Here is a 72,089-nt window from a genome sequence, read left to right on the forward strand (position 1 = left end):
GGAGGGAAAAGATGAACAAGGAAGTCTGGACCACGAGGGGTTGGTCCACCCACTGAGACAGTGTGCCTGTTCTAATGGGAACTCACCAAATCCAGCTGGACAGGGACTGAATGAGCATGCGACCAAACCGGACTCTCTGAATTTGGCTGAAATGGGGGACTGATTGAGAAGCCATTGATAAAGAACCTTCATCTGACGATGGATGGAGATAGAGACAGAGACCCACACTGGAGCACTGAGAGCACACTGGAGCTCCCGAGGCCCAGATGAAGAGCAGAAGAAGGGAGAAGATGAACAAGGAAGTCAGGACCTCAAGGGGTGCGCCCACCCACGGAGACAGTGAGATTGATCTAATGGGAGCTCACCAAGGCCAACTGGAATGGGACTGAACGAGTATGTGATCAAATCAAACTCTCTGAATGTGGCTGACAATGAGGGCGGACTGAGAAGCCAGTGATAATGACACCGGATTTGGATTCTACTGCATGTACTGGCTTTTTGGGAGCCTAGTCTGTTTGGATGCACACCTTTCTAGACCTGGATGGAGGGAGAGTCTTGGACTTTTCACGGGGCAGAGCACCCTGACTTCTCTTAGGACTGGAGAGCGAGGGGGAGGAGGAATGGGAGGGGAAGGGGAGGATGGGAGGAGGTGGAAATTTTTAATAAATAAATAAATAAAAATTTTAAAAAAAGAAAAGATGAAAGAACCTAAACAGGTGTAGGTTTTCTAGTAGCTTAGAATGGGTAAGAATTATTGCAAATTCTAAGAAAGAGAAGGAATTAAAGAGGACTAGATGAACTAACAAGGATGAATTATGTGTTTCCTTCTGTGGGTTGTACGTGGTTGTTGCTTGCTATTTTTGTGCTCTGACTCACAGCCAGGCCTTTGTTTATGATTGGTGAACGTTCTACTCCTGAAGGAAATCCCTAGGCCCTTCACAGATTTCCTTTATGTGAAATGTTGCTAACTGTTATAAAGTTTTCTAGATTTTCAGAAATATTCTTAAAAAGCTGAGCTATCTGTAGTTTATGAGATCACAGTTTTCCTGAGTGTTTTTAGTTTTATGGCGCACCCACACACTGAACAGGATCTACACTCCTCTGGTTCCCTCTAATCCATTCTTTTCATCTCTCCATGTATGAGTGACAACGAATGGCACTATTTCTGGAGCCATTCAGACCGAAGCTGGGCGACTTCATATACATTTCAAGGATAAATCTCAAGGCAGGTACACAGGCTCCACAGAGTCCAAGAAAATGGCCGAGTCACTAAACAATGCAAAGGTTGTTGGCATAGGCATATGAAAATGAAGCAACTTGTGTCAACCATGGCAAAGGGATATACAAGCTGCCAGGTTATTAAGGAAGGGCTTACAAAAGACTATTCTAGAGTCACAACCTGGTCCAAATGCCAAAGTAACCATAAATAATACTTACGCGAGGATGTCTGCCCAACAACTGTCGGTTTACCTTGAGACTGGTGCCACTTTTGCCAGAGAGCTCGTGGGGTCCTCTCCGTTTCTGCGGTTAATATCTCCACATCTCTGGAAATATTCCTTATTTTCTGTGAAATGGATATTCTCATTTTAATTGTATTCTATATACAAATATATTTACTTCAAGAAAAATCTCTATTGTCTTTTACGTCGACACCAAAGGCGTCCATTCTATGACTTGGAATGTGAAGTTCCCCAGTTCCTGGTGTCAGCAGCTTGTCCTAAAGCCACACAGCGGGAGACTCCCTATCTAGTGAGACCTTCCGCTTGCTCACTTCGCTCTGCCGATGCCTTGCTCTTCCTTTGGGCGGGAGCTGCCTTCGCTATAGAATTTCACAACCAGTAACTTCAGCAGACAATGAGCCAGCTATCACTCCCTGTATCGGATCAAACTCATACATGGTGGACCATGACCCATCTAGGGCGACCTAACTGCATGAGGGTAGGGCACAAAATGGTACAGTTTTCTGAAACATGTCACAGGCAAAAATACGTTCAAACTCAGAGGTGAAATCAATCCAGGCTATTTCTGGTCATGCTTTCCCATGTCATTTCACACAGCATCTCTACAGCCTTTGTTCTAGACACATGACATGCACTTGGCACTACACGTGCCCTCACGTCACACAACATCAGCAAACGCTACCTGAAATGCCTTGACATCCTGGAGCTTTGTACATTACTATATCATACAAAGTTATAGTAACAGTGTGCTTTTTGGCAATGCAGGGTGGCTCTTGTGCTTAGTTATGGGGAAAAAAAAGGCTTTTAATGTTTTTCTTCCTTCATTATTTAGCATGTGATTAGTTTATCTTTGGACTGTGATGTGTTAGAATGTTTGATTTTAAAAGTTGGTATTTGAACTGTTGTATGTGAGTTCCATTAATAAAATGAAAAAAGAATCATTAAATTAATTTGGGCTTGAGATTAGGATAGAATTTGTAAAAACTTCTGGGATATCTACAAACATACTTCCACCTTTTGTACTATGTATTTATGGGTCCCAGGACTGAGGACTATAAAATCAAAATATTAATCAGTGATGGAAAACTTGAAGATACTCTATGTCTTGCAATATCAAGAATTCATCCAAGATTTAAGTTTTTATATAAAAATAAATGAAGGTATTCTTATTAGTATTTTATCTTTAATATTTATATGTATGCCAAAATTAGTTTTAAATATTTTTTCATATGATTCACTGTCACTAAATATCTGATTTATATATGTACTTTATATATCTGTATACCCTGGTTCACAGAAGAGTTTCTCAGGTGAAAAGGGATTAAGAGTCTCTGCTTTCGATAGCCTGCACTTTGTCTGAACAAAAAGCATCTGAACAGTGACTGCTGCCCCTTACTTTACAGCGATAAATATATTAGGCATTTATAATAGGGTCTCAGTTGCAAAATAGTGTGCAATGTATTTAGTTGAATGAATGGAGAGATCATTTGGCCCATTCTTCGATGTATTCAGTTTTAGTTCATTTGGGGACCATTGCTAAGGAGCGTAGTACAAACTCTCAGTATTAGATTTAATAACCAGTATAACAGTGTTTCTCTTATTTACCATAGGCTGAAAATCAGTGTTAAGTGTTTGCATGTAATCCTCTGTTGAACATCAAGTGATCTCTCTGATTGTAAGAAAAAAACTCAAAGATAGAGATGGAATGACTTTTTCTTTCTGTTTTGCCTTTAACTTCTTGTTTACCTAAAGTAAGCAATTGAATATTTATTTTCAAAAAGCTGACTTCAAAGACATACATTATTGTGAAAAAAAAAAAAACTATAGACCCACGAGTAACATGTTAGATTGAAACTCAAAATGAGAGGAACTGAGAGAAGTGACAAGATTTAATCCTGGGTCATACTTTCATCCAGTTAATAATGTATCCACAAGGGAAGGCAATGTCCAGCAAATTATGGGAGATCATGTTTTAGACTGTGTTTCTGTGCTAGGCTCCAGCAGATCAAAAGTAAAATAGAGTCACTCATGCTAAGTAGTATGTAATCAAAACTGAAAGTTTTTCAAAGCAAGCAGAGTCTCAAAAGAAAATTCTCCTTGCTTTAAGCCTTACTGCTACTGCTACCAACAACAAGAACCTGGGAAAACCTGGTGTCCAGCAGGGGCTTGAGTTGTTGTTTCTACCTCTGCCTTGTTCCCTTAGTGCTGTCTTGCACAGCCTTCTGTTAAATGAGGGCTGCTTAGAGCTGAGACCAAGTAAGTACATTAATGATGTATGATGCCAGTTTTGATCAGTGACTCAAAATGGAAAGAAAGCCCGAGAAAGCGTAAAGCTGACCAAAAGGTGATGTTGGTGATACAAAGGCTGGTTGGGTTGCTCTAAAGCAGTCTTTGAACATATTTTAAGTTTGGTCTAAAGGAGTATGTGATGAACTGTAACCCACTTTTGTAACAAGTAGAGAGGTCTTAGCTAATCCCAAGTGGCCATTCATTCAAACCATGTCCAAATAGAACAGATCCAAGCTAGAACTTTCCTCCCTGTCCCTGTAGTCCATTTCCATTTTCTGTTTGTCACTTCCCTTTTCTCTGGTTATAAATATAACATGGCCATGTGGTGGGACAGGATTCTATACCATTTTTGGTCTGGACGGTTTCCAAATCTCAAATTGCTAAAAAGCCCAATTAAGATCTGTAGAAGTTAAACTTGATAGAAATTTGTTTTTAAACAATTCCGGCAACCTTAAAAAGACACTGAGTCAGTAGTGACTCTTTAGGTCCCTTCAAGGACGAAGAGGTGTCTTCTTAGCCCTTAAGGTTTGTGAGTTCCTTTGGTGCTACACTGAATTCATTTTGCTTTGAGTTTACCAATGATCGGTTTTCTACTTTTAAAATTTTACTTATTTATGTACTTAATTTTTGCATGTATATGGTGTGTGTGAGCACAAAGGTTGATGCCAGGAGTCTCTCACTGACTCTATTTATTGAGACATGTCCTCTAACTTGAATACAGGGTTAAGTGATTCAGTCAGTCTTGCTATCCAGCATTGCCTGTTAATCCTCTCTGTCACTGTATCCCGAGCTCTGGAGTTGCAGGAGGGTTGAAATTCCTACAGGCATGTAATATGGGTTTGGGGGATCAGAAATTTGGTTCTCAATCTTAGGATGCCTGTGTTTTACCTACTGAACAATCTCCTCAGCCCATGTTACTGGTTTTCTATTTAGTTTGTGTTGGATTAGAACAGCTGACTTGCGGCTGATCTGGTAGTTTATGTTGTAAGAGGGTGTTAATCCACTGGTTTTGTACTGACGGACGATTTATTGACAAAACTTTAGTTTAAAGGGACATAGCAAGGAATTGCAACTGAGGTTGTGACAGGACATTAGGCCACAGAGGTAAACCCCAGAGTTTTCAAGTGCCAGGTATATTGCTCCTTTCCTTTATTGCGCCGTCAGAGATGGATGGCCTCAAGTGACTGGGTCAAAGTCCAGCAGTAAATGGTGATACACTGCGTGAAAAAACATTGGCTCTGCTGTTCAAGAGGACCTCAGAGCTAAAGCCACCGCTTGTGGGCAGAGGACAACTTGAGGGAGCTGTTGTCTCTTTCCCTGGGTATATTCTGGAGACTGGACCCAGGTCCTCAGAAACTGTGGCAAGTGCTTTCCCCGCACTGAACCATCTCACTGGCTGCTATACCTCCTGATAGCCTATGTAATGCACAACCACACTGATGTGCCTATTTCCTCACTTTTTCCGGTTTCATGCTCCATCTTTGAGCTTCTCACGTCTTTCAATTGTCAATGTCTTTTCTTCTGCCTTGAGACGTTCTTGGAGCTCCCTTTCCCTTCTAAGAGGCACTTTCTCATCTGAAGTTATTTCTCAGCTCTCACTGTAGGTTTCTGCTAATTCAGAAAACGTTTTTGGTTTTGTTGTTAAAGGTAGCAAAGTGCTCTGCGAGAAGTTTCTCATTAAGTTTCTTTTTGAGTGCTGTGTTATCCAGGTTAGCAACTTTCTGCTTGCAAACCTATGTCAGTCCCTCGCCTTGAGCTGCTAGGGCCACTTTTCCCTCCAAGTTTATCCATTATAAGTTTCAAGGGAAGCATAGAATTTTGAGTAATGCTTCTTTTCCTATGTCAATAAAAGATTTGTCCGTTAACAGAAATTTATCAAAGACAAACCACACCATGCATTACATGACACAACTTATTGAATATTATCATTTATATATTTCACCCGCCTTTTCTCTAGAATCCAACGTCAAAAAAAGTCATTTCATCAACACTTTATAGCTAAGAACATAAATAAAGTTGCAAAGCCACTTCCAAGCAGACATCAAAGCTCATTTGTGTCACTCCGCACCTTAAACTCAGGTCACCCTGGATGAACTGCGGTTTGCAGATTCAGTGGTAAAGGGTATCAGCTCTGTTTCTTGCTCCTCCAAGGAGTAATAATTTGACAACTTGTCACCACTCCCAAATCATTTCCCTTGATAATCATGTATTTTATTTTAATCAACCGTCACCATAGGCATTTCGAGTATTTTCCCTACACGTCAACTTAATTAATTAACTAATCCTTTTTCCTGAAGGATTTTCTTACAACTTTGTAAGTGATTACATAGTGTCCTATATATTTCTGCTGCTGTGACTAAACAAACACCTGAGCTAGTACTTGAAAAGAGGTTTGATTGGATTCATGACTCCAAGCGTTTTAGCCCACACTCATTTGTCGACTTGTGGCAAGGGGAAAACCTTACAGCCGGGGGAAATTTCCCTCTGCCCTTTGAACATTCACTGGACTAAGTGATCAAAGAAAGATATAGGAAATGTCATGAAAATATATGACGTGCAGGAGAACAGTCAGAGAGTCTAACCATTGTAACAGCAATTCAAAAGCTCACAGTCATCTTTTGGTAGGAATAGTGGAGATTGGGGAATATAGAAGTTTTGAGGGGTTACATATGAAAAAGAAGTTGGGGTGAACACTCCTAGAGACTGAAAACAGCTTGTAAACGCATTCTCTTTGGAATCTGAGTCCAAGAATCAGACATTATCTTGCAACAGAGTCCACCCAAATCTGGGAACATACCTCATCCTTCCTTTCTGAAACAGATGATGATATTTCACGGTGAGGATGGAAGACACATGTGCTGCCTGCTGCATTCTGCCCAGAATGTGAATAAAGGAAATCTGGAAAGAACCTATGTCTGCACTGGGATGGGCAAAAGCAATGCATACTTTCTGGGACCTTAGATCTGGAGTTGCTTTTAAAACCATTTAGCTTCCTTTAAATAAAATGCCCGCTTGCCTAAACCATGATATATTTGTTGTTTTCTATGTGTGAGACCCGTGGTTGTATTTCACACAGTTGTAGTGCAGAATGCTAGTGTTGTGCCATGAGCTGAGGGTGAAGCAGAGCCCAGTGCTGAGCTCTTTCTCACTAGGATTGTAGTTTAAGCTGAAGTGTTAGTTTTTTATCACGGCAAACAAGATGGTACGTTTTGGCTGGTGATATGTATAGCGCTGTAGGCGTGGTGAACTGGAAAGAGCTGATTTCATGCCAACCCATGAGGTTTGCCAGGTCTTTTCCACATAAATAAGAACTCAACAGACAGCTTCCCTGATATGCACAGCAAGCTAGAATCTGAGCTGACTGAAGTTCATCTTTATTTGGTCCCTTGTCTGTTGTCATGTCTACTGTGGAGGTACGTAGGGGCCCTGTCGGGATGAGTAGGATTTACTTCTTCCTTCGGATGAAGCTGAACTAACAAACTGAACATCTGCTCCCCTGCAGTACTGTGTCTAGTCACTCTGGAGGTTGACTTTATGGTAAAGCTGCCTTCCATTAGTCACCAGGAATAAAGTCAAGATACTTCATATTCTAACACGTACTTAGAGCACTTATTGTTTTTTTCAATTCTCTCATTTGATCCTTTATCTTGATGACATTGTTTTTGTTTCAAAATAAAGCCACGATTTGCTGAAATTCACATACAATGTTAGTGATAGAGTTCTTGCTCAGGATCCAGAGGCAACTCACTTTAGACCACATTGTCACTCTTTAGAAATCTTCCATTAAGCTTAAGGTGCCACATGCCCACTTTGGCTGTTTGCAACAACCTGGTTGATGATTGAGACTATCTTGACCTATTCAAGTATAACAAAATACTATAAATTGAATGACCTATAAGTAATTGATGAGTTATAGACATTTATTATTTTTTCTCATAGTTTGGAAGGCTTAAAGGTTTGCATCAAGATACTAGACATTTTCTTATCCATTGAGGATCTATTTTAGGTTCAGGAACCTTATGTCTTTGTTGTCCCTCCCTGGTGTGTGTGTGTGTGTGTGTGTGTGTGTGTGTGTGTGTTGCAGAGATTAGAGATTAATCTAGGTCTCATTTGTAAAGTACAAATCCTAATATAATAACTCCACCCTATGAACTAATCCCCTCCCAATGGTCCCACCATTAGCACTATCACCTTGGAGATTAGGATTTCAATGTATGAGGTTTTCAGGGACAGGCATTCAGCCTACACAGCAGGTACTCACAGGTGAGAGGTGGGTTTTTGTTTTGTTTTGTTTTGCTTGCTTGTTCTGTTTCTTGTTTTGTTTTGCTTTCCCTGAAATTCCTGAAGGCAGGTTAAGGAAGCTGAGTCAGTCTTGTTGGCCTCTATTCTAGATATCTTAGATTCTCAGATAAGGGTGAAGCTGTTGAGACAGTATACTGCCTACTTCCCTTGGCTGAGCTCCTGGCTTTTTCTGGCTACCTGGTGACAAGCTGCCTTTCTTTCTCTGGCTGTAATGAGGTCTGACTATGGGATCCTGCTTCTTCAGAGGCAGGCCATGTTAGTGACACATCACTCTCTTCTGTGGTCATGACTACTATAACTCCTGCTTTCAATAATATATATTTATTATTATATAACATATATGTATACCACGAATTCTATTGAATTTATTATAGTTAAATGTGGATGTATAGTTAATATATGTTTACTTATTCAATAACTATTGAACATTTTCATGTAAGGTTGTGTGTTAACATAACAAACAAAATACAATTAAATCTATTTCCTCCTCTTTTGAAAATAAAGATGTTGCAAATGATATAGTTGTCTACTGAAGAACACATAAATAAATAAAAGTGGAAAGTAAAATAAGCAAGTATTACTCACAATAACACAACTTAAGATGACTGTTAATATTTTCATATAAAATTTTAGGTCATGCTATGGCATTAACAAAAGGAAGGCATGGTGCACATCACTGCGAAATTTGTAATTGACTCTTGTTACATATTTATAGCTTAGCAGCATCTTTTCATTTGATAGCACCATTGGTAGTGACTGCGTAACATTCCTTTGTTCAGATAGATAGTCTAGAATCTGTTCAGCTAATCCCTAGAAGGCTTCGGTGTTGTGAACTTTGAAGGGGCAAGCACTCCACTGTTTGTCTTTCCACAGGCATGGTTTGTCACCCAGAAATCATTCTTTAAAGTTTCACTGAAAGATCAAAGTTACACCTCTTAAAACTCTGTTTGCTGTTATTAGATAGCACTCCAAAACTCTTACTGGAAACAGTAATTTTAGAGAAGTAACATGTGTATCTGATGGGATCAGGGAGTCGTAGTTGAGAGGTAATTTTTCAGTTGAGTGTTGAGAATGTATACATGGTAGTGTGCATTTCTATGGGTTGTACTGTGTCAACTGAGTAAAGGTAATCTTAGAAAAGGTGACTCTGAAGGTAGAAATAGAAACCTTCCATTTAAATCATAAACTGTAGCTTCTAATATGTATAAAATCCCCTACTTACTTTAAAACAGATACACCCTTATCTGTTTAAAATCCCCTACTTACTTTAAAACAGATACACCCTTCTCTCATTTTCCTTTAATTTTTGCATACATGTAAAGATTTTTGTACTGGATATGCCACAAGCAAAGCATGCTATTTACTTTCAGCAGCTCAGTGTAGGAGGGGAAGTGTATGAGTGAATAGCAACCATGAGCTACTGGATACCACGGACTGAGACAGAAAGAAAGCACCCTCAGGAAGAACAAGGGAGATGTTTCCCAGACTCTACTTCTTCTCTCAACCTTGACTTCTTAATGTTTCTTTAATATTCAGAGGTTATTACGCCTTGTCTATTTTTATTGTTCAAGGTCTCTTTAAATATATTTTACATTTTCATGCTATTGCCTTCATCTAAGTCTTCATCACTCCCACAAAAGACAATCCCAATAACAAATAATTTAAATTGTGTTCCTAGGACTGACTTCTAGACTTTGCATCTGGCATGGTCCATGCTATCAGTGCAACGTCCCTAAATAACTGCTTTCAAGATTTCATTACTGTGGTCAAAAAAGTCTCCTAATGATTTTTTTTAATCACCTGTATAAGCAGAAATGCAAGGGCTTTAGCTTGACAGTGACATTCAGAAGATCACCATTTTTTCATGTTCATGTCTTCTACCTTCAAAACTTATTTTGCATTTTTCCTGCTTGGGAAATGCTTCTCTATCCACTACAACCTATTCCCGTTGACATGTCCTTCATGACTTGCTCCGTTTGCCCAAAGGTGCTGATGTGGCACTGAGTTCCTCACTTGTTTGTTTTATTACCATTTTGTATTTTTAAAAATGTGTCATGTTCAGTAGAGCCATATCAGTCACTCATCTGAATCACATGTACATAGGACATCATTCATCTTTGGAAACTTATATTAATTTAAATGAGCTGCTGATAAGACAGTTATAAGCTTTCATTAATATATAAATGCAGTCTAATAATATGGGCATAAACATATTACATGTATTTTTCCTATCCCCCACATTTTATCTTAATAACCAGTGATGCAGATAAACTTCCATTTCTTCACCCTCTCCTCTTGTTGGAGAAATCTAGGGAAGAAAGTACGTTTTCTTCTTAGACAAGGCATCCACCCCTCACATACAGTCCTCACTCCTATGCATGATTTTGTAGGTGAAAACTGTGAGGGCCACAGAAAGGAAGAAGGAAAAGGAAACATATGTAGAAAGGAAATGTGTGTGTTTATATAATACATATATAAGCCGACCTAGTTGCTTGCCCTTTTCTTCCTGGTCACATTTGTGGCAAACATAGTTGTGAAAGCCTTTCTTATTAAGTCTAGACTTCATTACAGAATTCCATTCAGCAAAGTGATCCAGACACTGGTGATCAAAATGAGTTATCAAAATGAATGAATCCTACTTAGCGCCCTTATTTGAGTATGTATTTGGGGCAGGAATTTATCTCTGTTTGGGTAGATGTAAAACATGCAAATTTGCATATAAATATTTTCTTATGATTGGGATAAATGTTTAAGAAGTTCTTTCATTTTTCAAGGGACCCACACAGTCGAATTCTCTCAGATCACAAGTCTGTTACGAAATTAAATGTACACTTTGAGTTACAGAAAGGTATCATTGAAGGTGTGGTAGCTAATTTGATTGACCTTGTTGGATGAAGAAATACCAGGAGATTAATGAGACACACCTTTGGGTGTGTCTGTGAAGTCGTTTTCAGACAGGTTTGCATGAAGAAAGAAGAGAAGATCCACCCTGAATACAAGAGGCTGCATCCAATGGGCTGTGGTCCAGGACATAATAAAAATAGGAAGCCAATGAAGTGCCAGTATTTTGTTTCTCTACATCCTGATCCACTCATGTGTGAAGAAGCCCTTTGGCCTAATCCCAACCCTACCATGGTGGACACCTTCCATATGATAGTGAGCGGTATCACTTTAAACTATGAAACAAAATAAATCCTACTTCACGTTACTTTCTCTCAATAGTCATGGGACTAAGACAGTTAATTAATTCATTATGTGACACGAATTTGGTTCTTTTTCATGTTTATGGTTAAACATTACAGAATCCAGAATAAATGACAAATGAATAAGTTTGAATTTATGCGGTGTTCTTAAGTTTCTGGATTTCATCCTTGAATTTCAATAAAAATATCAGCATAAAAACCATATGCTTCGTGTCAAGGATTCAGGACCACCAATCAAAACTGCTATGTGCATCCAACTAATTTTTTTTGCATTTTATATTACTTTATAGTTGAAAAAGTGCTTTCATGTTCATTGATGTCATTGGTTCCAAATATGCCTTTGATAGGTCTCTCATCTTCCCCCTTTCCTTTCTGACAATATTATTTGTGTAGTATTAGCATTGTTATTCCAAGCATTATTGTCTCCAATTTAGTCTCATATAGCATCTCACTTCTACCAATTTCATACACAAGTTTCTTTGTACCTTGTTCCACTTAATTTGTATGGAAGTCATTCCAGATATGAACATAAAGATCTCATCTTCATTTAAAAATGTATTGCGCCATTTGTATGATTATTATTTATCCAAATAAGCTTCTACTAATGAAGACTTTCATAGCTTTGAAACTTTTGGCACGGTAAAAATGTTACAATTAAAAGGCCTAGAACATAAATCATTCACCTACGTGGAAATCTATCTTCAGGGTAAGATAGTGTTGGTGAAAGGGTGTATAGACTTGAACGTTGTCATCATAACACATTGCTTGTGCCTACTTGTACTCACACCAGCAATTCTGAATTGGCCTATTTCAGTACACATTTCCAATGGTAGCTCCTTAGACTTTCATATTTCTGACTATGATGCCACGACACACCATCTTTCACTGTATATTTTATCTCCAATTATCGTATTAGGAATGAGGTGGAACATTGTATCTCACAGAGACTTATTTCCTTTTCTTCTTTTTGGAAGTATTTGCATCTGTTTCTTTCCAAAGGGCCAATAATCTTCTATAATATAGTGGGAGCAGTTCTTATTTGCTATAGAAAATTGCTTTGTGTGTGAGGCACAAATTGCTTTGGAGTCTAGATTTCTAGATTTCATGCCTCTGACACTCTACCAAATAAACAAAACATCATTTTCAAATAGAGTGTCTCAAAGACTTGTGAAATATTTTCATTATTTATTAGCATGTAATGATATTTCTTTTTGTTTTTTTCCCCCTGCAATTAGTTTATAATACTGATGAACTCCAATTTCCCATTATTTTTTCTTTGTTTCTTAGAACCACAAAATGTTCACCAAGAATAACCAAGTCTCTCAGAGTGCTCTGCCTGCTGAAAGGCATCTTCTTTCCTTGGAACATATTTTTCCAGAACGTCTGGGAAAAAATGAACATCTGACACACCTTTGTGATTTGCAGTGGTGAAAATCTCTTGAATCTAAGCACTTTGGACCCCCGTTTTTTGTTTTGTTTTGTTTTGTTTTTTGAGAGTTTGTGATGGTCAGTTTTGTCCTTGAGTTTGTTTCTCTTCAAACCTAACCCAAAACAATTTCTTGCTCTGAACTCATTTTTTGGGATGGTGTGCCCATCCCCATTTGCTAAATTTCTGGGATTGACCTTTTAAAAGCAAAAAGCGAAAATCACCACTCTTTTGCCTCTTTCTCATGCCCTCTTTTCCACAGATGAATTTTGGTAGATTATGGCAAACCAAACACAAATTCCCGAGCCATAAAGGACAGATTGTAATGGAGGAGCTCTTTGTTTTCATCTTATTCATGTGGCTTTTGAGCAATAGCACAAAACTCTCTTTGTCTTTTGAAAACAGAAAGAACCTCTTAACTCACCGAGTATTTAAATCTGCTGAAATACAGTGTGTGGGTTAAAGCGTGAGTCCTTGCTTGAGACAAAGGTGGTCCTGTGAGCCATTATTTCTCAAGCCAGATACACTGTTAAATCTGCAACTATGAATAGAACTTGGCTTAAAGTTTGAGAGGAATTTTTACAGGTTCAAAGATTTACAGCGGGAATAATAATAATTTAAGGAGTTGGGAAATTAACATAATATTAAAAAGGCTATAGACCTGAGATTATAATTAGCTTGGAAAAGAGAAATTGTTAGAGTAAATCTCAGAGTAGCAAAATAAGTATGACGGAGATGGTGCCTGAGTAGTCTTTTATTATCTGAGGTATAGTGTAAAAGAAGCCTGTGCATTAAGAGGCAGAATTTAGGTTAGAAAGAAGAGGGCATTTCCCTTGAATGTGTACTCATTCAAAAGTAAAACTGTAAAGCCTTTTTACATTTAGTAATCCATTAGAAAAACACAGACTGCTGCTTTATATGTGTGGGATTGCTAGGCTAGCTGAGGGTTAGAGAGTGTGGTGGTTTGAAAAAAAAAATGGCCCCCAAAGGGAGTGGCAATCTTAGGACCTGTGGCCTTGTTGGCGGAAGTGTGTCACTGTGAGGGTGGGCTTTGAGGTCTCTTTTCTCAGGTTTCACTCAGTGACAATCAGTTGACTTCCTGCTGCCTCTGAGTCAACATGGAAGGACTGTCAGCACTAGTGGTCCATCTGCCTGCACACTGCCATGTTCCCTGTTGTGAAGATAATGGACTGAACCTCTGAAACTGAAAGCAAGTCCCCTCAATCAAATTAAATGTTTTCTTTATAGAGTTCTGTGGTTGTGGTGTCTTTTCACAACAATAAAAAACCCCAAGTAAGGCAGATGATTTCCTAGAAACTAACCATCCTGAGAGTAGGTGCATCTGACTGCATTGGGGTGCCATTGTTTTGTTTTGTTTTTTTTTTTCTGTTTGTTTGTTTGGTTGGTTTGGCTTGGTTTTTTTTTTCGAGACAGGGTTTCTCTGTAGTTTTAAAGCCTGTCCTAGAACTAGCTCTTGTAAAACAGGCTGGCCTCGAACTCACAGAGATCTGCCTGCCTCTGCTTCCCGAGTGCTAGGATTAAAGGTGTGCGCCACCACCACCCGGCTATATCATTGCTTTTTGCTTGGATCATTGTGAACAGTCTAGCAGAGGTAGACAGATGGCTGTGGACAGTCTTTGCTCCTGGTTGACAAACTCTTATCTCCTCAAACCAGATACTGAGAGTGAGGCTGGCAAAATCTTGGGGGGCATGACAATGGAGAGAAAAGTAGCTCACCATGAAAGTTAGCTGAGGCTTCTGAGCAATCCAGAATCCAGAACTCTAGCTCGAAAATTCCTGCACAGTTAATGACTATCTAGGTAGGGCCTTTCTTCCTTAGGAGCTGCAAACCTGAAATTTCCTAGGAATCTTAATAGAAATCTCGTTTACTTGGAAGGGAAATGTACTAAATCAGCTGTGCAACCGCATTGGTTTTGGATTTTACCTTATTTTATTATATCTTATTCCAGGTATCTTTGGAGTCACTTTGTATATTTTTTAAAATCAAGTGTATGTGTATATGTTTGAGAGAGAGAGGAAGTGGGGAGAGGAAAGGAGACCACAGCCACCTCTTCTGAGGGGATACAGGGGCAGAGAAAGTGCAGGCTGGAAGCAGAATGAAGACCTACACATCTCAACAGAAGGAAGGGGAGTGGGCGGGGCTTGTCTCTTAAGAGACAGAACAGACCATTACATTCCCATCTCTTATAATAAAAAGATGGGAGGTTAGGCAAACATGTTAAAGGAATTGGGACTGTGGATTCTCAAGACTGCTTTCTGCTTATTTATGGGCATTGTCTTGAGTGTGTGAGAACCTGAGAAATCTGGGTGCTGGACACATCCTGGGACACATTTTTGCATAATGAAAAGTGTCCTTAAGACTATGAAAGGTGGCTTGAGAGAGAATTTTGTTAACTTGTTTATCTTATTAAAATTTGTTTGGTGAGGCTGTCTTTTTATAGGACAAAACTCTTCAGCTATCAAAGTGCATTAGAGGTCTTTGAGAAGGATAAAATTTTAGTTGAGTTATTGATTAAGAAAAGACAGAAAACTTACTTGCTTGTCACCTAGAGCTACTCCTCAGGGTCCTCCATGGTCGCTGAGGGTCATATTTGTATTTTGCTGTTCAGTGCAGGGCCTGCCAGGCTCCAGAAGATCCTGTGGGCTAAGAAATCTGTAGGAAGACAAGCCTACATAGACCTGAGCAGCTAGGCTGTCGATTCCAGTGATTCTGCCCACTATTTGGAGATCTTCAGTTTAGATGAAAGCCAGTTTTACCCAGTGGTCAGCACTTGGCAGTTGAAGCAAATTGTGGATAGACATTGTTTTGTGCCCATTTGTCTTTTGTCTTCTTTGGAGGAAGTAGAGAGCTGTTGCTAGAAGCCTGGTATCTCTTTTTGTTGTGAACAGTCTTTTAATAATTAAATATTTAAATGTCATATTTCCAGATTTCTGAACAGTTGAGGGCTGTTTAACAGATACAGTATAGAATCTGCCTGGAGAGCTGGTTCCAAGCTTGACTGTACTGGCTCTCAACAGATAAGATTTATACTTGTAAAAGACAGAAAGAAGAAAAAAAAACTGCTTCCAATAAAAGGATAATGGTAGAACTGACAATAGTAGAGAAAAGCTTAATATATTTTAAAGCAGGGTTGGATTACATATACAGTATTTTTTTTATAAGAGTCTTAAAAGTACATGCTGGTTTAAAACATGAGACTTATTGTTTTTGCAGTCTGGAATGAGATACAACGAACAAACAATTATAGCATTTAACAGTAAATATACGTGCATTTAAGTTACATGTATGCACACACACATGCAGTGAACAGAAATTGGGTGAAGTAGATGCTTTTGGTGGGCCCTACCAAAGGCATGCCACTGAACAAAATACACAAGTAACAGAGTCAGCACCCGGGGACCAGGCAGGGAATACCTCAGTAAAGGTGGCGGGTCTTGGTCACCTGATCTGGCCTCAGTTAAGATGGCGGTAAGTGCTCCTTACCTCAGTCAAAATGGCAGCAGTCATGCTTTGTATGGAGAAGTCACATTTTTTTTTGAGCCATGAGAGTTTTAACTATAATAACAAGAGAGATATAGAGGCTGTGTAGAACAGACATTTAAAACAGAATTATTGTGATCACACCTTCACACATTTTCATACATGAATTAGAGAGAAAAATTACTCAGCACCGTGACCCGTCCTGTTGCAGAGCTGCTATGCCACAAGGTGCTGTGGGGAGCAAAGTTTGGAACTGAAAACAACTGTTTTGTGAATCTGACTAATCTTGTTTTCCATGGGACCAGCGATAGTGGTGGCAGAGATAGAATAGAAGGAATGGGATTGAGAGGAAAAGAACATGTTTAGATGGGTGGGGAAGGGGCTGCCCAGCAAAAGGAAATGCAGAGCCAGTGGGACACCAGCAGATCATTCACATTGGGGTGGCTGATAGTTTGATGGTTTATATTCATAGCTGAAAACGAGAAAACCCGCAAAAACAGCAAACGGACACTGCAAGGCCTGTAGAAGAACATCTTCTCTCTAGATGCAGGGTGTTAATGAAGCCGACTGGCTCATTCCAGGAGATTCAACAACCAGAGGCCATCCTGGATGGTCTCTCACAGTGGGGACAACTTACCAGGGGTCCAAAAGAAAAGAAAAGGAAAATGGGGGAAAAAAACAACTGAGGGACCAAGGACTAAGGTCACTTTTTTTTCTTTTTCTTGAGACCACATTTTGGAAATTGCACTTCCATTCCTAGCCTAGTGGAGCCAGCGCCTTCTGCTGCTTCATGGAAAATGTTTAACATAGAATCTGTCATTAAGTGGCAACTCTCAAGACTGTTAACAATGCAAACTTAACTTTATACACTTAGTGTCACAGCAGCTTGGTCTGTCACAGACACTGCCAACACAACGGTTTTAACACATGAAATCACAAAATTGCTTCTTGTTTAATGTCTTTCATTTACCTGCTCAGGGAGCATAGGTATGGTCTCTGCATCCTCAGGCTTCAGTGGGCAACAGCTTCCCTAGAGTTTTTCTTTTCTCATATAGCACTTTGTTTTGATTTCCAAATTTATTTTAATTTAGTTTTTGAATATTTTGATAATTTCATGAATAAATATTGCATTTACATAATCCTTACTCTGCCAGAACATGGTCTAAGCATGGAGTTGTGTGAGGAGATTTCTGAGTGCCTAGAAGAAAACACCAAGAAACCAGAACAAGTCTTGGGACCTTAGTTTCTTCAAAACTTTGGAATTGTTTGTGGATTATGCTTTCATACTCCTCTCAAGTATAGCAGGTAGGAACAAATTTACTCCAGACTATTCAGGTTATTACTACTTGCTTACCTGCCTCAATGGAAAAATGTGGCTGCCACATGTGACTTGCCCTTGTGATTGTATTCTTACTCAGGTGACCTTCTTAAACCTCAGAGTATAAGTTGTCTGATGCTCTGAATAAAGTTGGCTGTCACATGAGAATTTATTCCTCTTCATTTATGGGCTCCTTTCTGCCAGGTTCCACTGCCTCTACAGCAGGAAACACAACTTCTCTCTCTCTTTACCCTGCAGCTCCTCCCATGTCTAGTCAGTCCCAACTTTCTCTCAAATGTATGACTTTTTTTTTATTGTTGTTACTGGTTTGTGAACACACACACACACACACACACACACACCCTTAAATGCACACACACAGAGACTTTGTTAAATTTCCTCTTTCTACTCTTTTCTGTCAACTGGTTGTGTCGCTAGGAAGGTCTTGTTTAGGCAACTACAATTGCTAAGAAATCATGGGCGAAACTACCCTGTTGTATATAGGCAACTCTGTCTCCTACCAGGCATTCTGGTTCTCTACCTCTTATAACTTTTCCATTCTCCATTTCATTGCTTTCCTTGAGCATTAATACGCCTTAGGTGAGGGCTTGTATTAGAGATATATCATATGGGGTTGGACACCCATGATCAGTTTGCATTTTTGAATAGGGGTGAAAGCTACCCTTATCCGTGGGTATAAGGGTGAATACTTATAATAAAGTTTGGAATTATATTGGTTGAGGAAAATGGCTTTAGTAGGCTTTCTTCTAGGGTCTATGACTTTTCCAGCCACATGGACTTGGCTTGGCTTTTAGTATTACTCATCAATTCTCATTTATTGAGCAAGTCTTCAGTCTAGTTAGACAGCTGTTGGTAATTCCCCACTGTAAAAGTCTTATTATTGCACCATTGGGAATTTCTTGCCAGGCTGGTGTTGGTATTTCATAGGTTTTACAACTGGGTGGGACATTTTATTGCTTTTCTCCCATGGCAGTTGCTCAGAAATGTTGGATGAGGGCTAGTCCTCAGGGAGGAGGCTCTTTGTTAGATTCAGCTAGATTCCTTCAAGTCCTGTGTCTAAAATGTGTAGTGTCTTCAACAAAAGAGTCTTGCCCTCAAGTTCTTGGAGACAATGAAGAGAAAGTCTATATTGTTTGGGGAATACTTTAAAGGGGGGTTTTCTGTGTGTGACCCTAGAGTGTTAGAGGCTATGGCTCTTGGGGTGGGGCTGTTGTTATCATCCCATATGATATAACTCCACTGTGTGTTAAAGAGGCTGATAGGAAGGGAGAGAAAGGAATAAATAGGAGAAGTGAAGAGAAGGTTTTATAATATTAATAGTAATCATTAATTCTTATATGGCAGTATTTACCACATGACAAGACATGTCAAACCAACTTACATATGATAGGTAACTCATACAATATCAGCTCAGTTGTTTATTGCTCTCATTGACAGTGTGAGCCTGGGAGAGCAGAGCCTAAAACTGAGGCAGACTAAAGTCTGAGCCACTAGCCAACTTTATTCAGAGCATCAGACAATTTATACCCCAAGGATTATGAAAGGCCACCTGAATAAAGTTCTCGTGTGTTCAAGCTGTATATAATCACCAAGGTGGGTGCATGGGGCAAACACATGATTTTCCTTAGGGGCACATAAACAAGTAACAATAGCCAGTTGTAACGAATAGCCCAAAATAAACTCACTCCTATCAGCTACACTTGGGGGGAGCATGAAAACACATTCCAAGAATAATTTTTGATTTGACGAAACTGAGGGCACAAGACTCGTCTTTTTTTTCTGGAGTTTCCTCACAAGCACTCTGAACTTCCCTCACAGGAATCCATTCCTAGACTGTGTTTCGACAGATGCTCAATGATGAAGGAAGTCTGTCATTAGTTGCTGGAACAATTCTGTGGTGGAATATTTTAATTGTACTCTGACACTCTTGAGACCGACAAAACAGTTTACTTTGAATTAGCTAGCTACTAGCTGACCAAAAAGTAGCCGTAGAGGGTTTGGAGGACTGAGGACATATAGAGAGACCCAGGAAGTAGTAGGGAGGGGATTAGAAAGATTCTTGACCCTTTTCGATCAAGGAAGTAGAGAAAGAGAGAGAGAACGTTACTGCTTGCTTCTTTGCCACTTCTCTAATCATTCAGGTTCTTACCCCGATAGCTATCTCCTAAAGTTTTATTGAAAAAGAATAACTGGGCATGTGGGAAGGAGAGGGAAGGGTGAAGGGGATGGTGAGGAGAACACGAGGGAACAGGATGGTTGAGTTGGGGCAGGGACATATAGGGAGAGCAAGGAAAGAGATATCTTTATAGAGGAGCCATTATGAGGTTAATGAAAAACCTGCGCTATAGATATTACCAGGAGTTCACAAGAATGAGCCCAGCTAAAACTCATAGCAGTGGTGAAGAGGGTGCTCGAACTGGCCTTGCCATGCATTCAGATTGATGACCACCCTAATTGTCATCATGGAAACTTCATCCAGTAACTGATGGAAGCAGACGCAGAGATCCACGGTTGAGCACTGAGTCGGACTCCCAGAGTCTAGTTGAAGAGACGGAGGAGGAATAATATAAGCAAAGAGGTAAAGATCATGATGGGGAAACCCACAGAAACAGCCTACCTGAGCTAGTGGGGCATCACTGAATCTGGACTGACACTGGGGAACCTAAAAGAACTGAACTAGGCTCTCTGAATGTGGATAACAGTTGTATGGCTGGAACAGACTGTGGGGCCACCGACAGTGGGGCCAGGATTTATCCCTAGTGCTTGAAGTGTCCTTTTGAAAGTCATTCCCTATGGAGGGATACCTTACTCAGCCTTGATACAGGGAGAGGGAGTTGATCTTACCTCCAATTGATCTGCCAGACTTTGTTGACTCCCCATGGGAAATCTTATTCTTTCTGAGGAATAAATGGGCGCCAGGGTGGGGGGAAGGTGGAAGAAAGGTGAGGAGAAATCGGGAGGAGGGGCGAGAGGGGGAACTGTGGTTGGTATGTAAAATGAAAAGAGAAATTTCAAATAAAAAAGAGTAATTGCATAAATGTTTCAAAATTTTACTTTAACTCTTCATCACTGAAAATAAGATAGAATAGAGAATGGTGACCGCATTGACCTTTGATCATGTGAAGTGTGCTGGTGATTGTTTAAAGTGCAAATACGATTAGTTGTGCACCATTTTCTGTTTACTTCTGTCTGTCATAGCTTTGCTGTTGTTTGTTTTTCAACATTAAGGGAGTCGTACTTTTAGACGGATGAGTGGCTCACAGCAGGTAGATAGTACATAGTAACTCTCATTAATGCCACGGGTCAAAGATTGCATTCTACATCTCTGGTTATATCTCCATTCTTGGAGAGAAATTAGACCCTCATAAACTACCACCGACTGGCATTTGTATTGTTCTTTCTTAATATGCAGGTGAGTAAACAGAATCATAGTGGTTGTGAACTTGCCTAAGTTCCTAGATCAACCAATGCCAGAACTATGATTTTAACTCAGATCTAGCTGTGTTGAACTTTTTCTACATTATTAGCTGTTGGAAGCATAGCATAAAGGTCCTTGAGCCCACAGATCCTCAGAGAATTCAGAAGCACACTCATCTCCAGAGAATTCAGAAGCACACGGAAGGAAAAATGAAAAACCTGCTCTTCCATCCAGAAAGCTGAGAATTGGGAGTGATAAATAGGACAATGATCTGCATTATCTGTTGGACCAGGTCATATTGAGCTCTTTTTTTGGGGGGGGTTATTTATTTATTTATTTATTTATTAAAAATTTCCACCTCCTCCCCACCTCCCAATTCCCTCCCCTCCATCCACTTCCCTTCTCCCCTTCATCCCTTCCTCCATCTCCAATCCTAAGAGCAGTCATGGTTCCCTGCCCCATGGGAAGTCCAAGGCCCTCCCCCCTCTATCCAGGTCTAGGAAGGTGAGCATCCAAACAAACCAGGCTCCCACAAAGTCAGTCCATGAAGTAGAATCAAAACCCATTGCCATTGTCCTTGGCTTCTCAGTCCGCCCTCATTGACAGCCACATTCAGAGAGTCCGGTTTGATCACATGCTCCATCAGTCCCAGTCCAGCTGGCCTTGGTGAGCTCCCATTAGATCAGTCCCACCATTTCAGTGAGTGGATGCACCTCTTGCGGTCCTGACTTTTTTGCTCATGTTCCCCTTCTTCTGCTCCTCATTTGGACCTTGGGAGCTCAGGCCAGTGATCCAATGTGGGTCTTTGTTTCTATCTCCATCCATCTCCAGATGAAGGTTCTATGGTGATATGCAAGATATTCATCAGTGTGGCTATGGGACAAGGTCAGTTCAGGCACATTCTCCTCTGCTGCCCAAGGAAAAAGCTAGGGACATCTCCTTGGACCTTGGAACCCCTCTAGAGTCAAGACTCTTGCCAACCCTAAAATGGCTCCTTAATCAAGATATCTACTTCCCTGCTCCCATATCCACTCCTTTTCCATCCTAACCATTCCATTCCCCCAAGCTCTCCCCAATCCTCCCTTTCTCCCTACCAGTCTCTCCTTACACCCACCGCACTCCCACTTGCCTGCACCCAACTTTTGCCTGGCAATCATGTCTACTTCCAATATCCATGAGGATAACTATATGATTTTTGTTGAGTTTACCTTCTTATTTAGCTTCTCCAGAATCACGAATTATAGGCTCAGTGTCCTTTATTTATGGCTAGAATCCACTAATGAGTGAGTACATACCATATTCATCTTTTGGGATCTGGGTTATCTCACTCAGGATAGTGTTTTCTATTTCCTTCCATTTGCATGCAAAATTCAAGATTTCATCGAGCTCTTACAACCAAGACCAGAGGTAGTTTAGTAATCTAAATGACCCTAATAGCCAGAGGCTTTGTGAAGTTCCCACAGCCAGGACCAGAGGTGAATAATAGCCCAAATCACCCTTAGGCCTGTAAGATAGCAACATAGTATTTTTCTAGAACCTGTTTTCGTGGAAGACATGATACGAACCCTAAGTTAAGTTTCAATGTAATTATGCTTCCTTGTGCGATGGGGTCTATATTATACCAGAAAGCTTTCTTTCCATATTGTACTGGACTTAAATACATTGGGAATGACTTACTAGACGCTGGGAAAGCTGATCCAGGTTGATGAAGTCAACTGGTACTGGCTTTGCATTCTTATATCTTTGCGTGGTTTGTTTCCCTGCCTGGACATCTGCAGGGATCCCTTTAATCACCCACTATAAACCAGTCTTGCATTTAGTTTGCATTTAGTGTATATGACTGCCTTTTCACAAAACTAAAAGTTAAAATGCCAACCAGTGTTGAAACTAATATTTGCTGAAAAATACATGCTTTGAGTTATTCTGGTTCTACCTGTCCCAAAATAAACATAATTACATGCTTATAATTGCAGTCACCTTAACACTAAATTATTTCCCCCTTACGCGATGACCAAAGCTGTTTTATAATTAGTCTGTTTTTTGATTCTCAGTGATTTCTCATTCTTTGTTTCTGTACCATATGGTGGTGTTTTATTCTTGTGAATCCAGATCCATTAATAAGATGATTAAGTTTGTTATATGTTTTATGTATATATTATGGTTGCATGTAAAATGTCTCCCACAGACTTATGTATGTAAACACTTGATTTCCAGCAGGGGAAGGAGCAGTGCCATTTCTTGAGGGTTATGGTCTTTCTTGCTTCCTGCTTTGACTCTCTGCTTCTTCATTACCATCATGATATGAAACTCTTCAGTCTCCATCACCACAGGCTAAGCTGCTTTAGTTGCTATGCTGTCTCTGCCTTCCTGGACTGGCATCTTCAGAAACCCTGCAGAGTGAAGCCTTTCTCCTTTTTCCCTGTCAGGTACTTGATTACAGAGGCTAGGAAGGTAATACAGTGTGGAAAAGTACTAGATAAAGGATGTGAATATGGCTTGGTGTTTAGACTTATTTCATGTGTATGACGAGTGTATTGCCTGCATGTATGTTTGTACACCATGGGAAACCTGGTGCCCAGGGAGGTTAGAAGTAGACATCAGATCTACTGGAATTAGAATTATGGATGATCGTGAGCTACCATATGTAGGTGGGGGAAATCAAGATTGAGTCCTCTGCAAGAGCAATGAGTGTTCTTAACTGCTGAACCTTCTGTCCAATCCACAGTGTTTAAAGCTCTTGTTATACATTGTGAGACGAAGACCAAGGATCCCTGGAGCTTTCTGGACAACGAGCCTAGCAGAATCTGAGAGCACTGGGTTCAGTGATATACCTTGATATGAGATGGAAAGTCAATGCGAAAGACACCTGAGATCAATGTCTGACGAATACATACATATACATACATATTCAAAAATACATATACGTTTACATATATCCATACAGCCATACAGCATTCTAGAAAATGCCTTATATTTTAATGCATATTAATGATTAACTGTTTATTAAGCAATGTTTGGCAGAATCAACAAAGAATTTTATGAAGCAGCAGTTCTCCATGATCTTTTATTAACATTTGGAGAAATTTGGTTCATGGTCAGAAGATGCAGAACTATTAAGTAAGTATATGCCATCTACTAATGCTATCTTCACAATAAGGAATTATGTGGTATAGGACTGATGATGTGTCTTATTTGGTAGAGTACTTCCTTAGCATGCACAGTACCATAGGTTTTACTTAAGACACACGTTCAAGAAATAGGTATGGTAATCCCAGAACAGTGGAGGGTAGAAGCATGGGAATTAGAATTTCAAAGTCACTCTCAGTACTACACAGAGTTTAAGGCTAGTTTGAAACCCTGATATTAAAAAATATATATGTAGTAAAAATATTAATAGTGCCAAAGTAAGGCGCCTGCTAATTTTTACAGTGTTATTGCCTCTTTCGAGATCTCAGAGACCTGAAGCAGCTTGCCCAACTTTGCATAGCTTGCCACTGAAGACCATGGCCAGAAATAGAAGTACATCTAACTCAAAGTCCATACTTTCCATGAAGAGGAGGGAAGCAATTTTAATAAGGAATGTGAAGATTAATACATGTATAACCTAACTTTTTAAAGGCTCATCACCTGAAAACAAATTATTTTCAAATGGAATATTTAACATAAGCTTCTGGCAGTGGTGAGATACTAAAAGTTACTGCCTAATATATCAAGTGTTTACAGAAGTTTCTGTCTTGCCCAGTCTCCCAGTCATTAAGTCCGAACAAAACACACAAAGGCTTATATTAATTATAAACTGACTGACCTACTAGCTCAGGCTTATTATTAACTCCCTCTTGCAATATAATTTAACCCATAATTATTATCTACATTTAGCCACGTGGCTGGGTACCTTACTCAGTGAGGCATTCTCATCTTGCGTTCTCTGTGCCTTGGTTGCAACTACAGACTGAGCCTTTCCTCTTCCCAGAATTCTCCTAGTCTGGTCACCTCACCTATACTTACTGCCTGGCTATTGGTTCATCAGTGTTTTATTAAACTAATACAGGTGACAAATCTTTACAGGGTACAAGAGCATTATCCCACAACAATCACGTGAAAAATAAAACTGTAAACATGATAGAAAAATTGAAATAATTTTCTTTCATTTAATTTTGTATATCTAAATCTATATGCATCCGCAAAAGTGTTGCGACTGGATGTTGGAGCGTTAAACAACACAGTCAGCCAGATGAAATTATTCATGTTTCTAGGAAAGAGGATCATCGAAAAGAATCCATCAAGACTTCATTAAAAATAGGGACATAATGGAACAAAATTGATACCAAGAAAAGACTTGATGTATCGGTAAACTGCCTGCATGCTAAACAATCTTTTAAATGATTTAATTGCTGCTTAGGAATATAAATAGATAATTTGGCTCACTAAAAACAAGACTGCCTGCTTACTAAGCTTATTTTGCAGAAACTTCTTTGCATTTTATTCCCTATTCAGTTAAATATAATGCACTGGGATTTATATTTGTAAATACACACACACACACACACACACACACACACACACACACACATTCTCCTGTAAGCAATTTACAGAGACTGAGCCTAGATATCTTAGACTTTTATTTGTGAGAAGGAGATATTTTCATAGTATTTTTACTTTGGGTTTCCATAGGGGAAGGGGACAGATGATGGAGGCAAATATTTGAGAAATGAAGGACAATTACTGTTGTCTATAGAATGGGATGCTACTTTGAAGAGGGTGTGTTTGGTTGAAGACGACACCCTCCAGTTTTTTTTTACTCTGGTCTGCTGATGATATTTTAAACCTACTGAAGTCTATTGAGTAAGAGATGAAAAGCTAGCTCAGAGCATTACTTTCCCTCTGTCGTGGTTATATTGTGTTTGCCAGTTTAGTTGTTTTGCAGACAGGTGATGTTTCTCTGCTGATTTGATTTTCATTTTTGTTAGGAATATTCCTAAAAAAAATGAGCCTCTCTGTCGATATAAATAATTCCAATCAGACCAAATCAAACCAAATTAAAAGATATCCAGGTTTAATTGAACGTCTGCACCCTTGGGTGGCCCGAGGAGGAAATGAAAAGCCAACACTGAAGAGGAAGAGAGAAGACCACGTGTTTATTTTCTGGGGGGCAGTTTAAATACCCCCTGGAAGTAGTCTTGACCTTTCCTAGGTTTGCGGGGCTCAGGGGAAAGGGACTTCAAAGATGGAGGCCAGGAGCTGGGATTACATTCCAGACTCTTTGTGTGGATAAAGGCGCATCAGCTCAAGTCTGGCTACTTCCTGCAGGCATGGGGCGACGTGGGGGAGGGGATAGCTGGGTGTTGGTGGGTTCATGCTCAAAAGAGGTGTGGCTGGAGAGGCATCCTGTTTACTGTCATTTGAGCCACCCAAGAACATAGACATCCAGTTAAACCTGGATATCTTTTAATTTGGTTTGATTTTGTCTGATTGAAATTATTTGTGTCAACAGAGAGGCTTGTTTTTAGGAATATTCCTAGTAATTTTGATTCTGTCTTCCCTTTTAGAAAGGGATATATTCAAGTTTGAGAGGGTTTGTTGGGGGTAGACTTTGATAACTTTTCATCTTTAGTTTTCAAAGTTTTCTTCCTCAAGAAAATTTTTGCTTAAATACGTGTTGGATACTTTTCTGCTTATTGAAAAACACATTTACCTCATTTCATGAGAACTTGATAATACATTTGTAGGTTTGTTAATAAGCTAGTACTTCAAAAATGCCTATGGAACACAAGTTAAACAATATGACATCCTGCATTATAATTCACTGGCAAAATAAAGTCAGTGGGGTGATATGTTCTTGGGACTTCCAAAAATGTGAGCCAGGAGAAATGAATGGATAAATGAACTATAATGGATCAGCAACTGGGATGTATTCCTCTTTGACTCCTGTCCATATTAGAGATGCTTACTGACTTTGTCTGGTTTTAGAGAGAATTATAGATGTCTGAGTCAAACAACAGAAGCAAGATCTTCCTGAAAAAAAAAAGTGAGGGCTTGAACACATTGTTGCTGAGTCATGGGTGATTCCAGGATCTGGTGATGGGTTAGCTGTCTTGGTTTAACTTTGGTGTGACTGAGAGTTTTCTCCTCCATGAGTATAGACCTGCCTCAGTGGCCATCATAGACCTTGGAATCTGGAGAGCACTGATCTTGCTAATCCTCTTATTACATAATGTTTATGCATGCTCTAGCCTCATGCTGTGACTTTCTTAAAGAAACACAAGCAGAAGTTGGTTACTCAGGTGGGCCTTAGACTCAGTGTGTTTTCTTCCTTATACTCTGTGTGACTTCTGTCTGGCAATAAATAATGGGCAGAAAGAGAGATGTGATAGGTGTACCAGGTCATTGAGACTAAGGGGATTGAATATAGACCATCCTATTAAGATTTAAAATTCAAAGAATCTTGTTGATAACAACATAGAAATATCCTAAAGTAACAGAGCAAGCATGGTTTTATAGCATAGTAAAGCAGAGGCGATGTAAATTAAAAGATAAAAAAATGTTTAAGTTACTGGCACAGCTGAGAATCTTTTGGCATGTGCGTGTTTGGCAAATCTAAACAACAGCAAAATAACCACAACTCAGTGTAAAAAATAGTACCTAGAAGTATTTTAAGGTATTAAATCATGACACCTTCTGCTATTGAGAGCAGGTCACTATTAGTCCAGGGGTGAGACTTCAAAAGAAACTCTATGAATTAGAAAGGAAATTAGGAAGGAAAAGCCCATGTACCCACCATTCTTCACCCTTCAAAATAGAAGGAACAAAGATTTCAAAACGTGCTTTTGCTAATCTTTAAATTTTTCTTTATAAGAACTGCTATGAAAAAACTGCACATTGATATAATAGAATATCACGAGTTCCTTCTTGCTTAAGTGTGTGTTTTGTTTCTATGCTGTCATAAATGACCATAAACTTGTGACTTTCATCTTTTTATCATATCATTCTAGATGACAGAATTTTCACAGAGGACAAAGTCGGTGTCAATGCAATGCAATTTCTGCTTGGAGTCTCCTGGAAGAGTCCACTTTCCTGTATTTCTCCATTTCTAAAGCTGCTGCATTTGGTGAGTATCCTCCATCCTCAGACCCATCCGTGTTCCATCACGTTAGCCATTCTTCCTGTGACGTGTCCCTCTGACCCTCTGCCTTCAGACCCTCTTTGTCTTTTAGAGACATTGTGATTATATGTGGTCCATCTGGATTAACCAGAATAAACATGTCTTAGTATTAACTGCATACACAAAGTCTAGCTTTCTATTTGAGAAAGTATTCACTATATGTGGGATTCATTAGAGGGGTAATTCTTCTGCCCTACCACAGACTGTAATTTTTGGATAAAATAAATGTATGAAAAAGTCTACTGTTTCAGGTAGTTAAAAGAACTACCTGCTGTTTGTGTGTACACATGGCTAGAAAAATTAAAAAGTATTGAAGAGTTTGTCTTTTATCCAATACCACTCTCTAGTCTTTACAAGTTGCCAGTTTTATAACTTCAGCTTCTATTTATTAGGGCGGTTAGCTCCCATCTCCAAAGAAATCACCTGTGGTGTGCTCTTACAAGTCATTTACCCCAGACTCTTTTTAGTGGTACCTGACTAGGAGCTCACACTACTTTGGGAGGTCAGTTTGTCAGTGCCATAGCCCAGAAAGTTCATTGTCATAATCTCTGAGGTATTGAAAGATCTGAGTGAGTATAGTTTTCTTGGACAGCAGAATTTCTCAGGCAGTCTTCAGGCACAGCTGTGCCCTTTGGTTTCGCTGACACAATAGGAAGCCATTGCATCCTTCTCCACTCTAAGATTTAATCATCTTTTTAGCCATCTCTGGAACATTTGAAGTTTAGTTCTTGTTTAAACAGTGCTAGGATGGAATCATGGGCTTTTTGTCTACGAGGCCAATGCTTTTGTACCGACTTAACACCCTACTCCTTCCTTGCAGTTCAGAGGTACCAAAATAAAATGCCCAGGATGGGTTCCTTTATATTAAAAGCAATTTAAATTCTTATTATTAATTAAATTTCTTTGACATTTTCAAACATGTATAAAGCACAGTCTAATTACTCTTCTCTCCCACCACTATCAAGTCCTTCCTCCCTGAAAATTCTCCCTTTTCCTATGTTTTTATTTTATTTTATTTTATTTTGTTTTATTTTATTTTATTTTATTTTTGTTACCTACTCAGTTTAACCTTGACTTTTGTAACCATGGGTTGTGAACTCTAAACTGGAGCCTCATGGCCTCACATCCGATACACTCCTGAAGACAATGCCTCCTTCTCTTTGATATTTCAGTAGCCAAGATCTCCTCTTGGAGGTGTAGGCCAGAAGAACTCCCTTCCCTATTCATAACTGGTTGTTGACATGTCCAGTTATGTAGCTCCAATACTGGTAATTATGGTGCCTATGACTTTAAGATGGCAGTGACAGGGACTGGAGGATGGCTCAGTAGTTTACATCACTTCCTGCTCTTGCAGAGGACTTGAGTTTGGTTCTCAGCAACTACATAGCAGCTCATAACTGTCTGTAACTCTAGTTCCAGGGAATCTGATATTCTCTTCCGGCCTTCATGGGTACCAGGCATGCATGAGGTGCACATGCATATATGCAGGCACCCACACATGCACATGAAACAAAAAAAAATTAAATGGAAAGGATTGCAATGGTTGTGTATGGCCTATCAGACATCCTCTTTCTGAATCTTCAGGTTCTTACGTTCTTTCTGATTTCTGTTCCTTGATATTCCCTAGGTCTTAGAGAAGGTGTGTAGGTATGTTCTGGCCTATCTAAGTTGCCAACTGGGAAGGGATAATATCAACTTAAGAACGTCCTCCAGATTGGCTTCTGGGTGTGTCTATGGGGGTATTTTCTTGTTTGCTGTGGGCAGTATCATCTCTGGGTACGTGGACTTGGGCTATATAAGAATTCTGTGGAGTAAGTCAATAAGCAATGTTTTTCAATGATTACTGCTTCAAGATCCTGCCTTGAGTTCCTGTCTTGGCTTGAGCAAGTAGGCCTCACCAGATAATGTGTTGTAACACATAAGCCAAATGAATCTTCTCTCCTAGCTGCTTTTGGTCAAAGTAAAATTTTGATCAAAGCTGCTATTTTATCAAAGCGACAGAAAAGCAAGTACACTAAAAGAAAAGTTTCTCAGACTAAGACTGAGAGCAAGTAGGTCTCACCAGATTGAGGATACACCTCTTCTTATCACTGGAGAAATTTTTTATTTGGTTCATCCATAACTTTTCATTTATTTGGAAATGCTATTAATTAAAGTTCCTCTATTGATTCTCAATTTTGGTGTTCTTTTGTCTTTTCTTTTGCTTTTATTTGTTTTCTTTATTTTTACTTATTGAAGAGTGCCTTCACATCATTTTTAAAGCTTTTAAATGGATGTTTTGATTTGTCAAATCAGTTTCTATAGAGACACCCTTATTTCCTGGTTTGTGTGTTTCATCCACCTGTGTCCTTTGTCTTTGGTTACAATGTATTCCACCCAGAAACTCTAAAGTTGTGTTTAAAAGTTCTCCTCAGTACCTGGATATTTTTTTCTCTTCTGAGGGGTTCTTCTCTCTTCTGTTTATCTTGGTCATTCTCCCTATTGGTGTAGTCTTCTCTGCCTTCATTTAGTTAGCTGGAGATCATTCACTGGTCATTTATATTTAACACTAAGGGAATTTATTTACCATTTAGGGAATCATGTAGTTGATGTTGTATTCTCTGTGTGAAATGTTTTGTGGACTGGAGCTCTTATGCCATAGTGAGCAGAACCTAAGCCTTTGAGTGAATGTTGGAAGGAAGAAGACTGCTTACTGCTATCAGTGTGAGATGCTAGACTATAGTTCAATCTGCATGAGAAGACTGTTGTCTAACTGGTTCATACGCATGCCTACAATGAATCCTTGTTCCCAGCTCTACTCTGTTCTTGGTACTTGCTCTTCTGCTGTCTCTGATCTGTAATATTTACAGAGTTCTGTTGGGTATGTTCTTTCTCCTATTCATTCCCTTTGCTTTTATATCCAGCTATCAAGTCAGCACATAGCCTTCTTCTTCAAATATTCCAGAAATGTGTTGAATATGATGTTTGGAGATTGTCCTTCTCATTCCTTTCACTGTTATCCTTTGTTACTTTAGTTAGTATTTATTATAATCTCACTGAAGTATACAGAAAAAAAAGAGTTAATGGATGGATATTAACATTTTGAGTTAAAAATCCTACACTGGCCGGGCAGTGGTGGTGCACAACTTTAATCCCAGCACTCAGGAGGCAGAATCACAGGTCTCTGTGATTTTGAGGTCAACCTAGTGTGCAGAGTGAGTTTCAGGATAATTTAGGATCGTTTCACAGAGAAACCCTATCTTGACTGCCCTCCCCAAATCCTGTATGGTTGGGACTAAGAGATGGTTTACTAGGTAGTGTTTGCTTTGTTCACACGGGGACTTGAGTTCAGATCCCTAACACCCAACTAAAATCTGGGAATGCATCTGTAACCGCAGTGCAAGGGAGGTGGAGACAGGAGGATGACAGGTGCTTGGTGGCTCTAGCCACAGCGACACCTTGTCTCAAAAACTAAAGTGAAGACCAACTGTGGCTAACATTCAGCATTGACCTCTGGCCTCTACATGCAGCCATATGCGGGAGATATGTATATACACATGCACACAGCTACACACACACACTAATATAGATGAATACATATGGAAACAAAATCTCTTACAACAGTTAGTCAAATGTGAGAAAGACAAACACAAGGACAGGTGGGCAAAACATGCTTGTGAGTCATTTATTCCCTAGGTATTTCAGTTATAGTAGGTCAGTGTCTATTGGAGTATTGGAGTTCATCAGCGAGAGGTAAGAAGGCAGACAAGTGCCATGATTATGTGATATTTACCACGGAATTTTAAGAATGAAAACTTTTTTTTCTGAAGCTTCTCTCACTTCAAATCCACCCACAGCTGTTTAAAATATATAAGAATATAAAAATCTACTCTGATTATGCCTTTTATTTTATTATCTTTTATTATTCTACCAAACTTTTAAAGAACTTTTTGAATAATTTTAAATCTGGTGTATCATAGCTGTTTGGTCACTATAATAATATGTAATAGAGGATTTGTTGTAGGATTTGGGGTTGCAAATACAGTGGTGAAATTGGGTGATTAAAAACATCTGAAATATGATTGTTGGGTCTCAGGGGAAGTTCCAGTCATCATAAAGAGAAATCAATGAATTAATTCATCTGGGATTTCCTGACTATGATGGTAGGCCTGGAATCTCTCTTGGTGAAAAAGAATCAAAATATGGGTCAAAACAAGAACAACCTAGAACCTGTGGTACCAAATGACAACCTACATTATAAAGCTACTATTTATATGGGTAGCATGCAACTCTGTTGAGAAACTTATAACACCCATTACTAACAGTGTGCTGAGTAACCTGGAGATGATTTCACATGTTGGTATACACATGACGTGGGTCTCAAAATCACAAGAAGGATATCTGACAGGGATGGGAGGAGCTATGGCTCAGCTGCTGTCCCTTCCAGAGAACCTAGGTCAGGGATAAGTCACACTGTCAGGGCAATACTTGTAGTCCAGCACTAACTTAAAGGAAGGATGACTGCTTCTTCACTTTTACCTTTAAAATCTTACCCAGAGTCCAACCCTGAACTAGAACTGGGATGAGAAGGATTTTCGGGGTACATGGTTCCACCTTGCTAAGTTGACAAAGAGTGTGAGGCTATTGCAAAACTGTTCAAACCATAACTCCCGGATTTTTCAGAATTATCACTAATGTTTGTTGAATGAATGCACAGTGAACACTTGCATTTGGTAGGCAGTAGGGATCACAGTGAGTGATGTAGGAAGTCCTTCTGTATATGTATTGCTTTTATTGGTTAATGAATAAAGAAATTGCTTTCAACCAGTGACTTAACAGAGTAAAGCCAGTTGGGAAATTTGAACAAAGATATAGAGAGAGAATAGGCAGAGTCAGTGAGATGCCATGGAGCTGCCTACAGGAGACAGATGCACCAGAATCTTGCTCATAAGCCACAGCCACATGGTGATACACAGATGAATAGAAATGGGTTAATTTGAGATATAACTTATCCAGAAATACCCTTAAGCTATTTGTCAAACAGTATTGCAATTAATATAGTTTCTGTGTGTTTATTCCTGGTCTGAGCAGTCAGGAAACAAACAATCGGCCTTTGACTACAGTAGAGGACAGTTTGTCTTTGAAGAGTTTTAATATACTTGAGTGGAAAAAAAAAACATTTACTTAGGTTCATTTAGTTCAGTATCTCACATATTCAGTTGAGAATATTGAGAAGATACTATTTAGTAAGCCTGTCAAGTAGGCATTTCACATTTTTATGTGCTTTATATTCTAGAAAATCAATCTGTATTTTTATGTAGTTGAATGATGGGTATATACAGGTTGATAACAAAACAATTAAGATGTTTTCAATGAAGACTAGATGGTCTCAGGAAGTATTCCTTGTCAAGCCAAATTTGGAATGGTCAGCTGTAAACAGATATAAAAGATGGGATTAAGTACAGATGGACCAACTTAGACAAACACTCGACTCCTCCCCCAACTATAATGTGTTGGGAGAACCGGTTGGCAAAGACAATGGTAGAGGAAGTTGGTATGTTTAGCTTGAGTGAGATCATGAAGAAATCAATATGCCATTGTTGACAAAAATAATGGCAGTCACTAAAATGTAACATGAGGGCTGGCTTGCTTGTTGGAGTTTCTGTCCTGCCTGGCACTCCATAGCTGGCAAGCCCCAAAGAAAATCACACAGAGATCTCCACAAGTTATAAAACTGATTGGTCCATTAGCTCAGTCTTCTTATTTGCTCTTATATCTTATATTAATCCATTATTCTTATCTATGTTAGCCACATGGCTCTATACCTTTCACAGCTGGGCAGGTTATATCTTGCTTCTCAGTGATCTGGGCAGGAATGGTGCAGGGAGCTTCCTATTTCCCAGAATACTCCTGTTCTCTTTGTTCTGCCTCTACTTCCTGTCTGATTTTCCTGTCTATACTTCCTGCCTGGTCAATCAGCATTTATTTAAAACATGATTGACAGAATATAGACAATTCTCCCATACCACTGAAAGGTGAAAAACATCAAGAAAACACTTGATTATATACTGGGTTTCAATTAATTAATTATTCAGTGCTCAGGATCAAAGTCAGAATCTGTGTATTCTAGGCTAGTGCTCCGTGACTGAGCCAAACCCTTGGTTCCAAGTAATTTATTACTAAATTATGACACATATTAGATCCATAATGCTGTTAAGGTAAGTATGTTTGACACATTTATTCATTTCTTATCTAGTTGCCACAGTACCTTCAGATAAAATGTTCATAGTTTTAAATTATATGTCTAGTCCTTGTTCACGTCTTTCTTCTTGTATGAGCCGGTAAGTTGCCATTTCTCGGCACCTATCACCCTGTATCTTCTCAATATAGTAGTACCACATTTTCAGGTAAATGATGGACTACAAGTTAAAAAATTATAAAGAGTTAATTGACTCCCAACGGTTGAACACTAATGAAGAATAGAGTCAAAACTGCCAGGGTTCTGGGGTATGTGCATGTGTTTAGCTCAGTCACTGGCATATTAGTTCAGTGTCAACCCTGGCTTCCACCTTAACTGAAACTTCCTGTTTGGAACTCTCTGAAATCCTGGTGAGGTGCACTGACTTCCTTCTTACCCAGAAACCATTCTGTATATTGAAATTCCTTTTAAATTTGCTTTTATTGATGACCTGTCCTTCACATTTTTCAAAATTTTGTTAAAATTTCTCATCAGCTCACCTTCTGTAAATTTTAGCCACCCCATGTTTATTCTTTCAAAGGTACCAACTGCTGACATTTTGTTGAGAGAGAGGGGGGATAAATGCACTTTTAAAGTCTGCACAAACATCAGTATAAGCATATGTGTGGAGTAGTATTCTGGAACTACAGTGGAAGTGGCTAGGAAGGAGAGAACAATGGAGACTTTTGTTGAAATTGGACTAAGGAGTAAATGGAGCCTGAAGTAGGGCTGGGCAATGGGAGATGCAGTAAGAAAAAGAATGCATCAACAAACTGCTTCTCAGTTATGAATGGTGGCATAGGCCTGTGATCTCTGTCACTTGAGAGTCCCAGGGAGGAACATGACAAATTCAAAGCCTGCTTGGGCTACAGGTTAAGTTCAAGACAAGGCTGAACAACTTAGAAAACTTGTCTTAAAATACAAGATAATAAAGGGCTAAAGATATCTCATTTGCCTGTCCCTCCAGATGCCTGAGATCCAATCTCTAGACCACAGTCCATATTAACTTACAAATTGATTTCAATTTTCAAAAGGAGAGAATTTTAGAGAGCTATAGCATAACAATGTGAATGAGCTTCACTCAGTTTTATACCTTAAAGTCATTAGGATGGGGAATTTTACACGAGGTCTTATAAACCCATAGCCTTTAAAAAAATACACCCACCCATGTTTACCAGGGTATTACTAATTGGATTCAGCAGTTTATGAAAACATTTACAGAAGTAATGTGAAATTGGGAAGGAGATATTTTGAGAGGTTCCCAGGGGGAGCTGGGCAGAGTTGAGGGATGGGAATGACCAAGATATACTCTATACAGGTATGAAATTAAAAGGAAGTAAAGAAAATAATTAACTCAAAAATAGAATTTTTATGACATGATAGAGAGTTAATATGTGGGCAGTGTACTTGAAGTTAAAATGACTATTCTCACAAAAAAGAAAACAATATAACGAGGCTAGAGATTTAGAGCAAGCAAATGTTTGTTGCTGAATATCCAGTTACAGGTACAGTGCCTGCCTTAGGGAGCTAAGGCAGAAGGCGGAAGTGAAGAGAGGCAAGAGATGAGAGGAAAGATATAGTTAGCAACAAGCTGATCATCAGTAAGAAATGGACCACTGGAGGCAAGTAATTTGGATTCACGCTGGAAATTCAAGGAAAGAAAGAAATAAAAAAGTACCATCTTGCAATAAGCCTTGATTTCAACTGTAAAATTAAATGACAGGCATCCTAACAAACTCCTCAGGAAAACTTTGAGGGTGATGTGATAGATGTAAGGGAATCTGGCTGCTCATCTGGCTTACAGCCAGAGGGTATGTGCTTATATTATTGAAATAAACTATAAGGAATTTCAAGGTTCTTTGACTTGCACCTCTACCAAGAGGTTCATCTTTCTTTCTTTTTGTTTTTATAAATATACATTTACAGAATCTTGACTTGCTTTGGTCTGGTCTTGTTCATATGATTGATGAACTATGAAGTTCATCAATCAAAGTTCATCAATGAACCACAAATGTCGATTCTCAGTTGCTTGTCATTCTAAATGTTTTGCTCAGGTTGAACTTGGTCATTTGCTATGTTGTGTGAACAAGGTCTTCCATTTTTCTAATCACCATTTTCATTGTTATTTTCTTATCATCCTGGTCACTGACAGCAGTAATGTCATTATTGTAAAAAATTATCAGCAAAAGGGAATGCAGTGACTGTGGTTAAAGCTATAAGCAGTGTTGGGCATAATTAGGTAATTGTCCCTTAATTTTCACATGCCCTTAAATTAGAAGAAAGTGCATTACATGAGAATGGTGCTGAGCAAAATGATGAGTGTGGAATACTATGAATATGTTTCAGAAACTCTTGCAAATGTGTGCTTCAGTTCACCCACTTCCGGATTAATCTTACTTTTTGACACAAATTAGAATACTTGATCATTCCTTATGTGGCAAGACAATGTTTGGTGTCTGTTTAGAATAAATTTAATCACAAAAAAACAAAACAAACCTATGATGTGTAGAGTCCTCAAAAGCAGGATGAAAACATGTTGGGCATTGGATTTGTGAACAGAGTTTGCGTATTTCTTTAAAAAACAAACAAATGAGCAAAAAACCAAACATGTATTTCTTTCACAGTGTGGGTCCCAGAGATGAAACGTAAGTGCTCAATCTTGGCAGCATGCAACTGCATTTACCCTAGTGATATATTTAGCTGGCCCGAATTTGACTACTTCATGGCCAACACTGAGTCACAGAGCCAAAGAGAATTGTAATGGAAAAGGTTATTTAAGGTATATTTACTTTTTTTGTGAGAATTTGCAGGTTTATGAGATATTATATTTTTATACCAGAAACTGGAAAAACAGTTCTAGAATGTTTTTAAGCATAAACAAACAAATGATAAATCTTATTTTGGTTTGGATTCATTAAAAAAAATCTGGACCCTACTGCCAAGGTTAACGCTTATTACATTTAACAACATCAACAAGCCAAAACAAAACAAATATCAGTAAATAACAAATATTAGTAAAAATCATAGTATGTTATGTACATGGAAGCAATCATCTTGAATTTTGCCTTTGAATCTGCAATTTAAAATCTATATGAAATTTTGTTAATGAGCTCTCAATTGAATAGAAAATCAAAGGCTCTCAAACCATTACAGTGTGACATTTTTAAACTTTCTATGAAATTAGAAAAATTGTAAGCGCTTGATGAGTCATTTTAACATAGGGTATTCTTGATGTGTATTAGGCAGGAAGCCATCCTGGACTCCAAAAGATGCACCATTTACTTAAGTTTAATCTTATTTTGTAGATACGCCAAAGGGCTGGAGAACAAAGCTTTCATATTTAATGGAATAGAACTGTAGCACCATGCCAGTAACCCAAGTCCTTTGGAACAAAGCCCTGAATCAGATTTGTTTCGGAAAATGATTCTAAGTTCTCTAAACAGTTGTCATGGGGCCTTTGCTATAAAGTCATTCCCTCAACAATTACTGACTGGATATCACTGACCCTCGTGACTGTTTACATAATGTGTGCCTATGTGCATAGTATAAAGAACATCATTGGTTGACTCTGCAAATATCAAATTATGAACAAAAAACCTAATAGAGGTGCAAGAATAAGTGATCACAGAGATCCAATCTGCATAAGTACACCTTTAATACCTAAATGGTGCCCTACTTTATTATTATGGAAGTATGCATGCTTTTATAATTAAAATTTCATCATGAAGACTTAGAATCAACAAGGAAAAACACAGAGAATATCTATTTGCTGATCTTCAATAACTGTAGCATACTGTTTACTTTAAAATGATTCTAAAAATAGTCATTGTGAAATTCTTCAGTTGCTGGACTTAAAAGAATAGATTAGGTGTTTTGGCCAAATTCACTGGGACTCTTTTGTAAACCTAAGGTCAGTGTTAATATAATGTAGGATAGTGAAAGAAAGATGAACTTACTCCCCGCACATGACATATGCATGTAGAATATCTATCTCGATATAATTTACTCTCAGAGCAAGCCTGTAGATTTCAGAATTCTGAATTAAATTTGTTGGACATGTGAATGAGGATGATGACTCTGCTTGCATTGGACTCCTTTCATAGGCCCGCTTCCAATTGCTGCTTATTTGATGTGACTGATGTGACTTCATGTTATTTAGTGTCACTGTCTTCCAGAAGTGCTCCTCTATAGCAAGTCCAAAGTCCATTTCTTCAGGAAATTGATGAGACCAAACTGGAGAACAGCTGTGGGTCTGCAGAGGAAGTGCTGGCCGAGTTGTTAAAGGCTTTATTCTACCATTTGCCCCAACTCCCCATTCACTGGTTTTCAGAGGGAAAAGAGTTTATCTTTGAAACCATGGGAAAAGACCAAGCCAGTAATGAAATGATTCCAGCCTGGGGCAATTTCTGCTAGGATTCTTCTCTTTATGCCAAATATATTCTGGTGGACAAATTTATTTTCCTACCCAAATTATGAATGAATCATTGACTTGTCAGTCTAAACTGAGTCATTTGCTAGCATGGAAACCTACTGTGCTAAGTAAGTTTAAAGCATATCTCTCTTGTTTCTTTTGCAGAAAAAGCAAGTTGGGTCAGATTGTGGAGAGTCGAGGGCCAGAGGGATTCTTTCCCCTTGTACTAGAATTACAATTCGGTTTCATTGCTATTCAGATGTTAAGATCTGACCTACCTAGGCAGAAGCTTGTGGGTAATGGACACCACCCACACCTAAGATGAAGTATCAGGTGTAGTAGGCCCTGGGGAGCTGTGTGTGGATTGCTCTTCAGATTTCAGTCTGTGATGCTGAGATTGTGGTAATCCATCGACCCACTAACAGCTTTCGGCACTTTCTATGTGGTCTCAGGTTACAATGCAGATGTGGACAGTTATCTGTCCTGCCTCGATGCGATGGTTAGCATAATTTCTCAGAGCTACAGGACACATGTGTAGAAAAGAGAGAGGGAGCTTCTGGTAGAGTGTGGGAAAGAAGTTTTAGGGTACCTCTTTCTTTCATATCATTCGGAATCTCAGTACGGTGGGGATGAAGCAATCTTAGAAACTGGTTGTTGGGAGCGCTTTAAATGTAAACACACTACTCCTGTTTTATAGAACTCTGTAGGAGCTTCATTTTGCATTTGGTGGGGCAAAAGGTATTACTGCTAATTAGAACTTCCTTCAAACTTCAATTTCATTTCTTTAATATTTTTAAGCAGTGAACAAAGAACTATAGTTAGTGCACTGGGAATTTCATGTATTTTCCCTGCTTGATTCCAGACCTACACGACGACCTGTTACAGAACTCGACCTGAGCTCTCTTCATGCCTTCTTTCCTGGAAGAAGAAGCATATTTTTTTTATTTTTTTAAAAAAAATCTCTTATATTTTGATACTAAAATATAATTTCACCATTTCTCCCTTTATTTTCTCACCTTAAAAATCCTCCCATAAACATCTTCCCTCTCTTTCAAATTTATGACATTTTCATAAATGGTTGTCACATGCATGTTTAAGATGTCACTTGTCACTTCCTTTGTAGAGCCTGTCCTCTCTACCACATCCTTTAGCACAGTATCAGTTTGCTCTCTGTGCTCATTGGAGCATATGGAGCAGTCAGCACAATGCTTATCATACTCCATCTTAGCTGTCTATTATGATTTGCTAGGCTCCATTCAGTCTACTTGTTTCACAAGTAACTCACACACTGAATAAAAATAATTAGGACTTATTCCATGCCAAAATGTTATGTGAATATTGAGGAACTAGTTGGGAGTTAGGTGCTGGGATATAGAGCTTGTATTGTAATGCTGAAGATAAAACAATTAGACAAAGAAGATAATCATAGACTTAGCGGATTATCATAAAGCCAGCAATTAAAAAAAATGAGAGACTCAGTACCCAGAATGCAGTGGAGATGTCAGCGAAATTTTTCGGGAAGTTCACGGCTGACCACAGACCAAGAGTTTAAGAGTAAATGGGTTCTATTGTGAGATAATAATTTTTGTCAAGAATGTTCTCCACAAGCATAATAATATCAAGGTAGCAAAAGAGAGCTTGGCCTTTTGGGGATAAAAGATGAGAATAAATGAGTCATTTAGAGACACACAACTCCTTACCATAGGCAGTTATTCTTTATGAAAAATAATAGTACATTACATTCAGTAGAATGAAAGGAATTCATCATTCCTTTACTCCTTCATTTATATTTAATACACTATACTAGAAATATGAAAATCAGAACAGCAAAACAGCTTTCTTAACATGTAATGTCTTCACTAACTAGATTTATTTTTAAAGCTTATATTTTTAATATTTGCTGTATAGTAATAAATTTTACAAATAATAATAAACAAAATTAATGATTTGACTTTTGGCTAGTAATATGCCTGAGGCCAACGTGCTATTATTGCCAATTGTGTATCAATTCTGAATTTTAAAAGGATATATTTACAAATTCAATATTGTACACTGCATTGCTTTACTATCTCAGTTGAATCAGAAAAAGACATCTAACTTAACCTGGGCAAATCGGGATATTTCCCCAGAAATTTAGAGGAAGAATCCAAGAGACTGAGCACCTTACAGTGACAATAGATGTGGAAACTGAAAGATTGAGTAGAGCTAGAGCCATTCATTTCAGAGCAATAAATTCCAGAAATTTGGGAGTAGAAGAGAAACCATCAGAAGTTGAAGAATCCAATTAATAGAAAGAAGAAACTCGATAGAGTAAATATACAGGGAAGTAAAATTAAGACATGCAGCTCATCAAACTAGAGTGTGTTCTTAAAGACTCCCCAAGTCCCTAGTGAATCACATCAAGCCCAGACAAGTTCTACTCAGGGCCCCTGAAAATGTGTACGATGCAATATCCCCCCCTCCCCAGACACACAGAATTTATTGGTGATAGAAAGATACATATGCCCATCAGAAAGCAACATTATAAAAAAAAAAAAAAACAACCCTTAATTCTTCGCAGCTTTTCTTGTGGCCAATCTGACTCATTTCTAAAGGGACTGCACCTCCCACATCTCCTGCCCCAGGGCTGCTAAAAAAAAAGGCAGGTGGGTCCAATTAAGACTGTGGTTCTTTGATGTCAGAAATGAGTGTTATTTCAGGGTACAGGGCCAGTATAGGCAAGTAGAAGCTGTTGGGTAAAATATAAACTCAATTTTCTAGGCAGACCTTTCTCTCAGCCAGCAGAAATGGAAGAGTCTTGCACAATACGTGTGGGATGTTTATTTTCATGTTTCTTTTCAATGCTTGAATTTGTGATTCCAGCAGTGTTCACAGACAAGAACAGTATTTACATTTGCTTAGCAGGGTGAGAAAGGATAATTTTATAGTTAGTATTAACAATATTTACATTAATAAGTTCACACGAACATAAGTTATAAGGTAATGATATTGTTTCTTTATATGGCTGAAGACACCATATTCTTAAGAGATTTGAAAATAGAATATAAATATTATGAATGTTATATTTTATAGTATATAAAAAGATATGGAATGAGATTTCACATAAAATTCTCTTAAATTTAAAATTATGATCTATAAACTTATTGCTTTATTTCTGAATTATTGCTATTTCCTTCTCTTTTTTTTTGTTCTGAGACAGGGTTTCTTTGTGTAACCCTGTCTGTCCTGAAACTCGCTCTGTAGATGGGGCTGGTGCTACACTCAAAGATCCAACTGTCTTGGTCTCCTGAGTGCTGAGATTAAAGGTGTGTGTGTGTGTGTGTCACCACTACCTGGCACTTCCTGTTTCTATTACTTCATAAGAACATATTCTATCTAGATTGAAACATAAATCATAGTAATCTAGAGGACCAGAATACCTGCTGCAAGATAGTATTTTCTGCGCATGATAGGGCAGTGGCATCCATACACTTAAGATCCCCATATTCACCATACCAGTCAATATGCCAACAAGGATGAGAAATTTCACAAGGCCTAGATAAAGAGTTACAAGCAACCAATGACTGCTGAGAGAGGAAGAACCAATTTCCTCCATCAACAGTCCCTCAATTGGTTTTCCAACCTTGCTCTAAACACAAGCACAGGACTTTTAATCTCGTCCCCTCCCCTCCCAGCCACCCACCGCCGGCATTCAGACAAACAGACCAGAGGTCCTGCCACCTGAGGTCACTATGTCATGCATCGCATGGCTACATCATTCATTGGGTGGTTGTGTACAGCGCTATGCATGTGTAAACTTTCCCTTTAAAATAAGTTCCAGAGCCTGTTTGGGCTCTGGGACAGGGTGGTGAGTGCAACCAGGCAGGAGTTCCTTTGTTTCAATAGCGTGCCTGCAGCAAGGTAGGCCTTTTGTCTGCGAGGTCCCTGGCCAGCAAGGGAACCTGATCCTGTACCAGAAGATCCATCGGAGGGGTGAGTGTGTTCCTGACCCGCGGCAGAAGCCCAGGGAAACCAGAGTACAGACATTCCTCAACCCCCTAAACTTCCTGGTCACTCTGCAGGGGCTTGTCTCCCCTGCTACTGACTTTCTCTTCCCATCCCATCCCAGCTTGTGCCCAGGCACCCCCTCCCTTCTTCCTCCCTTCTTGGGGCCATAAGTTCCCCCAGTTCAGCCTGTTTGGGTTCTGGGACTGGGTGGTGAGTGCAACCAGGCAGGAGTTCCTTTGTTTCAATAGCCTGCAAGCAGCAAGGTAGGCCTTTTATCTGGTTTGATTTAATTTAATTTTGGTAAATGGAACTTATCTAAAAACAAGTTCTTTTCTTTTATATTTTCCAACTTTGTGACATATAAGCTTTTGTAGTAAGACCTAATGATTCTCTGAAGTTCCTCAGTGTCTGTTTTTATGTCCCCCTTTTCATTTCTGATCTTGTTAATTTGCATGTTCTCTCTCTGCCTTTTGATTAGTTTGGATAAAGGTTTGTCACAATCTTGTTGACTTTCTCAAAGAACCAGCTCTTTGTTTCATTGATTCTTTGGATTGTTTTCTGTGTTTCTATTTTGTTGATTTCAGCCCTCAGTTTGATTATTTCCAGTCTTCTACTCCTCATGGGTGAATGTGCCTCTTTTTTTTTCTAGAGCTTTCAGCTGTTCTGTTAAGTCTCTAACGTGAGCTTTCTCCATTTTCTTAATGTGGGATCTTAGAGCTATGAACTTTCCTCTTAGCACTGCTTTCATAGTGTGCATTAGGTTTGGGTATGTTGTGTCTTCATTTTCGTTGAATTCAAGGTAGATTTTAATTTCTTTCTGTATTTCTTCTCTGACCCAGGGGTTGTTCAGTATTTGACTGTTCAGGTTCCAGGAGTTTGTAGGCTTTCTGGGGGTAGAATTATTGTTAAATTCTAACTTTATTCCACGGTGCTCTGATAAGACACAGGTGGTTATTAATATTTTTTTGTATCTGTGAAAGTTTGCTTTGTTACCGAGTATGTGGTCAATTTTCGAGAAGATTCCATGAGATGCTGAGAAGACGGTATATTCTTTCCTACTTGGGTGGAATGTTCTATAGATGTCTGTTAAGTCCATTTGATTCATTACCTCCATTAATTCTTTTATTTCTCTGTTAGGTTTCTGTCTGATTGACCTGTCCATTGGTGAGAGAGGAGTGTTGAAGTCTCCTACAATTAGTATGTGTGGTTTGATATGTGTCTTGAGTTCTATTAATGTTTCTTTTACATAAGTGGGTGCTTTTACATTAGGGGCGTAGATATTCAGGATTGATATTTCATCCTGATGAATTTGTTCCTGTTATGAGTATAAAACGTCCATCTCCATCTCTTCTGATTAATTTTAGTTTGAAATCAACTTTGTTCAAAATTAGTATGGCCACACCCACTAGTTTTTTAGGTCCATTTGCTTGAAAAAGCTTTTCCTAACCCTTTACTCTGAGTAGATGTCTGTCTTTGTGGGTGAGGTGTGTTTCTTGTAAACAGCAGAATGTTGGATCCTGTTTTCATATCCAGTCTCTTTGTCTGTGCCTTTTATAGGTAATTGAGTCCATTGATATTAAGTGATATTAATGACTAGCGGTTGTTAACTCTGGTTATTTTATTTTATTTTGGTAGTAGAGTTTGTGTGCTTCCCTTCTTTGAGTTGTGCTGGTGAAGGGTTGCTAGATGTCTGAATTATTGTGGGCATTGTTGGATTCCTTGAGTTGTGATTTTCCTTCTATTACTTTCTATAAAACTGGATTTGTGGCTATGCATTGTTTAAATTTGTTTTTATCCTGGAATATTGTGTTTTCTCCATTGATAGTGAATGAAAGCTTGGCTGGGTATAATAGTCTGGGCTTGCATCCATGGTCTCTTAGTTTCTGCAGTACATCTATCCAGGACCTTCTGGCTTTCATGGTTTCCATAGAGAAGTCTGGTGTAAGTCTGATAGGTTTACCTTTATAAGTTACTTGACCTTTTTCCTTTGCAGTTCTTAATGTTCTTTCTTTATTCTGTATGTTTTGTGTTTTGATTATTATATGGCGAGGGGATGATTTTTTTTTAATCCAGTCTATTCGGTGTTCTGTATGCTTCTTGAACCTTCATAGGAATATTTTTCTTTAGGTTGGAAAAGTTTTCTTCTATAATTTTGTTGAATATATTTTCTGGGCCTTTGAGCTGTAAATCTTCTCCTTCTTCTACCCCTATTATTCTTAGGTTTGGTCTTTTTATTGTGTCCCAGATTACCTGAATGTTTTGGGATGAGAATTTGTTGGATTTGCTGTTTTCTTTTGATCAGCATTTATTTTCTCTATGGTGTCTTCAACATCTGAAATTCTTTCTTCTATCTCTTGTATTCTGTTGGTTATGCTTGTCTCTGTTGTCTCTCTTCATTTACCTAGATTTTCCATATCCAGCCGGCCCTTGGTTTGTGTTTTCTTCATTGCCTCCATTTCAGTTTTCAAGTCTTGAACTGTTTCCATTATCTGTTTGATTGTTTTTTCTTAGTTTCCTAGGGTATCTTTTATGGATATACTCATTTCTTCAAACCTTTTGTTATTCTTCTCATCCATTTCTTTCAGGGAGTTTTTCACCTCCTGTTTAAGGGACTCTATCACTTTCATAATGTCAATTTTTTCTACTTCTTCTGGATTAGGGTGTTCAAGTCCTCCTGTTGTAAATTTGCTGGGTTCTCGTGTTTTCATGTTGTTTTTCAGTTTGTTGGAGGAATTCTTGCATTGGCGCCTGCCCATCTCTTCCTTCAAATGCTCTTCCATGGATCTTCTGGTACAGGGACCATATTTAAATAGACCTATAAGTTGTGAGGAAATAGAAGCTGTCATAAAAAACCTCCCGACCAAAAAAGCCCAGGACCTGATGGTTTTAATGCAAAATTTTATCAGAACTTCCAAGAAGAGCTGATACCTATACTCCTTAATGTGTTTCACATAATAGAATCAGAAGAGTCATTGCCAAATAATTTTTTATGAAGCTACAGTCACCCTGATTCCAAAACCACACAAAGACCCAACCAAGAAAGAGAATTACAGACCAATCTCACTCATGAACATCCATGCAAAAATTCTCAATAAAATTCTGGAAAACAGAATCCAAGAACACATCAAAAAATTATCCAGGATAGCCAAAACAATCTTATACAATAAAGGAACTTCTGGAGGTATTACCATCCCTAACTTCAAACTCTATTACAAAGCTACAGTCATGAAAACAGCTTGGTATTGGCATAAAAACAGAGAAGTCAACCAATGGAATTGAATAGAAGACAGGGATATTAACCCACAAACCTATGAACACCTGGTTTTCAACAAAGGAGCTGAAAGTATACAATGAAAGAAAGGAAGCATCTTCAATATGTTGGCAGAACTGGATGTCAACCTTTAGAAGAATGAAAATAGATCCATATCTATCACCATGCAGAAAACTCAAGTCCAAATGGATTAAAGACCTCAATATCAATCTGAACACACTGAACTTGATAGAAGAGAAAGTGGGAAGTAGTCTACAACATATGGGTACAGGAGACCAATTCCTATGTATAACCCCAGTAGCACAGATAATAGGGGCAACATTGAATAAATGGGACCTCCTAAAACTGAAAAGCTTCTGTAAAGCAAAAGACACTATTATTAAAACAAAAAGACAACCTACTGAATGGAAGAAGATCTTCACCTACCCCATATCAGACAAAGGTCTGATCTCCAAAATATATAAAGAATTTAAGAAACTAGACTTTAAAATGATAATTAACTCAATTAAAAAATGGGGTACTGAACTGAACAGAGACTTCTCAACTGAAGAAGTTCAAACGGCCAAAAGACACTTAAGGTCATGTTCAACGTGCTTAGCCATCAGGGAAATGTAAATCAAAACAACTTTGAGATACCATCTTACACCTGTCAGAATGGCTAAACTCAAAAACACCAATGATAGCCTTTGCTGGAGAGGTTGTGGAGTAAGGGGAACACTCATCCATTGCTGGTGGGGATGCAAACTTGTGCAACCACTTGGAAATCAGTGTGGCGGTTTCTCAGGAAATTCGGGATCAACCTACCCAGGATCCAGCAATACCACTCCTGGGAATATACCCAAGAGATGCCCTATCATATTACAAAAGCATTTGTTGAACTATGTTCATAGCAGCATTATTTGTAATAGCCAGAACATGGAAACAACCTAGGTGTCCTTCAATGGAAGAATAGATAAAGAAAGTGTGGAATATATACACATTAGAGTACTACTCAGCGGTAAAAAACAATGAAATCTTGAATTTTGCATGCAAATGGATGGAAATAGAAAACACTATCCTGAGTGAGATAACCCAGGCCCAAAAATATGAATACGATATGTACTCACTCATTAGTGAATTCTAGCCATTAATAAGGGACATTGAGCCTATAGTTCGTGATCCTAGAGAAGCTAAATAGGAAGATGAATCCAAAGAAAAACATGTGTTTATCCTCCTGGATATTGGAAGTAGGCAAGATTGCCAGGCAAAAATTGAGAGCTTGGGGGTGGGAGTGGGGTGGGGGTAAGGGGAGATGGGGAAAGAGAAGTGAGAAGGGAGGGATGGGGGAGAGCTTGGGGAAATGGGACGGTTGGGAGGGAGGAAGGGTGGATATGGGAACAGGGAAGTATAGATCTTAATTAAGGGAGCCATTTTAGGGTTGGCAAGAGACTGGACTCTAGAGGGGTTCCCAGGTGTCCAAGGAGATGTCCCCAGCTTGTTCCTTGGGCAGCGGAGGAGAGGGTGCCTGAACTGGCCTTCTCCTATAGCCACACTGATGAATATCTTGCATATCACCATAGAACCCTCACCTGGCGATGGATGGAGATAGAGACAGAGATCCACATTGGAGCACTGGACTGAGCTCCCAAGGTCCTTATGAGGAGCAGAAGGAGAGAAAACATGAGCAAGGAAGTCAGGACCACGAGGGGTGTGCCCATCCACTGTGATGGTGGGACTGATCTAATGGGAGCTCACCAAGATCAGCTGGACTGGGACTGATGGAGCATGTGATCAAACCGGACTCGCTGAATGTGGCTGACAGGGAGGACTGACTGAGAAGCCAAGGACAATGACACTGGGTTTTTTGTTTGTTTGTTTGTTTAAAATTTTCTGTTTATTTATTTATTTATTTATTTATTTATTTATTTATTAAAAATTTCCACCTCTCATTTCTCTCCCCCTCCCCACCTCCCCCTCCCTATCTAGTCTTAAGAGCAGTCTGGGCTCCCTGCCCCGTGGGAAGTCCAAGGTCCTTCCCCCTCCTCCCAGATCTATAAAGGTGAGCATCCAAACAAACCAGGCTCCCACAAAAGCAGTTCATGCAGCAGAATAAAAACCCAGTGCCATTGTCCTTGGCTTCTCAGTCAGCCTTCATTGTCATCCACGTTCAGAGTGTCCATTTTGATCACATGCTCCATCAGTCCCAGTTCAGCTGACCTTGGTGAGCTCCCATTAGATCAGTCCCACCGTCTCCGTTGTTGGGCGAACCCCTCATGGTCCTGACTTCCTTGCTCATGTTCTCCCTCCTTCTGCTCCTCATTTGGACGTTGGGAGCTCAGTCCAGTGCTCCAATGTGGGTCTCTGTCTCTTTCTCCATCCATCTCCAGATGAAGGTTCGATGGTGATATGCAAGATACTCATCAGTGTGGCTATGGGACAAGGTCAGTTCAGGCACCCTCTCCTCTGCTGCCCAAGGAACAATCTGGGGACCTCTCCTTGGACCTGGAAACCCCTCTAGAGACAAGTCTCTTGTAAACCCTAAAATGGCTCCCTTAATTAAGATATTTACTTCCCTGCTCCCATATCCACCCTTCCTCCATCCCACCCATCCCATTCCCCCAAGATCTCCTGAATCCTCCCCTTCTCTCTCCTCTCTACCCATCTCCCCTTACATCCACCCCCCCCACACCGCCGTGCACCTAAGTTTTGTCTGGCAATCTTGCCTACTTCCAATATCCAGGTGGATAACTATATGATTTTCTTTGGGTTTACCTTCTTATTTAGCTTCTCTAGGATCACTAATTATAGGCTCAATGTCCTTTAATTATGGCTAGAATTCACTTATGAGTGAGTACATACCATATTCCTCTTTTTGGGTCTGGGTTACCTCACTCAACACTGGGTTTTGATTCTACTGCATGTACTGGCTTTGTGAGAACCTAGTCTGTTTGAATGCTCACCTTCCTAGACCTGGATGGAGGGGAGAGGACCTTGGACTTTCCACAGGGCAGGGAACCCTGACTGCTCTTTGGACTGGAGAGGGAGGAGGAGGAGGAATGGGGAGTGAAATGGGAGGAGGGGAGGAGGTGAAAATTTTAATAATAATAATAATAATAATAATAATAATAAAATAAAAGTTAAAAAAATTAGTTCTATCTGCCTGTTTGGCCCTTCACTTCACCTCTCAGTCCACTGACCCTCCTACCCTGCCATTTCCTAATGAGCTTCTACAAGTGTTTGTTGAGCTCCATGTCATTCCTCACCACAGCAGCTGCAGCCAAACAGCAGTAGGGGGACCAGAGGAGGATTTGGAGAGAGATGGTTGGAAATGGTAATTTAGTATTCATGTATAAAGTTCTCAAAAAAAACCCCATTATGATTAGGGGATAGACTCCTAATTGAGGAACTATTGGCAGTTGACAGCCTTTGAGAGCAGGAGAGTCATTTTTCTTCCAGAAAAGGGTATCAGTTGATTATCCATGCCCCGTAGTTGACTCCATCCATGCTCCTGTAGATACCCATCCACACATTAGCGGCACTATGGGACTCAATGGGTTATTTAAAAGCAGAAAGAGAGAAGGAAGGGCAAAAAGTTGAGAGAAAGTTATGTTGGCAGGACAGTGAGAATAGGTATGACCAATAAAGACTGTCAAAAACAAAAATAATTTTGTTGACCTAAAAATGATTGTCCAGTATAGTATGAATAGTATGAATAAAAACAAAATAAATATTTTTATGTACATAGTCATCACATTTGCAGAAATAAAAACAGAATACATTTTGAAGAGTAGATAAATTTGTACCTATGCATGTCTTTATTTATTATTATTATTACATTAGTTTCTATAGTATTTTGGCTGAGTAATTAGACAAATTTGGTAATAATTAGATTCATTTATATGTGAAACTTTGCTGATTGCCAGCTGTAATGAACCATGAACTTACATTTAAGAAAAACTATCATCAAATTTTACCAATAGGAGGATGGAAATATTTTGTTAAATATTTGATATCTTGTCTTAAATTTTAAGATCTTAGCCACATGGCATACTAATTTTTTTTAACTTTTATGTCATGCACTCATCAGACCTGAGAAATAAACCTGTTCCCATGACCTGCTTTTCCTTTCTTTTCTAAGATTTCAATGTTGTTATTTTCTATCATGTAACATGATCGGGGCTGGCTTGTTCGGATTTCTGTCCAGACCGGCCCCCCAACTGTTTATCCCCAAAGAAAATGACATAGAGGACTCCGTAAGTTATAAAGCTGATTGGTCCGTTAGGTCAGGCTTCTTACTGGCTAGCTCTCACATCTTGACTAACCCATTTTTCTTATCTATTTTAGCCATGTGGCTCAGTACCTTTTTCAGTGGGGCAGCTCACATCCTGCTGCTTCGGTGATCTGGACAGGAATGGGAGGAATCAACTTCCTCCTCCCGAGAATTCTCCTGCTCTCCTTGCATCATTTCCACTTTTTGTCTGGTTTCCCACCTACACCTCCTGCCTGGCCAATCAGCATTTATTTAAAACATAATTGACAGAATGCAGACAATTCTCCCGCACCATTATCAGGCTACTATTGTCTGTTTTTAACACTTGTCTTTTATTTTTTTCTTTAAACTTTTGACATTTTAGGTGAGATCCTAGCTTTTTACTCTAAAATGTCTTATTGAAGACATCATAGAGGCTAAAACTTTTCTGGTATGCTTTAGTAGTAATTTCAAAGTGAAAAATCCAGGAGAAATAATTCTTCTACTATTTTCTTTTTGGTTCACATTGTAGCTTAAAAAATTGTTGATCTAAAAGGATCTGTTACTTTGTTACCCTTTCATCTTATAGATTAGAAAAGTTAATACCTTGGGTACTGTACTGATTTGTCTACATTCCCAAAGCACAAATGGCTCATTAAAGTATTTTTGTGCTTAAATTGAAGTTCAGTGTCATTTCCTCTAAAGAATATTCTGTCTTGTGGTACTTTTAATAAACATGGCCTCCGTACGCTTCTATATTTGAATGCTTAGTCATCCAGGAGTGGCACTATTTATAAATATTAGAATGATTAGGAGGGTTGCCCTTGTTGGAGTGGGTGTGGCTTTTATTGACTTAGCCTCGGAAATTGTAAGCCAGCTCCCAATTAAATGCTTTGTATTCGGGCTCTCAGACCTGATCACGAATACCTCTGCCCACTGAGGCATCTCATTTGTCCCTAGACTGTATCTCTGGCTTTGTAATGTATGAAGGTATGACTAAAGGAAGAGTTAATTGTAACAGATAAATTTTGCATTAAATTTGGATTTACACATGTTTTTAGTGTAACAAACTGAATTCTCTCTTCTGGGATATGAATAGTCAAACCCTAGTCGGTCTCTGAAGGCTTGGAGGACCAATATGGTTATGGAGCAGGGATGGAAGTTTTGAAGTTCTGTGAAGCTGTGTTGATTTCCCATGAAGCCATCATCTCAAGTTCTTTACTTTGCTTCACACAGGAGTCAATCACTGTCCCGAACCATGTTCTCACTTGTTTCTCTCAGAGAAGGATCCTGCTCCTCTCCTCTGAATGCACTTGCTGGTTTCTCCTTAAAGACTTCCTTATTTACCTTCAATTTCTCTCTCCTTAAAAGCCATCACCAGCCTTTAAATGTACTCAGGCTTTTTTCTACCACTAAATGAAAGTAAACACCTTCCTCTGTGCCACCGAATGGACACTCCCAGTCTTCTACTTTAAGATCTAAGCTGTTGTCGGGAAGTATCTCTTCTTGCTCGTTCCTCACTCCTTGCATAATATATTTCATCTTAACTCGGTTCACTCTATTCACTCACCCTTAGCCAGCTCCAAATTCTTCCACAGAGATTACTCTAAAGTTTTCTTTGACTATTTTCTTGCTACCACAAAAGATAGTTTTTAACCCTTATGTTTCTTGCATATGGGGCGTATGGAAACAGCATATCTGGAAAAAATATGCATCATTTCTTCAATTAGTCTCAAATAGCAGATGTGAAATCCGGAGGCTGGAGGCGAAGCGGTGGAAAGCATTCATCCTTGTTGATCTTGTCAGTATTTCCATAGACACTGAGAAAAATGTGATTTTGGCAAGTGATTCCACACTATTCATCTGACCGTTTCTCTTTTACAATAAGCAAATGAAAATATGATACTAAAAGTGAAAAATCTTTCATTAAAGAATGAGGGTAAATTATGACATGTTCTGTGAGTCTACTGAGCTCTATTGTGAACCTCATGATAGCTAGGTCCTTTTTAAAATTATGATGGTAATTCTAGAATTTTAAGAAAAATGGGGGTTTGGAAGGGATATCGCCCCCCTCTCAGCATTTGTGACCTTCTTCAGTGGCCAGTGCTGATACAGCTCTGTGAGTGGGTGTAAATCATTTGGACACAACAGCAGCTGATGGTGCCTCATGCAGCTGGCTGCGTTCTGTCAGCAAGTCAGAAAAATCTCCACTGGAAGAGGAAGAAGCTGTCCCCTTTGCTTCCTTCCTCTAAGGAGAAGGCTGCGATCTGTGGTCTTTGCTCCAGCCAACTTGTATTCCTTCCTGTTGAAAGTCAAGCATGTTAAGCTTCATGGCCATCTGGAATTTTTCAAATTCTTGAATTAGGCCATTGTTTAACCTGAGAGAACCCCATGATGTGAAACACCAAGAAGCCTTGGAGCCATACCAAGTCTCATGTTCATTAAACAGCCTTCCTAGATTTGTGGATGCCGTGTGGCTAATCATACCTGAGACCTTCCCAGGGCTTGCTTGAGTAATCAGTTATGTCACATAATTAAATATCCCGAAGTTGTTTTCTAGTTTATTTTCCCTAGAGCATGTGCCTTCGACTACTCAAGGGGTCATCTCCATGAAACATTTGGAGCCCTTCCAACTAGAGTAATGAATATAGCAAATTTGCTTACCTTTCCTAAGTCTTAATTTCTCCTTCTCTCCAGTGGGACTATTACCTGCCTCACAGAACTGTGGTGAGAATTTCAGTGTTCCAGCCCACTGTTTAGCACAGGGCAGGCATAAGATGCCTAGTATTTCCTCTTCCACCTCCACAGTCTCCTGTCTTCCTGCCCCCTGCTTCCCCGCACACTGAACCAGTGGTTGAGTCATCTTTGATAGATGTCTTATTGAAATTCACATTGAACGACTGAGCATGACACTCATTAAATTAAAGCAGAAACTTTTTTTTCATGGAGACATTGAATTGTATGTAGAACTGGGGCTAAGCTGGATTTTATGGTTCAGCTGACTAGGTATGTTACACAATGTTTTCAGATGATACAATGAATTATTAATGCTAATTAGTGTGTCGTAAGCTGGAGATCTGGATTTGTGCCCAGAGAATGTCTTTGCTACATTACAGACATATGGTCACCTAGATGTTACAATGACATCTTGTACATGTCACCAAAGAAAGCTTGACAGTGTTTGTTCACATTCTGTTCTCCCTTTGTTTGTTTCTCTATTATTGGATGACTTTGCCACTCTCTCCATGTGCTTTCTAATTTAAAAAAAATAGTAGATTTTTATCTTTACTTATGCTTAATTGAATATTTCTGAGAGGTGAGCAAGACAAAAAAAATCCAGTATGCCCTGTTTGATGGTCTCATTAAGAGGAAGATAAGGCCTTTGGTGGACCGTAGATGCATAGAGCTTTGAAATTCTTTACTGAGAGCCTAATCTTGTCACTGATGGTGTTTACAGAACATGACAAGCCCAGGGAGACTGACTCTGCCTATGTATTAGAGAATGCTGTCTCTCAGGTTTGGGCAGACGATCTTCCCTTTGGGCAGACATAAATCCCAGCTACTCAGGGCTATAGGACTCTCTTCAGCATTTCTCTGTTTTGACATCCCTGATTCTGAAATTCTCGGTGGAGTGGATACTGACTAAAGCGAGTTCTATATGCAGCCCTGTTTGATTTTAAGACATGGCGACAAATCTCATTGTAGCATCGAAGATTAAAACGCTATACGTCTTCTTATTTATGCCTAGACAGCCACAGGTTGTTTTCTCAAAGTGTTTTCTATTTCCTAATAACATAGATAACAAGTTCTAAGTTAGAAGGGTGAATATTAAAATCATTGACGTTAACTCACATGTGTTACACTAAACAGGAGGGTAGACAGGTTTTAGCTTTGCTCCCAATTTTGTGTTTTTATGGCTGTTGCTTACTGTGGAGCTCAGTGGTAGCCATCTGGAGTTACTCTAAGATGGGACACGTCTCTTCCTTCCAGAGTGCCCTGGACTGTGTAACGGATAGGACTGCTATGACCTGTGACTTAGATGAATAGCGACTCAGGCAAAGGATTGGGCAACTTCTGTGGAAATGGCTTGAGAAGAGCATAGCAAGGGAGAGGTGGGGAGTGACAGCTAGAGAACAGCACCTGAAAGATAAAACCTGCTTCAGGCAGGCTCCTTGCTCGAGGTGACTGGGTTACAGGAAATAGACAGTCACGGTATACTAGAAGGAAATGTGTGTGAGGCAACAATTACACATTGATTTGGGCTCTGCTTTTGTCACAGTGAGACTGCAGAATCTGTTAGTTGGGATAAAGTTCTCCATGTCTTTAGTTTTAGCATAATGGAATCAGGACATTTAAGCCATAACCCAAACTGGTTACGTTTTACACTTCTAATGTTAAGATAATGCTTGCACCATGTTCTCTACGAGAGTGTTCCTTAAACACCTAAATATAGCTGAGGAAATACCCAGTGCTGTTTTATGATATTGATAAAATTGGCTTTCAATTTCTGATTTAATAATTCGAAGTTGACTAGTATTTCCCTGCCATTTAATTTACACTTATACTGCTCTGTTGTTGAGGAGCAATGCGAAGGTATTGAACTATTGAAGCTCAACCTCAACAAAATTTCATACGTTCTAGGGCAGGATCATGAGGATTAGAATTATTAGGCAAAAGGAGCAGAGATGTGAGAGAAATAAGAGACAAACAGCATCCGGAGGAAAATTCAGGGAATACTGAATCTGTCTGCACTTATTTTCCACGTTCTTATATACTTCACTCCAAAAAGGGAGGGTGTATGCAACAGACTTCAATAGCATGATATAAGGAATAGATTTGAATCCTCTGACCTTTGGTCCAGGGGGAGCAGATCCACCTCTATACTGAAAATACTAATTATCCACACCTTAGGTCTGAATCTCTTGTTCGTAGCCACATCTTTTGTCAAACACATTGAAAGAGAAAAAATGAGCTCGGTCTCTCTGACCAACAGTCAAGGAGGAACAGGCTCACATCTGTGGGCTCTCATATTTAACATAATTTATACATAAACTTTGATTTTATTTGAGACCATGTTCTTGGTCCGTTGTTAGTCTCAGTATTCTCACCTTCAAGTAATTCTCCTGCCTCAACTTCCCAAGTAGCTGTACACACCATCTGTATTAAGACCAACATTATTTGTAATTATTTTCAGAAACATGTTGCACAGCATTAAAATCTACAAGCTCTGCAATTACAATATAAGCAGTAATAATGCTACCACCAATTATGAGTTTCGTGTGACCTCAAGGTTCTCTTTTAAAGAATTAAGCTATCTTACTCTTGCCTTGTATTATTTATGCTTTAGAAATAACATATCTCGTTTTCACCAAAAGCAATGATAGAAAACAAAGAATATGTTAGTATACTTTATACTGGGAATTTCAACACATCTCCTTTTCTTATAACTATTGGGTTCCTTTTTGTTTCTACTTGGCTTTATTAAATAAATTATTTAATAAATAAGTACTGCTCATATTATATATTCTTGTATCATTCTCTGGTTCTTCTTTTGGTAGGAGTATGCATTAAACATTTACCCAGAAGTGAGCAAGGGAATTCAGAGCACACATACTCTTCAGTAGTAAAATGCATTAATTAGGTAATCGACTCGAAAGAGATCTGAAGTAGCTGTGGCGATCTACATGAAGGGAGCACATAGGAGATGCTAGAAGAAACCGTGACAGTACCTAAGATGTCAAGAAGCATCAACAACTGACAGCGCTATTTGCACAGATGGACAGAAATGGCGAGTTTTCTAATTGATGGATAAAAATACTCAATGGCCAACAATACAAAAGAGAGTGTGCCATTTTGGTATTGGTGTTTTGTTTGGTGTTCTTTGACCTTTTGATGGAGCACCATCAACCCAGATTAGGAAAGTTCACTAAAACCATGTATGTATATTCATACACAGAATTATGCATGTTATAAATGTTTAAGGTATAGTTCACAGTATGATTCCTTGTGGCTTTTGAGGTTACCTCATTCTTATTTTACCTCTCTTCCCCCTTTCTGTATCTACCTCCATCCCTTCCCTAAAGAGCCTCTCTTTCCCTTTTCCCTGGTCATGTTACTTGTATTCTGTCATGATCCTCCACAACCAAAGACAATGCAGAGCTCTAGAGGTCAGTCTCAGGGGATGCATTTACAAAACACTCTTGTGCCTCAGGGTTAGGGAACATGGAGGAAGTGAGAAAGAAAGTGTGTAAGAGCCAAAGGATCTAGGAGTTTGCCGTGAGATTGTGTCTCCCAGTGATATCACAAGCTACACCCATAAAGATTCACCAGAAGGACTGCCCAGTGTGAGCTGAACAGGGATGACACCAGTGGACATTAAAAGGGGACAGGAAAAATCCATGAGGCCTTAACTCTACACAAAGAACTGTAGGCATCCAAGGAAAGCTGGGAGTAGGAGGTACGGTCTTCCTCAGGGATGAGCACAGCAGTTGGTTGTCCGGTGCCTAATGGTCAGCTCTGAAAACATGCATACATGTGACGTTTTACATACTGAACAGGTTGCATTTAGGAATATATGAGAAACAAATACATATGAATGCTTTAACAATTAGCAAAAAAGAGACTGTGAATTTGAAAGAGGGTTGGAAGGCTGTATAAAGGGGTTTAGGAGGCAAAGGAAGAGAGAAATGTTGCTATTATATTATCTCACAAATAAATTAAAAAATTAACAAAATGGCAATTGCCTGAAACATTCCAATAGATTAAAGGAAATGTGTATCTCATTATCACTGCTAATTAGACATTGAGAGAGAAAATGAAAAATGGACTGGTCCTAAGGAATATATTCGATATCGAGAGTGTTCAGGCTCCTTAAAACTAACCTTTTGAACACACAGCTATCTGACTTAATTATATTTGAATGCTGCTGAAGGAGTGTGAGTAAGAGTAGGTCAGAGTTCTTTGGAGTTTGGTCCTTTTCTATTCTGTAGAATTAAGAGAAAGGAATGGCAAGTGACCTGAAATTCAATGAGAGGATGTGGCAGTCTCATTGAAAAGATTCAATTAGTTCACAGTAGCAAGAAAGCGGAAAGGGAGGTTTCTGCCGAAAAGAACGTTCAAGAGTGCAAAGGTATTAACACACTTTGAAATGCAATAATTAGATCTAATACCGTGTATGCTAATTAAAAAATAAAACTAAAAGACAACAGCAAAAACGAAATTCAGAAGCTAAAAGTAAAAACACTAAAGCATTCTAAATAACTCCAGGGAAACAGACATAGTGAGAAAATCTCGGTAAGTCTTTCAGTGCTCTCTTCACGATTAGGAAACTGTGCCGTGGAGAAGCTGACTGAGAACTGTTGAAACTCCCGGAGTGGCTGAGCCTCGGGACTCCTCTGCTGTTCCTCACTTAGCCTGCAAGCCCTGTGAGAAATGGTTAACCTGATCGTCTTTAGCAACAGAAATGACGAGAGAGGGGGTAACCTAGAACACAAGCTCGGTTTTAAAGCAAATAAGAAAAGAGTTTGTTCTGAGTTAAGAAGGAGTAATCATGGCCTGGGAGAACAGATCCTTTGCCCTGGGGAGTATGCTTCACCCTGCCAAATGGTGTGTGGCCTTTTGTGAACAAAGTAAAATGAAAGTCATAAATAAGTACATTTAACAAAGGTTTTGTCAGACATTAGGTCAGCAGGCTACAGCAAAGCCAGATCTGTCCTGTTGCTACTGTTTGCAATGCCTATGGCTTTGAAGATGGTAGAAGTCTTAACAGCACACTGGAAAGGTTTACCAAACACCCCGGGGAAGTTAGGTTAATACAAATATTTAAAGTATATGACTAGTTTTCAAAGACTTAAGATAGTCCAAGGTAATTTTGACCTTTCCACCATTTTTCATCTTTTCATAATCATCTAATTTCACCCAGATAATGCCAAATAATCTTCAGGATATTCCCATAGACGTGGCTGCCTCAGGGAGCTTCATACCCACAGTGTGCACAATGACAGTGGGCAATTTTAAACTAAACCTTCTACCCATCATAACATTTTACCTGCCTGGATGACAGTTTAAATGCACCTGGGAGCTGGGATTAGAGAGTTTAGAACTTAGTAGAAATGCTAATGTATGTTTAACATAATGGAGTTATATGCAAAACAAGTTTTTATCCAATCATATATAGTAACTTAAATGTTAGCTCCACATTAGAATGAGACACTGAGTTGAAAGGGAGTGATTTGTCTCCAAAGACGACGTTCATTACATTGCCTACCTTCTTCTGATAACTGTGGTCTGGAGGTCCTCAGGAGTCTTGTGCTAAAACCCAATCCCCACTGAGGATGGAGCCTTTTAAGCAGTGGATAGTGTCTTACAAAAGGGCTAGAAGAGACACGTTTAGAGCCACGCAAGAATACAGTACTCCCTTCTGAAGGATGCACTTATGCAGTCATTGTAAAAGCAGAGGTAGGTCTTTATTAGATATCAAACTTGTTGGTCAAACCTTCATTTGGACTCCTAGCCTCTAGAACTGTAAGAAATAAATTACTACTACAGTTATAAGAAGGATACAGTTCATCACAGTGAGGAAGGCATGGTAACAAGAACGTGAGGCAGCTGGGCACATTGAAACCACAATCAGGGAATCAAATGTATGAGTAAGTTGAGCCATGACATTAAGCCTCAGTGCCCAACCCAGTGACCCACCTCCACTAAGGCTGTACTTAATAGAGTTTTCACAGTCTCTTACATAGCATCTCCATCTGGAGACCAAATGTCCAAACACAGGACTCTATGAGAGATAGTCAACATTCAAACCAAAACACTAGCTATGGTGTTACATGGTCCTTCCTGCCAGCAGTCACTCTTTGGGGGCACTATGCTGAATTGCTAGTTCTCTTCCTTTCCCCGACTCTAGGCTGCCCCACACAACCTACGCCTTTAATGTCCATATGCTGACCACCTTCACGCCTGCATTTCTGCCACATCTTCTTTATGAGCATTAATCTTATATACCCAGGTACATATTTCAAAGCTCTTCACAGAAGTCTTAGGGGCAACCCAAACTCAGCATGCAAATGAAACAAAACAAAACCCCATAATTTATGGCTTGGAGAGACCCTTTATTATTTCACACATTGCTCTTATTCCACGCCTGCTTTTCTGGTGTATATCTCTGATTGTCATGCTTTTATTTATTTATTTTTATTTTATGTGTTGGGAATTTTGCCTGCATGCGTATATGTGTATACATGCACCTACACAGGCTTGGAGAGGGCAACGAGTCCCCTCGAATTGGAGCTACAATTGTGAGAAGTCATGTGAGGACCGGAAATTAAACTTGGTTTCTTTGTATGAGTAGCCAGTGCTCTTAACTGCTGAACTATCTTTGAGTTAAAAGATTTTTTATTTATTTATTTTTATTTTATGTGTCATGATGTTAAATTTAACAATTTCTAATGCCTGTTCCTTTTAGAGGCAGCTTTCTCCTACTGTCATTCTTTAAAAACGTTAAAAACAGACACAGTGATATGATTACAAATAGGAACTTAGCACTGTGCACAGTGTTGGTCTTTCAAAGTGGGCAAAGCTCTCTCTCTCCAGGAGATGGCGCTCACGGTGTACTTTTGCTGTTAGTTTTCACTACTGAGAAATAGTTCACATAAATATGAGTTTTCTTACACAGATGATTTAATAGTAGTAAACTGTTTCACGTTTTGCTATTTTTTGATATTGTTCTATGTTACTTTACTGCATGATTTTCTGTTGTTTTTTAAAAATGAAGTTGGTGTTAGAAAAAGAAGTATCTGGAATGAACAAAAGTCATGATGGGGCATGAATTTGTAACATGAGATGAGAGGAAGAATTTTACTTTAAAAATCTTAATAGTAACCCCACCTAGACTTAATAATATCATCAAAGAGACTGAAGTAAGCTGGAAGGTAGAAGGGAAGAAATTTTTTAAAATGTTTGGGGATATGCATTATGGATTATTTGCTAAATAAAAGAGGTAAGCTATATCATTAAAGATTGTCATATAATGCAGTCTTTACAAGGAATACTGGGTTGGGCTTTGAGGCTTAATATCATGGTCCAAGTGTGAGATGGGGCTAATCATTTATCCTTAAAATGACAAAGTTGAGTTAAATGAACTTGAGTATTTTGTGTTTGTTAAACAAAGCTGCAGAATAAGTAAGTTGGGGTGTGGTATCCATAAGGACAGACCGAGTGTCCTGTGGCAAGTTAACTTACAGACCTCTTCTCCAAACTAGTTCACTTTATAGATAGTTTCTCTGGGCTTCCATTATCAATTCTAGGTGACACTGTGAGTCAGATCACCCGGCAGAATTTGAAGGTACCCGTGACAGCCCCACTCAGAACAACTGCTCAGGGTCTGTATGGACGCAAGTAAGCTAGCAGGGGATACAGAGAACAATGTGGGGGTGCTTTTGAACGAGAGAATCACCTGGTAAAGTTGCCTAATTTGATGTGTTATTTATTGCCTTTGAGAAACTTTAAAATTGCAGACAATTGTCACAGAAGTAGGGAAGACATGGAGGGCAGGAGGGAGGAGGAAATGGTGATAATAGCTGGAGGAGGGTTTGCAGGGAAAGAGAGAGTAGAAGGGAAGGGAGAAGGAGGAAGTAAACAATCGTGTGAGAGGGCTCAGCTGGTAAAATAACTTGTTGGTCAAATGTGATGACTTCTAATACCCAGGACTGCTGTGGGACAATGGTCTTTTATCCTGTCACTTGTATTACTTTTAATAAAATGCTCATTGGCCAGTAGCCAGGCAAGAAGTATAGGTGGGGTGACGGTAACCAGGCAGGAAATAGAGGTGTGGCAACAAGACATATGGGAAGAGGAAAGTTTCACTCTGCAGTCATCACCCAGAGACAGAGTAAGCCAGACACAAAGCACGCAAGACGTGACTGCCTCCCAGAATAAGGCACTGAGCCATGTGGCTAACACAAACAAGAATTATGGAATAAGTTATAAGAGTTATTAAGGAGCCTGAGCTAATAGGCCAACCAGTTTATAATTAATGTAGACCTCTGTGTGTTTTCTTTGGGACTGAATGACTGCAGGACCAGGTGGGACAGAAACCTCGGTCAACACAGGACTCACCAGTGGGAGAGAGAATCCACCCCTAAAAGTTAGCTCCAGCCTTGGTGTGCCAGGGATCAACACTCAAAGACAAACATCAGGTTCACATACAATAAAAAAAAAAAAAACACGGTAAAAAGAAAGAGGACATTTCTTACAGAATTATATATTGCTTCCATTGTCACTATTAAGAATTTCATTGTTTAAATATGGGACTGTTGAAAGCAAAAACTAACATAATTGAGCCCGCATGACGGCTCAGCTGATAAAGGTATTTGTCATCAAGGGTGATAGATCCATGGAAGAAAAGGAGAAATGATTCCCAGAAACTGTGCTTTGACATCCTCCGGTATGTGGGGACACAGACCCCACACAGACACACACAGACAGACAGACAGACAGACAGACCGACAGACAGACCCACATTCCTGTCTCTCTCTCATGCACAGACATGTACACACAAAAATAAATAAACAATTGTAACTTAAAATATAACAATTATATTTTATAACCTAGATCACCATAGCTGGAGGCTCCTCCCTGCTGACAAATAGGAAAGGCCAAATTTATAGAATCTTTATGTAAAAAGAATGGTCTTACATCTTCCAGTCTCTTTCTTATTAAACTTGTAGTTAATTTAGATTTCAGGTGACTTCTGTGATTGTTTCCTTAATTTCAGGATTCAGAATGTAATGTGATTTTTTAAAAAAGAAATTAAAGGATTATTTTTGATTCATCTCTATCCAGTTTATTTCTGTAACATCTCACTATAAAGTTTTTTTCCGGATGAGTTTGAAGAGGCAAACTAATGATCTGCCAGAGAAAACAATACAAAATAAAAACCAACTTATGCTACCCATACACAGAAATACATCGAGTTTCATACATAATTTAAAGTTTCAATTAATCATGAAACCCATCCATGAATTTCTAATAAGACTTGGCTCTTAAGATAAATCTGAAAGGGATCTGGACTAGACAACATTCATGAATTTATTTGATGACTTTTTAAAAATTTTATTTTCATGATCATTATAGAATTATAGCATTTCTCCCTTTCCTGGTTCACCTCCAAGCCCTTCAATATAGCCCTTGCTGTTTTCCTTCAGATCATGACCTTTGTTTTTACTAATTGTTATTGCATGCATATTTGTATATACATATACATATATATTCCCAAAATAACCTGTTCAGTCCTTATAATGTTACTTGTATGTATGTTTTTATGACCCACTGTTTGACCCTGCAAATCAACATCAAGTCAGTGTGGCTTAGGATCATGGACAGAATAAATATAGATAAGAAGAAATAAGACATAGAAAGAAAGCACAAAAATAGAGCACATACAGAAATAGAAGGGAGAAGTGGCAGCATAAATAGGTAGTAAGACAACTGTTTCTGCAGACATTGCATACTTTTGTTATAAGAAAGAGAAATTAAGTAGGACCCGAGCTCCAGCTTCCTCTGTGTTTACTAGGTTTCATCATCTGGAAAGGGCTCTGCAGCTCAGTAGCAGAGAAATGTCATGTGTGTCTAACCACTGGATCCTGGGTATTGCAATACTGACCTGCTATTCAAGAAATTGTCACTGGGGCAGTAGTGGCAGAACTATTTTGGGAGCAATCAATCACTTTTTATTGGATTTAAGGCCTGCTCCACAGAGGGAATTACTATCTGATACTGTAAACATAGTGAAAGGCTCATGATCACGATTTTGTAAACCTGGCCAAAAGCCCATGATTATGCAAATCATAGGTTCTAGGGAGCGACTTACTGTAACTGTTTTGCTGAATGGTCAGTAAGCACTGCTTAAGGGATGGTTTGATTGGCTACTGTTCAGCATTTGCCTTAGTTGGTCACAGTTTACATGAGTGACAGTCTATGATTGGCTGAAGGTAAGGGGGTCATTGATAGTTTTCAAGCAAAAGATGTATTGTTTACCACCGACTGCATCAAGAATAAACAACAGAACCTTGTGTCATGGAGAAGTCCAGGATCCAGAACAGTATCTGGTAAGAGCTTTCAAGTACTGGATCACAAAATGATAGTATAAGTGAACATGCCAAAGACAGAAAAACTGGACTAAACTCTCTTTCAAAATATCTACTTTCACAGTAACTATTCTGTTCCTGTATAAACATTAATCCATTTAGTAAGCAATAATAAACAAAATATCTTGAAGATTATTAATGACCCTTTTACTTTCTAGAAGGCCTCATTTCCTAACATTATTACAATGATGATTAAGCTAAGACAAATGGACAAACAGAAATATGCCCTCCCCTTCAAAACCAACAGCTAAGAAATGAACTGCTCCAATTAAAGGCAACCGAGACAAACATCTCTGAGATGCAGTGTGTTCTTCACTAGAAAATCTGTAAAACTTAATCATCTCTATATATTACACATTAATTGTATGATAGCATGTTAGCTAGCCTTTTTTACTGTAACAAAGTACCCAAGACAATAAATGAATGAGAGAGAAAACTTAGTTTTCTTCATAATCTTAGAGGTATGTAGTCCATGGGTAGTTGATCCTATTGCTTTGGGTTTATTGTGGATCACTGTGCTCAGACTGTGTAGAACAAAATTGTTCATATGATTAAGAATCCAGAGAAAGGCTGAGAATGTTCTGGTGTTCTGCTGTCATTGCTAAGAACATGCTGTCCATTACTTAAAAACCTCCCAATAGAAGACTACTTCTTCAACTTCTTCAAGGTAAAGGTTTTTTTTTTTTTTTTTTTTTAATGTTGGTCTCTGGAAGACATTTAAAATCTGAACTATAGCAAATAGCATTGTATTGATTTTAGTTTCTTGATTTTGGTAGTCATAGTGTACATTTGTAAGGTGCTAAAACTTGGGAAGTTTGTTGTAGAGGATCTACATTGTAGTGTTTTCGTACTTTTTCTTATTTTTAATATTCATGTGCTAAAGATTGAACTCAGGGTGTCAAACATGTCAAACAAGTGCTGATACCTCTAAACTATACCCTCAGCTCAAGGCTTCTTATCAGCACAAACTTATTTCAAGTTGAAAAGTTGGGAGAAAATGGCTTGGAAAGGCAGGTCAATGGCAGAGCTTTACCTGCCACCACAATGCTCCTAATTGGATCACTAGTACTATATACTCTCCAGAAAGCAGAAGCTAAGAATGACGAATCACCAATTTAAACACATTTGCATGACGTGAAAAATATAATATGTTGCCTTTTAAAATTTACTGAACTGTGATAAAAATGTGAATTTCGTTTTATAATACTCTAAGTTACACAATATAAAAGAACAGATGAGACAAAGGTAAATTTTTGATATATACTTCCTGATTAATAAAGTTAGCAAGTTGAAAATATAGAATACATGCATTTCGAAAGAAACCGATGAACTCAGTAATTTCAGAAAACAAAGCCATTGCCTTTCAAAAGTGTTCAAGTAAAATCAATAAATTATGTGGCTATAAATAAATATTTTAAAAGCATGATTTTTCATATGGACAGAAAATAAATGTTTTATGAAATAGTTAAATGTCATTTCAAACACCTCTATTTAAAATGTTTCAAAGGCTGCTTCAATTGAGGTTGTTCAAAGTGTCCTGATTCAGAAAAAAAGGCAGTTAAAACATGGCAATTAAGCTGTAGAACATATTATTTTCAGATCTAGGCATACAGTTAAGGTTTTAAATATTAACACTAAATGCCAATTTATGCAATGACTTGGTCACTCCGAACTACTTTACAAAACAAAAGCAGGTATATATACTGAGAAAATACCTTTGAAAACCTGTTAGACAAAAATGTTCATTTTAGTATAGGATGATGTCTGAATTTTTCCGAATTATCATGTGTATTGCTTTGATTTTAACCAGAAATGATGAGAACTGTTCTGACATTTTACTTACTTTTGAAAATGTGTTTATTGTATCCCAGGATGGCCTTCAACTCTCTATGTAGTCAAAGATGACCTTTCTGTCTTCGTCTTCCACGTGCTGCGATTACAAACGTAGACTGCCAAGCTCAGACAGTAGTGCTGGAACCCAGGGTTTTGTGGGTGCTGGGAAAACTCTACCAGTTTAGCACATTCCCTGACCCTGTTTTGATTTTCGTTCTTTGACATGGATTATTACAGAGACAACACATATAATAGCCAATAGTCAGCTTCTCCTTTCTTTAGCCATAAAAGCTATTAGAATTAGTGTTGGGTGTCAGGTGTTTATGAAATAGTGGTTCCTTTTATCCATGATTGAAACTTCTATTAGCTTCTCTGTACATGCAGCTGTCCTAAAAGGTGGACACCCATGGGTATTCATTTCCTCTCTTCTTTGATGATCAATTATTACTGCTCTAACCTAAGATTCATTTCTGAATCCTAAGATTTAAAATCTTTCTTCAAGGTAGAATTTCACTTTCTTCTGTCTTTGGACAAGTACGTCAACTAATGTCTTGCTATTATTCTTTGGTTCTATGTATGCGAAAGACCCAGTTTTGGATTCACAGTGATTGGCTACTTCAGAAGTGTTGTGTGAATTCTAATTGGTCTTAATTATAAAATCCCAGAGTCCGATATTGAGGAAAATGCTGAAAGATCAGAGAATTAAAGGACCCGCCACTAGACAGACTTTTTACCTCTACCGAATCCTCAGACTGAAGGGGGCAAGATGCTGTCTTCATGAGAATCCTCAGACTGAATGGGCTGAGCTCTTGTCTCCTCCTGCCTGATATTCTTCTCTGTGCCCAGCCATATACCTTCCTGTTTCCAACTTACACGTACTGGAATTAAAGATGTGAGCCACCGCTGACTGGCTCTGTTTTTCTATTAGACTGGATTGATCTTGTGTAACCAAGGGTGGCCTTGAACTCACAGACCCATCTGATTCTGCCTTCCGAGTGCTGGGATTAAAGGTGTGTACCACCGCCGACTGCCCTCTAGTGTCTTAGCTCTGCACTCTGATTTTCAGGCAAGCTTTATAGCACAAACAAAATATCACCACACAGAACTTATTTGAATTACATATCTACAAATTTCAATCTGGTATGTTATAAACCCAGTCAAGTTAACCTCAACCTCGTAAAAGAGAAGAGTCTCACAAGTGGTTTCATTTTTGAACACCTAATTAGTACTTCCTGGAACATGGCTAACAACTTGCAAACATGTTTATTACTATCGTGAGCTTCTTTACAGGGCAATGTGTGGTTGTTCAATCAATTTAAGTACAATGTTTATCAGCCCGTACTAAGCCTGTAGCAGCTCTATGAAGATGGAGGAGTTGACACAGCAGAAGCTAGAAGGCTCAGTGTTTCAAGGGTGAGAGTTCCTCAAATAAACCTTTTGAGGTGAAGAGCCATAGCACATACAACATTCATGCAGACTGCAGTTAATACTGAGGCATTGTCTCTTGCTTTGAGAAGGCTGTGCCATGCTCTTAACCTGAGATGCATTTTCTGCATGTCAATATCACATGCAGTGTTTCTAGGTCAACACTTTATATTCCTGGAAGACTCAAACATTGATGGTAATTCTGTTTTATTTTTAACTCATATCACGATCTGTTGTTCCTGTGCTTATTTATAATCTATAGGGCAGTTTACTGACTAAAATACTAACACTGAAATAATTGGTGGTTGGGAATGTTAGTAAGAATCATGTATTCCTGTTTCTACTTGAATCTATTGTTGGTCTTTATACAACTTATTTCCTTATCTTTAATTTACAAAAAATAATTTTGAGATTTTTATAGATCACTTAATATTTTTGGACTCACCTTTTTACTTAGAATTTTTTGATTAATTTTGTTAGCAGAAAAATTATATTAAGATATATATAACTATATTATACTACGATATATATTTTACAATATATATATGTATATATATATATTATCAGCCTATGAGTGTGTTCATTTTCCCACGATAACATGGCAGCATTTATAATTATTGTTCCTTCAAAAATGTTTAAATTTTGGAAATTTCACAGGTATCTTTATTATTTTAGCTTCCTTATGAAAAGTGATGATTTTTATGCTATTTCATATTAATTGGTCCTTTGAATTCCTTTTGCACAGCATGTGTATGCGCTGTGCTCCACCTAGTGTTCTATAGTGGGCTCGGGGCTTTTATTTTGATGTGACAATACCCGGTCATTAGTGATAATGATATTTCATGTCATTTGCTTACCAATATCACTCACTACCTTTTGCCGCTTAGTTTTTTTAACTATTAAACTTATTGTGATGTCACTACATAGTTTTGACTTATTTATTAAATATTTGTGTATTAAAAACCTTAAATGTTTTAACTTTTAAAAGCCATGTTTGAGTTTCTTCTCATTAAGAGTTGAGTCCTGTGTACATTTTCTTAATTCTTTATTTTTTATTTTGAAATAATTTTGACTTATGAAAAGTAGTGAAAAAGACACCAAAAGTTCCTATTTTCCCCACATGCTACCAATTTTATTATACTTCATTAATTTTTCTCTCTTATATGTGATTTCTAATGCTTTAACTATATGAGTTTTCAATAATAAAATTTTATCTGCATTCAGTTTGTTTGATTATATGGTATAAATTAGAGCGCTAACTTATTGTCCCCTTTTTACTTATTAGCTGCCTTCCCGAAACCATTGAATAGTCTATCCATGTCAAGATTTGCAAAACCACATTTGCCAAATATTGAAATATTATGTATTTTCAGATTTTCTTTTCTTTACCTAGTAATTCCACTTTGCTAATTATTTCAGTTTGACAAGAGTTTATCATTTAATGCCATGATTTGACTATGAAAATACCTCTCTGGAATTCAGGTTTGAGTTTAAATAATCACTAGGGATCACAGAAGATGGATTTAATTCAACTATATTGTGTAGAAGTGAGGAGTTGGAGAAGTGATTAGGGTTTAATAAAGACATCAGGATAATACTTCCATAGGTGGATGCATGTGGATTTGTCTGAAGAGGAAGAGGAGCCAAGGTGGCTCATATACAGAACCTGGTCCTTCCTCATAGGATACTCTACACTATCTATTAACTCTGCCATGAAAAGGGGCACCTTTATTTTATACCAGAACTCTTAATCAAAATAAACTTCTTTTATTTTGATAATTTTTTTAGTCTGTAGTAGTGTGGATTACCAGTATTAGAACAGGGGCTAATATACTAAAATTTATTTTTATCAATTTAAGTAATTCCAAATAGTATTCTATTCCAACAAATGTGTAAAAATAATTCAACTTCTTTTGCCATAAGAAAAATATATATCAAAAGTACATTAATTCTACCCTTCTAAGTCAGAATATCATCAAGAAGATGAAAATCAAATAATGTTAGTGTGGATTTACAGAAAAAAATATACTCTTGCATGCTGTTGCTTAGGATGTCAATTAGCCTAGTTACTAGCAATCAGTATAGAAATTCTTCAAAAAATTAAAAATTGAATCACTATATAAATATGACCCAACACACACACACACACACGGGTGCTCACATGCGTGTGATCCAGAATCAAAGCCAGCTTCTTGTACAGTTGCTCATGATATACACATAGCTAAGTGATGGAGCACCAAAACCAGATAAGGCACAATAACAAAATAACCAAAAGAACTATAGTCCAATCTCCAGGATGTACAGGGATCCAAAAATTCTCAGTAGAATACTTGCAAACCGAATTTGGCAACACATATGAAAATTCAGACTCCATGACCAAGTTGGCATCATTCCAGAGACTCCAAAAGGGTTCAGCATGTGTGAATAAGCAACTATCATCCATCACATTAATATATTTAAGGACAGAAATCACTTGATCATCTCAACAGACGCAGAAAAGGCTTTGACAAAGGATAAAGCACTTTTATGAAAAAGGGCCTGGAAAATTAAAAAAAACAGACATAATTCAACAAAACAGGATGCATGTGACAAACCTACATTTAACATCTCACATGTCTGTGAAAAACTAAAAGAAATAGTGCAGTAGAGAAGGTTGCTCATTTTCTTTACTCTCATTCAAAGCAGTCCTTGAAGTTTTAGAGTAAAGTAAAAGAGGAAGATGGGGAAGTGACACAAAAGGGAAGGAAAAAGTCACATTATCCCTATTTTCAAGCAATAGTATCATAAGAGATACTAAGACTTTATCTTAAGGGAAATAAAACACTATAAGGAAAGTATCAGGACATACAATCTACACACAAAATCAACTGACTTTCTATAAGCTAACACTATAAACTCACTGAGAAAGAAATCAGGCCAATAATCCCATTAAAAACACAAAAGAGAGAAGGGAAGAGAAGAAGCAAGCAAGGAAAACTAGGAATTTTAGGAACAAATTAAATCAAGGTTTTGAAAGGTCTCTACTACTAAAATTTAAGACTCTGAAGAAAGAAATTTAGATATTAGAAAATGGAAAGTTCTTCCATGCTCATGGATTGGCAGACTAAAGAGAGTGAGAAAGTCTATGTCATCAAAATCTATGTAACCAGCATCAAATATTCCAAAACATTCTCATAGAGGCAGAGAAAATTATCCTAAAATATATATGAAGACACAAAGTACTCTAGTTATCCTAAAATAGCAATAAAAATTATAATACTAGATTTCGATTAGATTGGAGAGCCATATCAACAAAACTAAAATGCTACTCAAACAAATACACACATAGAACAATAGACTAGAATAGAGGACCTGGAATTAAACCACAACTGCACCCACCTGATGTTTGACAATGGAACCAAAAGCATACTGGATAAACATTTTGAATAAGTATTGTTGGAACACCTGGATAGGCACATTAAGTAAAATGGAACCATGCTGCCATTTCTTATCTTGTCGAGACACGAAGTGGAAATAGTTCCAAGACCTCAATAAAATATATAAACTCTGAAATGGTTAGAAAAACCATAGGGTTAAAAAACAGATTTAAACAATACTTAGCCCCAAACCCAGCCTTACAAAAAATACTAGAAGGAAAACAACAAACCAAGGAAGCCAACAACACCCATAATAACACAAGCATCTAACAACCCTCCACTACCACAACTTAAAGAAGGGAAACACACAAACACTACCACCAGGAAAAATAACTGGAGTTAGCAATCACTTAATATCAATGGACTCAATTCACCTATAAAATGGCACAGGTTAAGAGAATGGATAAGAAAACAGGATCCAACATTCTCCTATTTACAAGAAACACACCACAAACTGAAAGACAGACACTACCTCAGAGTAAAGGGTTGGGAAAAGGCTTTCCAATCAAATGGTCCAAAGAAACAAGTGGGTGTGTCTATACTAATATCTAACAAAATTGACTTCAAACTAAAATCAATCAGAAGAGATGGAGAAGGACACTTTATTCTCATAACAGGAACAATTCATCAGGAGGAAGTCACAATCCTGAATATCTACATCCCTAATGTGCTTTTAGCACCCACTTATGTAAAAGAAACATTACTAGAACTCAAAGCATACATCAAACACCACACTCTAATAGTAGGAGATTTCAACACTCCGCTCTCACCAATGGACAGGTCAGCCAGACAGAAACTTAACAGAGAAATAAGAGATCTAACAGATGTAATAAACCAAATGGATTTAAGACACATCTATAGAACATTCCACCCAAATAGAAAAGAATTACCTTCTTCTCAGCATCTCATGGAACCTTCTCAAAAATTGATCACATAATTGGTAACAAAGCAAACATCCATTGATACAAAGAAATTGTAGTAACTACCTGTGTACTGTCGGATCACCATGGAATAAATTTGGAATTCAACAACAATTCTACCCCCAGAACGCCTACAAACTCATGGAAACTGAACAGTCAACTACTAAACCACTCGTGGGTCAAGGAAGAAATAAAGAAAGAAATTAAAATCTTCCTTGAATTTAATGATAAAAAAGACACAACATACTCAAACCTATGGGAAACTGTGAAAGCAGTGCTAAGAGGAAAGTTCATAACACTAAGTGCCCACATAAAAAAACGGAGAAAGCACACATTAGAGACTTAACAGCACACCTGAAATCTCTAGAAAAAAAAAAGAAGCGGATTCACCCAGGAGGAGTAGAAGACTAGAAATAATCAAACTGAGGGCTGAAATCAACAAAATAGAAACACAGAAAGCAATCCAAAGAACCAATGAAACAAAAGGCTGGTTCTTGGAGAAAATCAATAAGATTGACAAACCCCTATCCAAACTAATCAAACGGCAGAAAGAAAACATGTAAATTAATAAGATCAGAAATGAAAAGGGGGACATAACCACAGAAACAGAGGAAATGATTCTCTGAATCATTAGATCTTACTACAAAAGCCTATATGCCAGAAAATCAGAAAATGTAAAAGAAATGGACATTTTTTTAGATAAGTACCATATACCAAAGTTAATGAACAATGTAAAAGGACCTGTAATTCACGAAGAATTAGAGGCTATTATTAAAAATCTCCCTACCCAAAAAAAAAAACAACCCAGGACCAAATGGTTTCAATGCAGAATTCTACCAGAACTTCCAAGAAGTGCTAATACCTATACCCCTTAATGTATTTCACAAAATAGAAACAGAAGAGTCATTGCCAAACTCCTTTTGTGAAGCTACAGTTACCCTGATACCAAAACCACACAAAGACTCAACCAAGAAAGAGAATTACAGGCCAATCTCACTCATGAACATCGACTCAGAAATTCTCAATAAAATACTGGCAAACCGAATCCAAGAACACATAAGAAAAGTTATCCATTATGATCAAGTAGGCTTCATCCCAGAGATGCAGGGCTGGTTCAACATATGAAAATCTATCA

At 38.5% G+C, this 72,089-nt stretch overlaps 1 long non-coding RNA gene across 1 annotated transcript; it reads left to right on the forward strand.

Moving 5' to 3' along the window:
* The first annotated feature begins 19,914 nt into the window (after positions 1-19,914).
* Positions 19,915-47,241, forward strand: LOC148117851 (uncharacterized). The gene is made up of 4 exons (XR_015736673.1): positions 19,915-20,099; positions 23,961-24,056; positions 27,929-28,044; positions 45,434-47,241. It is a non-coding gene; the product is annotated as an uncharacterized LOC148117851 (long non-coding RNA).
* The last annotated feature ends 24,848 nt before the right edge of the window (positions 47,242-72,089 follow it).

This window comes from Myodes glareolus, chromosome 25, assembly GCF_982192425.1.
Source record: "Myodes glareolus chromosome 25, mMyoGla1.1, whole genome shotgun sequence".
NCBI lineage: Eukaryota > Metazoa > Chordata > Mammalia > Rodentia > Cricetidae > Myodes > Myodes glareolus.